The sequence below is a fragment of the Neomonachus schauinslandi genome, chromosome 4 (genome assembly GCF_002201575.2).
Source record: "Neomonachus schauinslandi chromosome 4, ASM220157v2, whole genome shotgun sequence".
Lineage (NCBI taxonomy): Eukaryota > Metazoa > Chordata > Mammalia > Carnivora > Phocidae > Neomonachus > Neomonachus schauinslandi.
The window spans coordinates 88,165,837-88,237,925 of NC_058406.1; the positions used below are offsets into that span (position 1 = coordinate 88,165,837).

Below are 72,089 nucleotides of genomic sequence, written 5' to 3' on the forward strand. Positions count from 1 at the left end.
TTTGCTGTAAATTTCCAATTTCTGATAGGAGTGTTCATCTGCTCCTGTGAAACTTGCTGCCTACCTCTCTTAGCAGCTATCATCTGTACCCACTTGTCTGCTTGTCACTTTCCCCCATTAGACTGTGAATTCACAGGGCAAGGACTATCTTTCTTGTCTTTGTCTCTCTAACACCTAACAAACTTCCTGGTATCACAAAAAAAAAAAAAAAAAGTATTTTTTTGTATGGATAAATATATGAATTCTTCAAGTAGTAGAGGTTTTCCAAGGCATAGTGTTAAACTGAGAAAAATGGCTGAGAAAAACCAAGGTATAATCTGTTAGATAATGGGAACAAATCTAATTTGGCAAGAGCAGCAATTTTCTGGAGCAAAACAATAATAACAAGTCTAGGAATGTTTATTAGATAGAGCTTTTGGTGATGATGAATATTTTCTATTTTGCATTGTCTAATATAGCAGCCACTAGCCACCTAGTCTTATTGAGTACTTGAAATGTGCCTACTATACTGGAGGAATTAAATTTTTAATTTTACTCAATTCTAATTAATTTTACATTTAAATGGCCACCTGTGTGGTCTACTATATTGGATAGCACAAAACAGACAAGTTTGCAGAAGGCCCTGATGTCAGGGTAAGGAGGGGACACAAAAATTTGAAAGGCTCTAAGCAGAAAATTGACGTAATCCAACGAGTATCTTAATGCGCTATGAAATCTAAATACAAATAAGCAATGATATAAAAGTATGAAAATCATATTGTTATAATTGATATTCTGGTTATTTATAAAACTTCTTTTTATCCCTCACTTTAATCATGTAATGAGGTGAAGATAATGGACAATTTTTTAACCTAACTTACTAATGTAAAGTGATATTGTAATATTTTTGGAAATCTTACTAATAGAATTAGAGTAAAAAGCTTGACTATCAACTATTTCCTTATAATAAAATTAATTGGGTAGTAAAATGCACACTTTGTGATTTTGAAAATATTTTAACTTTTCATTGCATGTATTTCATATAATAGGTAAATAACATGCTCATCTAGTTGATCCGCATGCAGAAAAATGTCAATATTATACAGCTGGCTGACAATGGCTTAGACATAAAGTGACCACATTTCTTACTCTCCTAGGGACAGTCCTAGTTACACCTGATGCGTATGAGTTGACAACTGTTAGATTCTTAACATCCCCTTTCAGCCTTAAAAGTGTCCATGTTTAGATGATAAATTATATGGTCACTATTTATGCACCCCTACCACAAACTGCAATATACTTTTATTAGAGCAAATACGTGCATTAGACTGCTTAACAGTAAAAGCATCCAATATGCTTCTATTTGTTTTTTGCTCTGCCAATGTAAGCATGAACAGAAAGCCCGAGATTCTCAACTAGGTAAGAGAGGATCAGAGGCTGAAGTGAAGACATTCTTAACATATCTGAAATACTTATGAATTTCAAATTGTGAGATAAACTTCTTAAATTTGTAGACACAATTGTGTTTTCCTCATATGGTTTATCAGGATAAATTAAGATGATTGTATAAAGCACTCAACACAGCACTTGGCAGAACCTGATAAGTGAATATCAGCTGTTATAATTCTTATTGTTATTTCATGTTATTGTTCTTGACATTGGCTTCCTGTTCTACTGTCCCTTTGCATAGGCACAGCCATCCGGGAATGAGGTTTGGCCAGCAAGAACATGTCAGCATTAGTAGCTCAGGTGGCTCCAATCCTAGTAGGACACGCAGGGCACCAAAGGTGGATTCTAATATGTGTCAGAACAGGGCAGGTGTAAAAACTACACTAACCTGACCAAACTTAACAAGGGAAGCAATATGACTGAAGTAGCTCTCATGAGTTCTCAAGTAGGAATACCTGCATTTATATGTTTATACAGTACACCCAAAGTGCTACCTATTTCCACACCCAAAGCAGGCTTGCTCGTGCTCATTTCAGATTACAGAGGCATTATTGTATGGAGTGAGACTAGGGGTCCTACAGCACCTTATTTAGATAGTATTCCTGCCTCAGAAGTTGTGATAATTAAAGACAATGTTTAGAAAATACTGTTTCCTAGTGGTTTTTTTAATAGTAACTATTATTTAGAGATCGTGATAGATAAACTATATAGGGAAATGTGAACAAAGACATATGAAAAAAAGAAGAAAAGAAATTAATTCAAAACAGTGGTCATTTTGAACTTTAATATAATTAATGAATTTGTTGGGGAGGAAGGACTAAAGAAATCTTTCTAAAAATCTAAGAAGTTTATCTGGAATTTAAAAGCATTCAGGCAGTCTTAAATTATTTAAAAATATATATTTGTGACATAAGTGTATAATCCTAGGAAGGAAACAAATCCAAACATACTAAAGATGTTTGGAAGAATGCAAGGCAATGGATGAATGAAAGGCAGAGTCATATGGATATGTTCTGAGAGTTAAGTTGAGATGCATGTATATTATATGAACCTGCTTGGCCATCAGCTGGAGACCAAGGGCTAGGGAATGAAGAGGCAAGAGAGAGAGGATTTTGTTATAACACGCCTCAAAAGAAAATTGTAAGCTTCTGGAAGAGAAAATGCCGGGATGTAAATGATGGTTCAGGAATCCATTTTTTACTGCTGTATGTAGGGTGACTTGCACATGGTAAGAAGCTATGGGAAGGTAATAATGAAATGGAATTGAGATGAAAAAAGCAGCAGTGAAGATAAAATGGGGGCAGGGTGCAATAGGAGTGATTTAGCCTTCTTGTTTGTTCTTTATAAGAGAGGAGAAAGCCATTCTTGTTATTTTCAGGTAATACTAAATTGGGACATGTTAATAACCACAATGGGGATAGAAAAACAAAGCAGTGATTCCTATATAATAAGCACATGAACCAACATATTAATTAGATTCAGTATGGAAATTCATCTACAAAACACTACTTTAACTGACATAATCAAGCCGAATAAATGAAGAGTTGACAAAATAGATTGTTCTTGTTTTCTTTTTGCTCCTCCATGCCACCTGATATATAGCAAGTAGATTTTTATATTGAATCACAGTATTTTCCCTTAAACTTGGATACTTAGGCTTTTGCTCAATGTAAGATGGTAATTTTCATTAGTCTGAAAGGAAATATGTTCTAAACTTAACATCGATGCTATATCTAATGATTCAGGCTCATCCACTCAGGGCCCAGAGAACAGGATATATGGGAAAATGTTGCTGGATATTTTTGCCAAGAATTGGCCAGGAGATCAGGACATTGAGGGAAAGAGATGGAGTCCAGCAACAACCAGAGAAAATGGGGAGTTTCCTAGGGGATTAGAACAAAGATACTGTCAAAAACAACTCAGACTTAGATAGGAAGAGATTTTGTCAGAAGAAAATCTATTGCATTAGGGACAAAACTCTAATCTCAGAAATCTGCAAGCATATTAAAATCAACAGAAAAGGCTTTTCTTGTATAGGATAAGGAGGGGTAAGCACAGATAAGCAGAATCTTTTAAAGGGAAGCTGGACAAGCAAAGAGAAATGACCAGTTGGGTACGGCAGGGAGAGTGTCTTGCTGATTCCCAAGAGAAGCCGACAAAGAACACATTCTACTTTTTAGTGCTTGCTCTGGCTTGGGGCAAGCAGAGTTCAAGAGCCTGTAGTAAGGAGAGAAGCTTGGCTAAAGTTTGGTCAAGACAAAGAGAAGGTTAAGAAATGGTCAGTTGTGGGACGCCTGGGTGGCTCAGTCGGTTAAGCGTCAGCTTTCAGCTCAGGTCATAATCCCAGAGTCCTGGGATCGAGCCCCACATCGGGCTCCCTGCTCAGTGGGGAGCCTGCTTCTTCCTCTCCCACTCCCCCTACTTGTGCGTGCATGCTCTCTCTCTCTCTCTGACAAATACAATACTTAGAAAAAAGAATGGTCAGTTGTGAACACTTGATCAATGTTTTTCCAATGGTGTGAATATTAGACTTAGATCCATATTTGGGTGGGAGGTTGTATACAAAATTCAGGAAGACAGGATCACTAGGGAAACTAGTGTAGAAGTTAGGTTAGGCCTTGTTTCAGAGCTGGAAATACAAGATGATGGAGGCCAGATGTTGGAACAGTTATCACCAGGGCCTAAAATCCTTACCTAGTTCCCCATACATAATGTGCCAAATGCCCTGCATGCTGGAAGAGTTGCCTAGCAAATGGAGGAGGAGCTGAGAGCAATAGAAGAAGCCCCTCACTGATGCAGATTGAGAAAATAGAACAAACTCCTTGGATTAAAAAAATATATATTCATAATGTGGCTCCAATACTGTATATGAAATTTTTCTTGGATATTTTGTTGTAGTGGGTGGTTTTAATTAAAAACTAGGATATCTGGAATACCGTCTGATAAAAGTTTTATTTTTTTTAAAGAATTTATTTATTTATTTGAGAGACGGAGAGAGTGAGAGCGATAGAGAGATAATGAGCAGGGGGGAAAGACAGAGGGAGAAGCAGACTCCCCACCGAGCAGGGAGCCTGATGCGGGACTCGATCCCAGGAGCCTGGGATCATGACCTGAGCTGAAGGCAGATGCTTAACCAACTGAGCCACCCAGGTGCCCCCTGATACAAATTTTAAAAAACTGAATCAAGATTGTCCCGAATGATTCAAAAAACACAACTGCCAATCTATGTTCACCCAGATAGATATACATTCACAACAGTAGTAGTAATGGTAGCTAATACTTAGTATTTGCTATGTCCGAACCACAGAACTGAGTTCTTTCATTCATTATAACATCACCCTCTTGATAACCTGATGGATAGGTGTTATTATTATTTTGCAGATAGTGATAACCTTTACCACAATCCCATCATGCAAGTAAATGAGGCTCTGAACAATTAATTATTGAAGTTCACATAGTTCCTAAGGGCAGCACCAGAAATTGAAACCAGATGTTTCCAATTTCAAAAGCCATGTTCTTTTCCACTACTCTAATTGTGTAAAAGACTCAGTTACATTCCAATGAGTGTGTTTTCATTATGTGATGTTCTGCTATATTCGGATCACTGATACCCCTACACATACATATACATTTGGACTGGACATGTATATTTAATATACTCAGATAATTCCCACTGTGATCTCTGGAGGTCTGCCTTCTTTGGTTTAAATCACCTTTCTTCATTTTGTACTATATTAACTCCCACTTGTGTATAAGTTCTTGAGCTTTCCACACTATGAGTCTTGCCTGCTCAACTGAACATTAGGAACCTTGAGAGCAAGTGAGCAAGTACAATACTGTAGTATCCTTGACGTTTCACAAAGATTCGAAGACATTGGTTGATATTTATATGACGAAATTAAACACAAAAGTTGGTGAAATAGCATGTGTAATAGAAACAATGTCTAATGTACATAATTCTTAACTGTACTTGCAAATATAATGACTATTATGCTTCAGTTCTAGATGATTATTCAAGGATTTGGGGATTGGAGAAAAGAAAAGGAACTAACGTCTACAGGGAGCAAACTGCGTGCCAGCCATTTCATACATATTCTTTCACTTAATGGAAGCATTGCTGCCGCTCTTACAAAGGAAGAAACCAGGGTTCAGAGATTAAACAACTTTGAGTAGACATTGTCAGTATGTTCATAAAACTGAGACCTGAAGTTGAATTTCTATTACATTAAAGCCTGTAAGTTTCTCCCTCACACCACCTCCTCCATTCAGTCATCTAGTGACCTCAGCGACTTTTCATTTGAAGATTCCGCATCACTATGTAACAGAACAAGCTCAAGAGCTAATCAACACGCATTTCTAAATTAATTTATTTAAACTACAAGGTTTCATTTTATCTTTCTTCCTTTGTGCGTATTCAGCTATCTACTGCTAAGTGAGACGTGAAAGAGATTGACAAACATGTAAAACAATGCCACCACTTCTATTTTTTGTTTTGGAAAATGTAGTTATTATTAATAAAAATATGCTGTTTATGTTAACATGTAATAGGGTTATTGCTGTTATTTTTAAATGAATTAAAATGTTCATTTTCCAGTTTAATTTCTTTGTTTTTTTTTCCCCCCTGGGATATTTATGTGGGAGGTTATGATATTTTTAGATTTTTTTCTACCAACATCTTTTGAGCTTCATGTGTGCAGTTTTTCTTTTTTCTTTTATAATAATTCATATTTTTTCTTTGAGTTTTTCCAACTTTTTCCTTTACATTTTTGGAGTTATATTCTCTTTCTATATTCAGAGGTTTTTCCAGATATTTTGATACTCACACTTAAAGTCTAAAGCTAGCCAATATATTTTATCCTTCTTAACATATTAATACAAAGACCGTAGAACACTTAACGATTAATGTTCCAAATTTAAATAATATTTTGTCTAAAATTTTTAGTCTAAGCCCACACATTCAACACTTCATTGTTGTTTGTTGAGTCTCAGGTTTAACTGCTGATACAGAAGTTATCTGTAAATATAACCCACATAAAAAAAACTCTGATATTCTCAAGAATTTTTAACAGTGTACAGGAATCTTGAGGCTAAAAATTTGAGAACTCTTCTTCTAAGCCAATATCAGTGTTTTTTTCAATTTCTAAAACCCAGGGGGGCAGAAAGTTTAATTTCCCACTACCCTACCTAGTGTAATCAGCCAATGCCTAGGAACTAGAACTTTCAAGAATTCTTTGTTTTATATTTATTTTGTGTTTACTATGGAGTCTAGGATCTGCTTTGTGTCCTGTCAGTAAATAATTCCTGCTTAGCAAATAAATTGAATCCTTTAATACCCTGCCTCCCAGATTCAGCTATAGCATTAGGAAGCAGTGTGTCCAGTAGACATAACAGTGTGCCTGAAGAAGCAGGAGGGTAAAGGTTCAATTTGAGGTCACATCTCACAGGATTATTTTAGATAATAAATATGGCTCATTCACTTCAACAAACATTTATCATATACTACTCAGTGGGGGCATTATTGCTAGACCCTGGGGAGTCAGAATTGAATATGATTGACACAGCTCCTACAGTCTTGGAACTTATGTTTTGGGGAGAGAGAGCCATTATTAAATGAATTGTACAATCAATGGTTGAATTATATTTGTAGTAATTATATTTATAGACACCTATAAGATGTTATAAGATCCTATAAGGCACATAGATATGAATTTATGTTGTCAATTACCTGCCTCTATAAGCCAGAAAAGGGGCTTAGGCTAGTTTCTTCCTATTTAGAATAAGGAGAATGATGCTGGAGGGGAGTGGCTCATTCCCTGTAACCCTTGGGAGGGGCAGAGGGAGAGGAAAAGACGAAAAGAATCTCAAACAGACTCCCCGCCGAGCATGGAGCCTGCTGCAGGGGCGTGGGGCTCATCTCACTACCCTGAGATCATGACCTGAGCTGAAATCGAGAGTTGGTCGCTCAACCAATGGAGCCACCCTGGCGTCCCACGCTTATCAAATTCTTATTCAGATTACTGGTTCAATAATTTGATCAATTTCTGTTTTCTCCACTCATATATAAGTTCCATGAAAGAAATGGCTATTTTTTATTTCTTCACAGCAGAACTCCCTAAATCTAGCAAAGCACATGATATGTGGTGAGACATGGTAGGTCTTAATACACTTTTGTTGAGGAAATGAATGAATACACGTCTGTCCAGAAGGCTTAGTAGAGTTTCCCAAAAGGTTCCTACTAGATATATATTGAATTTTTCTAGATATATAGAACATATAATTAAAAGGGACTAACAAAGGCCAAGGATTTCTTTTGAAGATTTTATTTATTTATTTATTTAGAGAGCACGTGAACAAGGAGAGGGGCAGAGGGCGAGGGAGATTGAGAATCTCAAGTAGACTCTGCAGAACCCAGGCAGGGCGCAGTCACAGGACCCTGAGATCATGACCTGAGCTGAAATCATGAGTCGGACACCCAACTGACTGAGCCACTAGGCACCCCAAGGTCAAAGATTTTTAAACTGTAATTTTTGCTAAGCAAGAGTCTGTCCCAGTACATTAACGTGGCAAAATATTTTCATTCAGAAATAAGAAACTAGTGAATACCAAGTACAGAGTTTTCTTTTGGCAAACAACAGCAAGACCAGAAGCAACCAAAGAAGAAAACCGAGGAAGAAAAAACAAAACTGAGGCCACAACTCAATACAAATGGTGCCATAAATGGGACAAATGGGAACAGACAGGCAAAGAAGGATCCAATGAATGAGGTAACAGGATGAACAAGAAAGAAACTGGAGAAACAGAGAATTGATCAATATGGCAGTACAATTCATGGGATTAGAACAGAGGTTGGTGATCACATTGTGAGATATAGGTGATGAGCAGAGGCAAAGGGAAAACAAGCTGGGAAAAGAAAGGGGGAAGTAGACTGAGAAACCATCCAAATCTCCTTGGGTTGGTAAATTTTAACTGCCTCTCTGGAGAGGAAGAATTAATGTCTGAACACAGTTCTGCTTACAAAAGCTTTCACGTATCTAATTTTGCATGCAGAATACAAATGGCTGATACATTTATTTCATAAGTCTACCCACGGTAGTAATAATACATTATCAAGTAAATACTCCAGTAAGAAAAGAACAGCAAGTTGAGGGTTGTATCCAAAATACCCAAGTTGGTTAGAATGCTATCAACCCTTTGATCATTAGAGTGGTGCCTGGAAACTCTCTTGTTGTTCTCCTGAAATGGTGTACATTTCTTAGTGGTACGGGTGCTGCTTCCTCCCTACTTTAGCACCTTCTCCAGGGCTATGGATTTGTGCGTGTGCGCGTGCGTGTGCGTGCGTGCGTGCATGTGACTGTGATATTGTGATTATAATAAGCCTACAATAATAGGATTTATAATAATTATATTATTGTAATAGGATTAAAAATTATAATTTGTCCCTGTTTCTGGCACGGAGCTCCTAAAACCCTTGAAATTTCCTAAGTGATGAGAGAGATAAAGATGTCTTTTGTTATTCATACCACCCTGAGTTTATGTTAATTAGGTGACCTTTGGCAAGGCCCTAGGTGACTTAAGGATGGGGGCTGGTTGCCAGAAGAACAAACCGTGATTAGAGGACTAGAACTTTCAGGGGCGCCTGGGTGGCTCAGTCGTTAAGCGTCTGCCTTCAGCTCAGGTCATGATCCCGGCTCCTGGGATCGAGCCCCGCATAGGGCTCCTGGGATCGAGCCCCGCATAGGGCTCCTGGGATCGAGCCCCGCATAGGGCTCCTGGGATCGAGCCCCGCATAGGGCTCCCTGCTCAGCGGGAAGCCTGCTTCTCCCTCTCCCACCCCCCTGCTTGTGTTCCCTCTCTCGCTGTCTCTCTCTCCCTGTCAAAAAAAATAAAAATAAAATCTTTAGAGGACTAGAACTTTCAGTCCCACCCCATGATCCTCAGGGAGGGGAGAATGGCTAAACATGGAGTTTAATCAGCAATAGCCAGTGATTTAATCAAACATGCCCCTGTAATGAAACCTCCATAAAAAATCCCAAAGGACAAGATCTGGGGAGTTTCTGTGTTGGTAAACACGTGGAGATGCTGGGAAAGTGGCATTCAGAGAGGGTACAGAAACTCCACATCCCTTTCCTCATCCCTTGCCCTATGCACCTCTTCCAGCTGGCTGTTCTTGAGTCATGTCCTTTTATAATAAACTGATAATCTAGTAAATAAACTGTTTTCCTGGTTCTGTGAATTGCTTTAGCAAATTAATCGAACATGAAGTCATAGAAAACTCTGACTTATAACTGGTCAGTCAGAAGCACAGGTGACAACTTGGACTTGTGATTGGCATCTGAAGGTTGGGGGGTTGGTCTTGTGGGACTGAGCCCTTAACCTACGGACTCTGTCACTATCTCCAGGTAATGTCAGAAGTGAGTTAAATTAGGGGCACCTGGCTAGCTCAGTTGGCTGAGCATCCGACTCCTGATTTCTGCTCAGGGGTATGAGATTGAGCCCCGCTTCGGGCTCTGATCACTTGCTCAGGGCTGAGTCTGCTCGAGATGCTCTTTCTCCCTCTCCCTCTGCTCCTCCTCACCCCCACTGGTACTCTATCTCTCTCAATTAATCAATCAATAAAATCTTTAAAAAAAAAAAAAGAGTTAAACTGCAGGACACCCAGCTTGTGTTCAGAGAATCTGAGAATTGTTTGGTGTGAGAAAAATGACCACACATCTGGTGACGGAGAGTGCCAGAAATGAAGTGGAGTACTGAGAGTAAAGGAGACACACAGAGGAGTGTTTTTCCTTAGAGTGATGGTAAGTAATTTATAGAAGTATTGTTTTATGAAAATAGTATATTCATATAAAGATTTTATATAGTTTTTAACATAAACATTAGACTTCAAAGAAATTCAGGCTTGAGCAGAAATTACTCATCAAATCAAACATGCCCCCTCCATGGTATACTTCAGAAGAAAAGGTGTAAAGTTTTACACTGGCTCTGTTTACTGAGCAGGGAAAGGGAATTTCATAATACCATAGAAATTGTACGAAGTAATTAATATCCCCTTATCTTTAACCTTTATAATGTAGACAGACAATAGATAATTAAAACATGAAGATAAAAATCAAAATTCCTTTCTAGCTAAGGTTCTCTTCATGCTTATCTAGCTGTTGAGTGGTACTGATAATTGGTAGCAAAATTAACTAGTTTTAGTTCAGCCTTTTTTTATCCACATCCCCGTCTTCAGGAAAATCCTTCTACACAGATCAAAATATTTGTACAACCCAAGAACAAGAAAACTGCTATAGTCTGAATATTTGTATCCCTCCCCCTGCTCCCCCAACCCTGCTGCCATTCATATGTTAAAAACTTAATGCTCAGTGTGATAGTGCTAGAAAGTGGGGTGATTAGTTCATAAATGGAATTAGTGCCCTTATCAAAGAGAAGCTCCCTTCCTCTTCCTCCTCGTGAAGTTCTAGTGAGAAGGCAGAGCCTTCTATGAGGTAAGGGGTCCTCAACAGACACTGAACTTGCTGGCCTCTTGATCTTGGGCTCCCCAGCCCCCAGAACTGTGAGAAATCAATTTCTGTTGTTTATAAGCCACCTAGTTTATGGTATTTTTATTGTGGCAGCCTGAACAGACTAATACAAAAACCAAGATTGTGAAAAATGGTCACTGTTCCTGCAAAAAGATGGAAGTCTTTAGTATTGCTGGGGTAAGAAGTCCTGTGTTGTTTTGTTCTTTTGGCCATTTATAATGTCCGCAGCATAGAACCTATGGCTCACACATTTCTTGTTACTTTTACGTTCCTCCCAACTCAACCAGAAAGAAAACTTGTAATGAAGACAAGCTCACTCTTCTAACACTAACAGCTGTTGAGAGTCTCATTTGATTGGGATATAAATAGATTCTGTGAAGATTGGTGGGTTAACCAATGAAAATACTTAGGAAACAAATTAGAAGTATAAATTGTTGACTAAAAATAACTGCTTCATACGGACCCAGTCCCATAGCGAGTGGGAATGAGTAAAGCACGGTTCTTTCTAGGAATAAAGAACTTTCTGAGATGAATGACAAGTAATAAAAGAAGAAAGCCTGATGAATGGAAATCCCTGAGGAGAAAAGTGCTCATTTGTACTTTTCTCCTTTTGTGTAAGGCTGATTTTTAAAATGTTGATTTTATTGTGTGGATTAATTGTCTGCTCTCAGGTTTGTCTGGACAGTGAAGATTGTCATATAATTGCTCTGATTATTTTAACTCACTTTTACTAAATGCTCCGGTATTAATAATTTTTCATCCTTTAATTGATATATCATTTATGTTAGAAGCTATTAAGAAAATGTATAAAAGATGCATTAACCAGAATAACAGAGATCTTTCCTCTCCTGCCCATTCTCATTCATACTGCAATGACTGCTTCCCCCATCACCTTGACATATCCCACACCTCCCCCATTTTATTTTTTTCCATAATACTTATCACCATCTGCCATATCATGTGTATGGGTAAGCATAATTCCATGACGATGACAACCCCCCTCCCCCCTTCCCCCCGCCCCCGCCGGTGAATCCCATCCCATCCATGTAGAATGCCCTACTTTTGAATCCAGGCAGGACCTATGAGTTGCTTCTAGATAAAAAGATGGCAAAAGTATAGGGATGTCAGTCCCTTGATTAGGTTATATTACATAAGACTCCTTCTTAGCAAATTGAAGCAAGAAATTTTCCTGATGTCCTTGAAGAGGGAAGCCACCAGATTCTGAAAGGCCATATATGAGGAACTGCAGGGACCTCCAGAAGCTGAGAATGGCCCCTGGGGACAGCCAGTAAGAAGATAGGGACTTCAGTCCTATAGATTTAAGCAGCTAATTTCTGCCAACAACCACATGATCCTAGAAAAGAACCCCAAGCTCCAAAAAGGACCTCAGGACAGCCAACACCTTCACTGTAACCCTGCAGAGGACCTAGCTCAGCTGGGCTGGGACTCCTGCCCATGGACACTGTGGGATAATAACTGTATGTCGGGAACTGTTAGTTTTGTGGTAGTTTGTTACTCAGCAATAGAAAACTAATAAACTGGGCATTTTATGTATCTATGTATCTGTATAGTTACTGCCTGGCCCCTGGCCCTCCCAACACACTCATTAGCTTGTAAGCCTCATGAGAAAAGGAATTTTTTTTTTTTGCCTGATTTTGAAACTGCTGTTATCTCCAGTGTCTGAGATTACTCAGCACCTAGTAGGCTTTTCTTAAATATATGTTAAATGAAAAAATATTTTTGTGAAGTTCCAATTTTTCATCAGTGACTATATCTTATATCAAAGCTGCTATTAAATAAAGTTCAAGATAACATGTTTTAAACTGAATGGCTTATTAGTTTATAGGGAATTGGGGTCCTTCTGTCCTATGGCCCTATTTTAAATTTTTATTAGGAAGTTTTTTTTTTTGAAAACAGAAATAGGACATTTAAAAGTCATTTAATCACACATTCAACTAACACATTAAATACTTGGAGTGAGTAGAAAAGTATACCAGGTATTTGGGAGTACAAGCTGAAGGAGACTCACTTTTCTCTTTTTTGCAGTCCAATATGGGAGATAAACAGGTGACCCAGGACTGCATACAAGTGCAAGGGATTCTATAACAGCAGTATTAGTGCTGTATAAACTAAGAAGGACAAGAGTAATAACAGCTAGCGTTAGAGTTTTTGTTATGTACCGCATCTTGCAAAGCACGTTACGTGCATTATGCCTTTTTTTTTTTAAACTCTACTTTTTGTAGTTATGTTTCAAAGCTAAAGGAAACTAGGTTTAGACAGTGTCACCAACCCACAGTGAGTGACCAAGCTGAGATTTGGACTCATACCTGCCTAATCACTGTACCAATGGCTCTCAAACACCCCAGTGACTAAGCATTACCCCGGAGAGTTTGCTAAACATGAGGATTCTAGAGGCTCCTTCTCCAGTGAATCTAGGACAAGCTCAGAAATATACTTTTCTTTTTTTCAAGCAGTTATCCAATTAATGCTGATTCAGGGCATCCAGGACTGTAAGTAAAGTGGCACTTTACTATAAATTCAGTCTTAGGGAGAGGTGAACGTGAAGGCTTCCTCCAAGAAGTAACACTGAGCTATAAACCAGGTAGAAAGGGGGAAGGGAAAACAAGAGCCTAGGCCAATATCACAATCTACCAAAAAAAAAAGGAGAAAGAAAGAAAGGAAGGAAAGCAAGACAAAATTAGAGCATGCATTGCCTGCGGCAGGAATTCTAAGCGATGTGACTGGGTGGGTATAGTGGTGCATAGAGAGTTAATAGAAGAGGGAGGTAGATAGAAGCCTGATCATGAGAAGTCTGTCTGCTATCCTAAGAAGGATTGTCACATGATGAAAGATATCTGGAGATAAACTACTTGAAGTCAATTCCAAGTACCTCTTTGTAGGAGGTTTGAGCTATGGATAATTTACCTAACTGCTGTGACTCAGTTTCCTTATCTGTCATTAGTGATCATAATTCTATCTCATAGACTTATTTCAATAAAATAGTATACACAAAGCACAGAATAGTGCCTCGCACATAAACACATATTAAACTTAGCCATTAATCTTATGCTGAAGTCCATGAGTCACCCCTGAGTAATTTTTTTTTTTAAAGATTTTATTTATTTATTTGAGAGAGACTGAGAGAGAGAGAGCATGAGAGGGGGGAGGGTCGGGAGGGTCAGAGGGAGAAGGAGGCTCCCCGCCGAGCAGGGAGCCCGATGCGGGACTCGATCCCGGGACTCCAGGATCATGACCTGAGCCGAAGGCAGTCGCTTAACCGACTGAGCCACCCAGGCACCCACCCCTGAGTAATTTTTTAATGCAAGTCTCTCTCTGATAGCTTGTTAGTGGCTGGATTCAATGGAGGGAAATACTGAAAACAAGATGAACAGTTAGCAGACTGTTTAATGCATGCCAAGTGTATGTAGTTGGAGGAGGGATAGAAAAGCAGGGTCAGACTTGAGAAATATTTAGGAGTAAGAACTATAGAACTCAAGAACGACTGTATATTGGGAGTGAGAGAATGAGGGGGACTCTGGGTTTCTGACTTAGGCGACTGGTGCTTTCACTCGTCCATTTCCCTGGCTGTGGGTATGGTGTTAGGTTCTGAAAGCAGATGTTGGATTTTTCTCCCTTTCGTTGACTGACTGAGAGGGTTGGTAATTTTTTCTACCTGAAAGCAACATCGTTGCTTCATCGGCTCCAGAGATACTAACAGCCGATTTCAGTTTCTTCAAGCAGCCTTGGCCTTGCTTCTGGCTATATCTTGATTTATATCAACATACTTAAAGCCTCGTTAACGTTACCCAGGCTAGACTGTCAACTGGGATAAGGCTTCTAGCAAGTTTTCTCCCACCTCCTCTCACTTTCACGTTCATCAAACAAGGCATATGTTTCTGTCATTGCCAGATTACTGACATACACCGCAGAAAGTGCATTCCCATTAATTACAGGGCTGTGTCAGAGACACCTTGACGCTGGAGCTGTTGAAGGTACCCATTATGCACGCACTAATGGTACACCCTGTACCTATCCCCCAAAGCCCAGCTACGAAATGCCAAGGATTTGTCATCATGAAGTGAAATCATTAGAGAATATGGGTGACTTTTGACAAGTGCCTACACTTGAAGAACTTTTAGGGAATAGCAAATCAGGGTAGCATATTTTTGGAGAGAGTGAACTTTACAGATAAATGCCTATTTTTAATATATCTTGATAAGTACAGAGAAGTCCCTGACTCTAGCCCAGGCTCTAGCCCTGATCCCATAATAACAACCTTCCTCAGTATATCCTGTTAGTTACCACTGAAGAAACAGAGCCAACAGGCTGCAGGTATATATATAAACATAAGGAATGTCAGTGGGACAGAAAGTCAACAGTATAGAAACCAATATATATTTTACAAAATCAATATGTGGCAAGATGAAGGATGGATTTGGGGAGTAAGAATTGGAGACGCAGCGATCATTTGGGAGATTACTACTGGGTAAGAAAGGATGATGACCTGAACTAGGCCGGTGATGGGGGAGATTAGTTTGAATGTCAAAAGAGGTAATACAAACACAGTTTATTGCTTTGCCAGAATCCACAAGTATCATTCCACAACTTAAAATCATCTCCAGTGGTTCCCCTTTCTAAAGAATAAAATTCAACCTTGTTGATATCACAACCTTATCTTTTGCTCACTAAACCGACCATCCTCTGAATGATCTCCACCCCATTTATCTATGTTTTTGCCACACAAGATTAAATTTAACATGCTACTTCTATTAATTCATTTAAAAATCTCATTCAACAAATATTTAGAACACCTACCATACGCCATACTTGTTTTTTCTATCGTATCTGTTCTAGTGATACGACCACTCAACATGAATCAGAAATCTAAAAATCACTTAGTCATGTAACTGATACATTTATTGAGCACCTATCATGTTTCAGGCAATGTTCTAAGTGCTGGGAATGTGATTATGAACAAAACAGATTAAAGAACCCACCTGCAGGAGACTTACAGTGTAGCTAGGGCGAGCACAGTTAATAAACAAAATAAATAAAAGATTTGCTGGGCCAGATGCTTCTAAGTACTATGGAGAACAGTAAGTTGGGGAAGTGGATAGGAGGTGAATTAAGAATGTCAGTTTGGCAGAACAGAATTTTAAATAAGGTTGTCAGGGGGGCGCCTGGGTGGCTCAGTTGGTTAGGCGACTGCCTTCGGCTCAGGTCATGATCCTGGAGTCCCTGGATCGAGTCCCGCATCGGGCTCCCTGCTCGGCGGGGAGTCTGCTTCTCCCTCTGACCCTCCTCCCTCTCATGCTCTCTGTATCTCATTCTCTCTGTGTCAAATAAATAAATAAAATCTTTAAAAAAAAAAAAAAAAAAAAAAATAAGGTTGTCAGGGAACACCGTACTGCCAAGCCGTGTTTGAACGAGGCCATGTGGAAGATAAAGAAGCAAGCCATGCAGATGTCCAATGGAGGAGCATTCCAGGCAGAGGAAAGTATAAATGCAAAGTTCTGCAGTGGGAGTATGTCTGGAATATTCCAGGAACAATAAGGAGATGCAGTGTAACCAGGGCAGAGTGAGAATGAGGGAGAGTAGAAGATGAAGTGATACTGGAAACGTAGGGTAGATTGTATAGAACATTGTAAGGACTTAGGTTTAACTCAGAGCAAGAATTTTGAGAATAAGAATAATGCAGTAGGACCTAGATTTCCACAAAGCACAAAGATCAAAGCAGGGAGGCCAGTCAGGAGGCTACTGCAATAATCCTCACAAGAGGCAACATTATTGTGGACTTAGTGGCAGTTAGTTGTGCAGGTAGGAAGAATCAGTTAGATTCTGGACAAATTTTTATTTGATTCACTTACAGATAAGATGTAATGTATTAGAGAAAGAAGAAAGAACTCAAGGAGGACTCAAATAAGTTGCCATTTATTGAGATGGGTAAGACATTAGAAGCAGGTCGAGGGAAAAGTCCAGAAGTTAGATTGTAAACCGCTACATTTAATGCCCACTAGAAATCTAAGTGGGGATATTGAGTAGAAAGTTGGATACAGTCTTTTGTGAAGAGGAAAGATCCAAGTTGAAGACAGAAATTTAGGGGTTGTCATTTTTGCTGCCCAATATGAGTCACCAGCACATGTGGCTATTTAAATTTACATTAATTTAAGAAAAAAGGTAAAAAATGTAATGAGTCCCACTAGGCATTTCAAGTGCTCAATGTAGCTAGTGGCACATGGGCCCAGTGGCTTATCATATTAGACAACCCAAATATAGAACATTTCTGTCATCTCAGAAAGTTCTGTTGGATAGCACTAAATTGGGAGTATTTAAAGATATGAGATACGAGCCTTGATGAAATCACCAAGACATTTGTTTCTAAGCTTGGAAAGAGAGAGCTGTTGACAGGGCCTGGGGGTGGGGGTTGATTCTTTTTCTCACAATGCCACAATTAATGGGAGAAAAATTCTTCAGATTTTACTCTTAGAAATTTATTCTAGTTAATCCCCCCTTCTCTCACTCTACCTTCACTTTGTATTTCCAGCCTTCCTTAACCTCTTGCAGGGATGATTACAGTAGCCTCCTAACTGATCTTTGAGCTTGGGTCTCTGTCCCTCATTTTCATCCTCCACAGTCCTAAAATAAATATCTAAGTCATTCTTCAGTTTAAAAGCTCCCAGTAGCTTCATTGTCACCTACAGAGTCAAGGCCAAATATGGTATTATTGAATATGAAGCTTCTATAACCTGCCCCTTCCCTCTTCAGTCTCCTATCCCATATTCTCTATTTAACTTTATGATCCAACAATAATGAATTCCTAGTAGTCCTCTTCTAACCTCTGTTTCTTAGCTCTTTCTGATCTCCTTTTCCGGAGATAAAGGCTCCACCTTTGACAGACTTTTACCCACCTTATATGGCAAAGCTCAAGTGTTGCTTCCCCTAGATTTGGGTAAGATGTTCCATCATATTTGTGCCCTTATAACACCCCATACTCCTCTCTATTATAATATTTGACACCTTTGACTGGAATGATCTGTTTCTTCCTCTCCCAGAAGACTATGGCTCTCAGAGTTCAGTTGCCTATACTTCCCATGTTTTTCATTCTGCAAGGCTAACTACACTACCTAGCATGTGGGAGGCAAGAAAAGACCACTTTTCAAATGAAAATGAAAGTAACAAAGAGATTTTGTGATTTCTCGGCAATACATGAACTAGTCTCATGTTTGTTCACGCTACTTCAATATCCTTCTAATATCCTGAATTGTCCTTCTTTTCTTCTCCTTCAGCACCCAACTTGAATGTCATTTTCTTTGTGTACCTATGTGTCCTCACCCCAGTCTCATCTTTTCTTCTTAGCACTATTTGTAAGTCTCCAAGATGTTACTTTTCACAGTGATAACCATGTCTCTTTGGCTCTTCTGAGTAGGTTTTATGGACAGGGAGGGCATGATTCTTTGACCACATCTTGTGTCTTTTGTACCATTTAGCACATAGTAAGCCTTCAATAAATGCTTATTGAATAAATCTCTTAATTTGTACTGATTTACTAAGAGCTCCTGAAATGGATACCATTATATAAACCATTTGATTACAAATAAAAAAACTGATTAGAAGTACATATGAATATAAAGGACTTCTTAAAATGATTAAATCTGGAATGAGCTTTGAAATGAATCTGATTGTACAGGTGAAGAAACTAATGCCAGCAAAGTGAAAATGAGTTTTTGAGCCAGAAAAATTTTAAGTATCTTGACCATCATCTTGCCTCCTGCTTTGTCCACTCTATATCCTGCTGCTCTGTTTCTCCTCCATTCTTCTTCATCTGGCTTCTCACCCACACTCTCAGCCCTGCAATGCTTGCATGGGCATTTGATATGATGGACAAAGATAAATATATATTTCCCCGGCTTTGCATTACAGTGGCATTTTGATTATGAGGTTAAGATTTCTGCCTGAGTAGAAACAAAAGCTAACATAATATTTAATTTAGAAATAATATGCATCATAAGCCCACTCCCTTTCTCCTCATGGGAGTCTAAACCCATCCTGTATTTATTCAATAAAAAGAAATGGAACGATCAGGTTTCTTGCAATAAATTGTTTCAGGCCAGAACAATGCTTAGAGGGAGCTGGAAATTCTCTCTCCCAAATGTGCAGTAACACTAACAGCTGGTTCACACAGAGCTGAACTGACCATACCCATTTTCTCAGACAGGTTAATTGGGTTGAGAGTTGACTTTTCTAAGAGAAAACCACCCATAGACACAATCTCCACTATTTAGACACACACACGCACACACACACACACACACACACTGGACAATGTACAAAAATAAATTATAGTAATTTCTCCCCAGGAAACTACCAGAGAGGGTGGTCATACCAAGAACATTAAGAGACTTAGTAACGAGCATTTACTGTGAGTGCCCCTGAGCTAATTACTACTTTCCAATTAAAAACATTTGAGCAAATAGAAAAATACTCATAAATGTCGTTGATCCAGAACCTTAATCTTCAAAATATGTATTTGTTCTTTCTTTTGGAAAGTGGGAGGGGGTCACATATCTTTAAGAAATATTCTCTAAAAGCATCAGGGAAAGGATACTTAGCCATTATTCTAAATCAAAATTATTGAGATTGTTTCTAGTTTCCAAAGAAATCTAATTATAGCCTGATTTTTTTGGGGGGGGTGCTTTATGATATTTTGCTCCAAGATTTTTGTCTCAAATAACCATTTTTCAATGTTTTTCTTTTATGGAAAATGCTGTTTGAAACTAATTTTCTCTTTTTCTACATATGTATAATGAACATGACTAAGAAACATATGTGAGAAGCTCCCAGGATCATGTTTCCTCTGAGGTTGGGTGTTGTAAAGTAGAAAAAGGTCTGAAAATGATAGATTTTATAGCTAAGATTCTTTAAATTGAGTGCTCCAAACACTGTGGATTTGGTTACTCTTGATTGACAGATCACAAAATCTGGTCCCAGTTCAAAAGATGGGCTCAGTTCAAGGTTGCATTTACTATGGTTTACCTTCCAGAGCAACTAACGTGTTTTAGAAAACATCTACACTGGATAAAAAAGCACAGGGGTGGACACAGCCTTCCATTGCCTCCTTGTATTCCTCTTAATCATGTCCTCAAGTTCAGAGCTCTCAAACATCTGTATGGAGAGAGAAGTCCTCGGGAACAGAGGCTCACAGAATGGTGAGCTCTCTGACTTTTGTATTCAGAGCCACATCAGCACAGAGCATCAACTCATATTTTTCTACTCAGGAAACCATATCACAAAGCCTGCTTTCCAAGATCTGGTTCTTGAAATTCTTGTCAGGCTGGCGCAGGGATAATGCCCCCTTCTCTTTGTGTGCCTGACTCACAGATCCTGCGTATTCTTTTTGTTTTGTTTTAACTTATTGCCATATGAGGACTTCCTGGAGCAGGCCAACTATAGACGACTATACCGCTCAAGGAAGAAAGTTGTCCTTGCATCCTTATGGGAAAATAAATAAGAGCAATGTACTATCAGTGGTTTAAAGCCCTTGATTACCTTAGTTCTTGTCCTATAAGGAGATAACATTAGGTGAAAAGGAAAAGGAATCCAGTCTCCATGTTCTCAACGTCAATTATATAAAAGGACCTCTGATAAAGTTCTGCAGTGATTTTTAAAATTTAAGCCTGTCTTAGAGACTGCCAAAAATCTCAATTAGTACCAAATATCACAACATTTTAATTTTAAAGCAAAAATCTATTTCACAATAAGCCAACGTATGTTAAATGCTTTATATTATCCAGTTGAGAGAAAACTAGAAAAAGAAGGGGATAAATTAATATTCTTGCAAACAATTTTGATGTCTACCACCATGAATTATTCAAAAACTTTCAAGAGGCCATTATATATTTCCAAGGGATATTTTAAATTAAAAAATTAAGTATTCTTGTTCCAGATGCCATATTGTAAATAATGACAGTCACTTTAACATATTTTTCCCTTGTCAAAAGAAAAGAAAAGAAAGAATTATATATAAATCTCCTTTAATATTCTCTGCCTGATGTATGATGTTCTGAGTAGCTAGGGACTCAATCTATCTGGAAGGAATTTTATCAATATTAAAAAACCGAGGATCTGTCCCAGATTCTACAGAACCCACAGACCGACCCAGCCATGTAACCAAAGACACAACAACTCTCCAATATCACCAGCCTTCCCCACCTATAAAGGTAGTTTCCCCACTGTCCCTGAAATACAGTCTGGCCACGTGAATTCTGTACTATTTTTCATATCATTTCACCACTGTTAATCTCCAGGACATCACAAAGTGATCAGTGTTATAATAGATGTGAAAACAGTGTGTAATGGGAACATATAGGTGATGTTCCCAGCTCAGATTGTCAAAGGGACATGGAAGGAAAATAGTATTTAGCAGGCAGAGAATAGTTGATGGCCATTTTAGAAAGAGGAATAATTTGTATGAAAAGGAATAAGAATTGGTATTTTATAGGAGAAAAGGTAAGAAATGTCGACTAGATTTAGGGTTCTGGAGGGTCTTGTGTGATTTACCAAGCCTGGACTATAATCAGAACATTAGAATGAATTAAAGAAACATTTAAAAAGAAGAAAGAAAATAAACACAGTTGTATTTCGGAAAGAGAATTCTGGAGGCGATGTGGAGAACAGATTCAAACAAATTAAGACTAAAGACTTAATTTAGTTTAGAAGTAACTAAAATGCATTTCTTCCCCAGAGAAATGATGAGTGATTGAATTAAGGGAATGACTATGAAAGCACAGACAGGATGGGTCCCAGAAATGTCATCTAGACTGGTGGCCAACAAGATGGGGAAGGTAATGGAGAGTGGAGAATTCAGAATGATTCCCCAGCCATTGCCTTGAAAAACTGTGTAGATGATACCACTCCTCACAGAGACAGGGACTTAAAGAACCAAAAGTTTCTTTGGGTAGGGTGGTAAAAAAAAAAAGAAAAGAAAAGAAAAAGAAAAAATGAGTCAAAGTAAACTATGGGTGCTGAAATAAAATTAATAATGTAGACTAACAGGCACAACTCCATCTTTATCTCATTTCCCCTCACAAAAAACCTCTGTGAGGTTATTACTATTATTACTCCATGTTACAAGTAAAGGAATTTAAAGAAACTAAACCTTTCCAAGGGTAAATTAAATTCTTACATGGCCAGTAAACCCTTGGATATGCACGGTTAAAGCTCCAAAGAGAGCTGTTCACCAGACATGTAAGTGTGGAACTTGTTAACTTTGTAGCTGATGTCATGAGAGTAAGCCGTGTCCACCCAGTTATGCGTGGAGTGAGAAGAGAATACCACAGAAAAATCTCTGTGGTAGACAAATTTCCCAGGAACAGAGTGAAGCAAAACATGGAAAGGCAAGAAGTCTAGGTAGAAAATATTATCAGAAAGGATGAAATGCTTTAAAGTTTAAAATTTGCATATTGGGCAGGTAATGCAATGTCTTCTGGATTTGGTACCCAGTAGGTCAGGAGCGGCTTGAAGTGGAGATAGTGGATTTTTCAGGGCTGAAATCAGATAACAGTGTGTGCAGGCATTATTAGGAAGATAGCAAGTGAAGATAGAAAACCGAAAATGAATTCACTTGCTGACAATGGCAGTAGAGAGAGTAGTAAGATCTGGGGAATAGGTTGATTTATTGCATCATAGTTACTTTAAGATGGGTAAAACTTAGGGAGAAAGTGTCAGAGTTAGGGATAAAAAAGGGACAACTGTTTGAAGGACAACTGTTCCTTGGGAGAAGGGATTTTTGCAAAAGGAACTAGTGATCCTTAAGCAAAAAGCAAGAGTTCCTTTTCCACTAAACAGAAGGTTCTTTCTCTCAAGACCCACATCCTCCATTCAGGCTTTCTAAACAAGATAGAGGGATATATGAGTGCAGTTGCTTATTTTTTGTTTTAATACTATGTATTCTGAGTATTTTCAGGAATTTGAAATTCCTCTTCCCAACAATAGTCTCTGGCTAATGATTGAAGTTTCAAGATCAGAGTCTTTCCTTTTTGTGTATCATTGACTTTAATTTTTATATCCCTTTTACTTGTGGAATAGCTGTAGAAGATATAATCCATTCAATCCTTTAGTGAAAATGTTCTTTTTTTTCTTTCAAAACACATTCTTCTGTTGGAAGCTTAATAGCTATTTTAGGTAAAGGAAGAAATACCTCAGAAAGGGATGGGGATATGCATTAGAAAGTCCCTGCTGCCTTACAACTCTAGATACATGTACTTTTCAATCCCATGCTTGTCTCTGTGGTTCCAAACTACATTTCTAATCCTTGGTTGCATTAGTCTCCTCGGACTGCCATAATAACCATAACTGGGTAGCTGAAACAACAGAAATTTATTTTCTCACAGTTCTGGAGGTTCGAAATCCAGGATTAGAGTACCAGCATGGTCCGGGGGTGGTGAGAGCTCTCTTCCTCTTCCTAGCAAAGAGTTGCCTTCTTTATGTCTTCGCATAGCGGAAAGACCTACCTCTCTCTTCCTCTGCCTATATGGCTGCAGTCCTATTGGATTAGGGCCCCACCCTTATGACCTCATTTAACCTTAATTATCTCCTAAAGACTCTTTTTTTCCAGATGCAGCCAAATTAGGGGCTAGGGCTTCAACACATGGATTAGGTGGGGGTCAGGGGAGGGCATCAGTCTATAGCATTGGTATTATAGTTAATGCCATTCACTAAATGACCAACCTGCCCTTCTGGCTTCATCAGCTGTTGATCATTTAAGAGCGCATAAACAGCACATTTGCCATACCCGGAACAAATTTAGTGGAGGAAACCTAGTAAGGAGTTTACAGTCCTCTCATTGCCTGTGGCTCTGAAGCAGCACAAAGGGCCTTAACAGGACCTGCGGATAGGGAGAGGTCATCCTGACCCTTGGGTTTGGGACTCATCACCATATGAAAAGGAAGTACCAGTGCCTTCTCTTGAAAGATTAGGGGCTGGTCCAAGGCTTGCAGTTAGAATTACAGTAAGAGGTGGTAAAATCTTGTTTTACCTTCTATGTAGTCTACTAGGATGGGTATGCCTTATGCCCTTGATCCAAGCAGTTGTTCTTTGCCTGAGCCCAGCATTTGCTCTGGGCTACAGCTGCAGGGGGCCAGTCTCACGTCAAGTTAACCCCAACCTCTCATTTTCCTACCCTACTCACATACCAGCCACTCACAGCTGTTTTGTTTTGTTTTTCCCCCAAGTAATTAAAGTGTTTCACAAACCCAGTGTTTAAGTTCCCTCTTCTCTCTGCCTAGGATTTCTCTTCTGTGTGGGGAACATCTGCGAATAACCCTTCATTTATGAGACATTCTCTAGCCACCACAACATAGCCAAGAGAAATCTCTCCTTCAGTCATTTACCACAGCCCTTGGAGTGTTCCTCTGTGACAGCACTTACAACATCGTATCAAAAGTATTTATTCTATTTATTGAGTATGAAATTGTTAAAGGCAAAAATCATTTCTCACCCTTTCTCATATTCTCAGGTTTACCAGGCCTGGTTTATGGCAGATGCTTGATAAATGTGTGTTGGGAAAAGCCTTCAATAAAAGAATTTCTCTAATCTTAGAATTCCTAAAAGCATGTGTAGTTTATACATTATACTGTGTTTATGTTTTTCACTGAATCCAGTCTTTCGACGAAGAGTTATTTGATATTCTGTATGTTCCAAGCATCATACTAGGTCCCCGGGTAAAACCATAAGGAGCAAAGTGGAGTCTGGAGTCCGAAGGACTGAGTGCACTTGTGGGCTCATCCAATAGCTCGTGACTTCGGGCAAAATACTTTATCCCTTGAAGCTCGGTTTCATTATATATAAAATGGGGAGGATCATAGTGCTTTCCTATGTGAAATATGATAAATCAATTAAAAATGTTTAGCACTATTTTAACATAAAGTCAGGTCAGTGAAAGATATTTTTTTCTTTTTCTTTTTCTCCTTCTTCCTGTCATTGTTACACAAAGAATGATCACTGCTTTCATGTAACCCATCCTAAGTATGCAGGAGGAGCCCTTTGAGTTGACATTAAGTTGTTTCCCATGTGTAAATATTGTTTGACAGGATTGTATAGACCTTGCAGGCAGGGATTCTGTAAAGACAGGACCTCTTTGTGAAGAGCAATTTCTCCTTCATGATAACACTGTAATATCATTGTTAAGAGTCAGGAAAAATATTTAATTGTTTGATGTGTGCATTAAAGTATATGATAAAAGAAGACTCAGGGTTAACTCTTATCCATTGGGTGAACAACAGTAAGTACAATAATAAAAATGTACTTTGAGGGAAATGGTTGCTATGGATCAGGCACAGGGCTCTATGTGACTTATGTTGTTTTCTCCTTCCAACAAACACTTGATGTAAATATGCTTTACCACAGTAGAAACTGGGTTTTAGAAATCTTAAGTAAGCTGCCCAGTCACTTCCCCTTCTACCCATAATTCACCAGGCTAGCGATTCCCAGTTTTTAAAAGAGTTACCAACACCCTGGCACTTTCTATTTGATTTTGTGATGTCCTGTCTCTTCCCAGTCCCACTTGTATCTTTCTGCTCATCCCTAACCTATAAAGCAATATGCGACGCATCATGTCCTGGTCTTTTAGAAATACACTTATTTTTGTTTTGAGGGTTTTCTTTAAAAAAAAATGTGGAGCACTACAGATGAATAGAAATCTTCTGTGCCATGGAGAAGTCACCATGGGAAATAAGCAGGGATAACGTTGCCCATGTTGTATATGGGAAGCATCAGACATGTACTGGAGCAGCTGTGCCAGATTTGGTCTCCAGGAGGGGCCAAAGGGAGCAGGTATAAACAATGATGTCATCAGCAGCCCCACTAATTTGGCTCATTCTATCTGATCTTAAAATGCTTCATAGTCTTTGTTGGTGACTATTAATATATAGTTAGATTTGGAAATTTTTTGTGTGTTGCATTTTTGTTATGTAATACGTGTATATTCTCAAGTGAATGGTCATTGGATGTGGTCACCCTGTGTCCTGATTTAACAAGTGCCCTGCATTTTTCATTTTTGAATAAAGTGTTATTGTGAACAGTGACAATAAAATAGGCCAGCATGGATCTGGAAGACTCCCATTTTATTCTTCCTGCTGGTAGCATGCTCACATCTGATTGTTCGTGAGGTTATATGTAGTGAACAGAAATTACACTTCAACATAAGTTTAAACTTGAAAGATGACCAGGGATAATTGATATTTCTTTCCCAACTCTTTCTCTGGGGCAATGTATCTAATAACACCCTTTCAAAGGAAGAGTGCAGTGTATTCTCTGATAAGATGAAGTGCTCTTGGATGCTACGGCTAAGAGGAGCAAATTCCTTCCAGTCATGGATGGAAACGGAAAAGTAGTCAACACTGTTGCCCTTCTGAGACATTGGGTAAGCCTGCTATTATTATGCAAAGCTCATGCAGTGACCTAAGAATGCATGAGGCTGCCAGACTCTCAGCCTATTGGCCTGTAGTGTGCTGGACAGCCAAAAAATGACAGTCATTAAAGTGTGCATCCTAGGGGCACCTGGGGGGGCTCAGTGGATTAAGCATCTGCCTTTGGCTCAGGTCATGATCCCAGGGTCCTGGGCTCAAGCCCTGCATCAGGCTCCCTCCTCAGCAGGGAATCTGCTTCTCCTTCTCTCTTTGCCCCCCCTCCGCTCATGCTCTCTCACTCTCTCAAATAAATAAATAAAATTAAAAAAAAATAAAGTGTGCATCCTAGTATAATGGTCTCCTCAGATCTCTTTATATGATCATTATTCTGGTGTTAAGAGATGGTCCTAACTGCTGAGTGGAGGTCTCTAGTATTACTGACAACCTTAATAGACCCATTCTCTCAGATAATGCTTCTCATTCTTAGTAATCCACCAATTATTGTGCCCATTGGTAAGAAGAGATTGGTGTTTAGCTTCAGTCTCCATCGTAAGTGCCTCTGCTAATAACAACCCAGGCCTTTCCTAGTCCAGAAGTGTGACCATGACATTCTTGCAGTTGTCCTTCCCAGGAGATGAAGTTCTGGGCTTCTGCTATTTATGATCATACCTCCTGAACATGAAAGGTACACTCATGTGGACTTCTAAGCCCTGAGTCATGTGCTCTAAAGTCCTGGAGAGAACTTCTCCTTGTTTTAAAGCCCCTATTATTTGAATAAACTTTGAGGAAAAATTACCAAAACCTTTGGGTTGAGTGCTTTGGCCTACAGAAACTGGATTGCTAGATTTAAACAAATTCTCTAGTATTCAGTTTGCTCTATCAGATGAATTGGTGTTACATAAAGGTAAGAACTACATGGAAAAAATAAAGCAGAGAAAAGAGATACGAAGTTCTATGGATTTCAATTTTAGATCAAGTAGTCACAAATGGTTTCACTGTAAAGATAATGTTTTAAAAAAAGGCCTCAAGAGGGGCACCTGGGTGGCTCAGTCGTTAAGTGTCTGCCTTCGGCTCAGGTCATGATCCCAGGGTCCTGGGATCGAGCCCCACATCAGGCTCTCTGCTCAGCGGGGAGCCTGCTTCTCCCTCTCCCACTCCCCCTGCTTGTGTTCCCTCTCTCGCTGTGTTTCTCTCTGTCAAATAAATAAATAAAATCTTAAAAAAAAAAAAAGCCTCAAGGAAATGAGGAAGATATCATGAAATATTAGGGGAAAGAAACTTCCAGACTGAAGGAAAATGAAAATACAAAGGCCCTGCAGCAGGAGCATGCCTGGTGGGCTCAAAGAAGAGCTAGGAAGATGATATGGTAAGACATAGTGAAGGAGTAGCAGGAAAAGAAGATATAGAGACTGCTTAGAGTGGCAACATCGAATAGAGATATAATGTGAGTCATGTAAGTAGTTTTTTTTAAAGATTTATTTTTTTTTAGAGATAGAGAGCGCATGAGTGAGTTGGGGGAGAGAATCTTCAAGCAGACTCCCTGCTGAGCAGGGAACCCCACACAGGCGATCTCACAACCCTGAGATCATGACCTGAGCTGAAACCAAGAGTCAGATGCTTAACTGACTGAGCCACCCGGGCTCCGCAGTCACATAGCTAATGTTAACGTTTTTAGTAGCCACATTAGAAAGTGAAAAATAGAACATGCAAAATTACTTTTAATGTGTTATTTAATCCAGTATATGAGGAGTATTATCATCTTAAACTATAATAAAATAAAAATATTGACATATTTAAAACCTTTTTTGTACAACATCTTTGGGATCTGGCGTGTATTTTCTGCCTACAGTACCTCTTGATTTGGACTCCACATCTAGAGTACTCAGTAGTAACATGTGGACATGGCTACTGTGCGGGACTAGAAAGCTATTTTAAGGACTTTGGATTTTACTCTGAGATAGAAAACTACTGGAGGATTTTTAGAACGAAGAAAGAGGTATGCTTTGACTCATACATTTTGACAAGATCATTCTGACTACTGTGTTAAAAAACTGAAACATGGAAAGGGATCAAATCTGAAGACGATTGCAATATCCCACATGAGATAGGATAGTTGCTGAGGTGTTGGTCATGGAGGCTGTGAGGAATGGCTGAGTTCTAGATATGTTTTGAAAGTAGAGCTAACATAATTTGCTGGCAGATTGGTTGTCAGATATGACAGAAGACAGTCAAACAGATAAATTGTGCCAGATACGTATATTTTTGAAAATGTCTCTGATAATTGCAAAGTGCAATATTGGTCAAGAATCACTGGTCTGGTGGCAACTCCTCTTTATCTTGATGTAATCCCCATTGCTTTGCTTCCTTGATGAATCTCTATGTCTGGAAAGTTATTTATTTTAGAGAGGGAAGTAGTAGGATTTGAAGCAAGAAAAATAGGTTAGGACTTCAAAGTACCTTAGAAGTTAGGCAATGATGAGATAGGTTAGAAGCGGTGGGTGTCTGCAAGCAAAGGGGTCCTATAACTAAACTATGATTCAGAAAATGCCATGAAGGGAAGGAGGGAGTCTGTGAAGTCTGTTCCGAGCACCGATGTAAAAGATCCCAGAGGCTTGGGCTAGGGAGCTTTGGGGATACCGATCATTTCTGCTTATTTTTTTTTTAAGATTTTATTTATTTATTCATAAGAGACAGAGAGAGAGAGAGAGGCAGAGGGAGAATCGGGCTCCCCGCTGAGCAGGGAGCCTGATGTGGGACTCGATCCCAGGACTCTGGGATCATGACCTGAGCCGAAGGCAGATGCTTAACCGTCTGAGCCACCCGGGTGCCCCCGATCATTTCTGCTTATTGATCAAGATTTGGCTTATATGGGTGTTGTCAGTGTCTGAAACTCATGGAGCTATCCAATTTCATAGGTCATATATATGTTTCATAAGAAAGCAAAATAAAAAGAAATTGACCATCTCTCTGAAATGTACCAACATTCATCAGGATGGTAATATAAAACCTAAAAAGCATTTTAATTTATAATGAAAATGCAACTATTATTTAGACTGAACAATTGCCTCAACTGAGTTTGGTAAAATGACATAGGAAGCCAAATTATAATCAGAAGGTGGCTGGTTGAAAGTAAAAACAGAAGAAATAGAGTTATTAAAATGAATTGATGACTGGTGTTATTGAGCCTTGATAATGTAATTTACCCAACCTCACCACAGAGACACCACAGAGCTTCAGAGCTCAATGCTTTTTCTATGGAGATTGCTGGAAACTGTTGTGTCTCATCACTCTCCTGCCTTTCATTGCTGAACCACCTACCAACACTAACACAACTTTCATTATCGTCTTCTTGAAATGCTCTGATGTCCTAATAAGATGTGAGAAATACAGTTCTTTTACGATTACTTTCTAGATCCTATTCTAGATTATCCATATTATAATTTAACTAAAAACAACTTCTAAGCTTTTTGAGGAAAGCCACATCGCTATTCTCATGTAAAACCCATAGTATCTTGGTGACATGCTAGACAGAGCACTTAGAGGATGTTGAAAAATCAAATGGAAGACCCATGCCTTGGAAGAATATCATGTTCTTCCATTAACTGAGACAAAGGTAGCAGGAGGAGGACCAGGATTAGGGAGGATTGTGATAGGTGTGCCTTAAACATGTTAAGTGTGAGATGATCCAGCCAATTGAGTTCACTCTGTATTCCAGAATTCCAGAAGAGAAGGCAGTTTGAGGTGCAAATATGTTGATGATTTTGCTCTGAGGGAGACTAAAATTGTGAGAATTATTAAAAGCACCACAGGGAAGAAGGGGAGGAAAGAAGAAGCTTGGATCAGGCAGGAGTTTATGGAGTATGACTGTTTATAGAAGGAAAGGAAAAGAAGAGGGTCTGAAGATGCAGAGAAGATAAAGTATCCAAAGATCTAGAAAGACAGTCAGGAGAAAATTTCAGGAGAATGTGTAACCAGCTTTATAAAAGTAATGCTAAATTTTACACAATGTTAAGACTGAGATTTAGAAACTTAATTTTTCTAATTTAAAGATTCAAGGGAGGGGTGCCTGGGTGGCTCAGTTACTTAAGCGTCTGCCTTCGGCTCAGGTCATGATCCCAAGGTCCTGGGTTTGAGCCCTGCATTGGTGGGCTCCTTGCTCAGCGAAGAGCCTATTTCTCCCTCTTCCTCTGTCCCTCCCCCTTGCTCATGCTCCCTCTTGCTATCTCTCTCTCTCTGTCTCTCTCTCAAATAAATAAATAAATCTTTAAAAAAAATGTGTTACTACTGGGTATTTACCCCAAAGATACAAAAGTAGGGATCCGAAAGGGTACGTGCACCCCGATGTTTATAGCAGCAATGTCCACAATAGCCAAACTGTGGAAAGAGCCAAGATGTCCATCGACAGATGAATGGATAAAGAAGATGTGGTATATATACACAATGGAATATTATGCAGCCATCAAAAGGAATGAGATCTTGCCATTTGCAACGACATGGATGGAACTGGAGGGTATTATGTTGAGCGAAATAAGTCAAAAAGAGAAAGACATGTATCATATGACCTCACTGATATGAGGAATTCTTAATCGCAGGAAACAAACTGAGGGTTGCTGGAGTGGGGGGTGGGGTGGGAGGGATGGGGTGACTGGGTGATAGACACTGGGGAGGGTATGTGCTCTGGTAAGCGCTGTGAATTGTGCAAGACTGTTGAATCTCAGATCTGTACCTCTGAAACAAATAATGCAATATATGTTAAGAAAAAAAAAAAGAAGAAGAAGGTAGCAGGAGGGGAAGAATGAAGCAGGGGAAATCGGAGGGGTAGACGAACCATGAGAGACGATGGACTCTGAAAAACAAACTGAGGGTTCTAGAGGGGAGGGGGGTGGGAGGATGGGTTAGCCTGGTGGTGGGTATTGAGGAGGGCACGTTCTGCATGGAGCACTGGGTGTTATGCACAAACAACGAATCATGGAACACTACATCTAAAACTAATGATGTAATGTATGGGGATTAACATAAGAATAAAAAAAATGTGTTAAAGACTTAAGGGAATCTACTCAATAAATGAAAGGTCTGCAGAAGTTACACTCCGTATCTCACTCCAAACTTGATGTGTCAGGAGTCAGAAGTTATTAAAAAAATAACACTTTGTCCCATTATTTTGATTTATATTGAGTCATACTAATATATGATTTATTCTGAAATAATATTAAAAGTAAGTGTGAAAATTACAACACAGTAAGGTGTTCCTGTTGAGAGATATAAAGATAATATCCTTTGTATAAGTTCACTGAGTAGAAATATCTACATAAGTATTTTTTGGGTTTTTTTTAAGATTTTATTTATTTGAGAGAGAGTGAGAGAGAGCATGAGAGGAGAGAGGGTCAGAAGGAGAAGTAGACTCCCCGCTGAGCAGGGAGTCCGATGTGGGACTGAGCCACCCAGGCACCCTACATAAGTATTTTTGGTTTTTGTCTTTAATTTAAAATAGGGGGGAAAGGGGTATTCATAGGTATGAAGGAAAGAAATAGTTAAAGAAAAAATCCAAATTAGTTAGAAAACAGTCAAACCAGGTAGGTTAAGGACAAAGTGCAGAGAAATAGAATGAGTATATGAGTTGAGAAAGTTTGCAGTAGGGAAATGTTAGGTCTTCAGCCTAGACAGTAGAAGGAAGAATGAGTGAAGAGACCTGACAAGATGATGAAGAGCAAACTTTAAGGAACCACTTCCAGATGGTCTGAAGTTTTTCAATGACATAATATAGAACATCTAATATTAAGGCCATTGGTTGACAAAGTAGTTTAGGACCTTGAGACAATTTGAAAAGATCTATAATGGCCTGAAAAGAGACTATATAGGTATACACAGGGATTGCTGAGGTATTTTTAAAGAGCCCATAGAAGGTTAGACTACATAAATGCACAGCGGAGTCTTTTTAATTTTTATAGATTTTTTTTTTTTTTTAAAGAACAGCTTTAGGTTCACAGCAAAATTTAGTGGACAATACAGAGATTTCCCATATACCCCTTTGCCCACAATGGAGTCTTTAACATGTTTAAATAAGTGTTTTCAAGCGTCCCTCAATAGCTGTTAGTAGATAATATTTTATAAATAAAAGGAAATAAGGAATATAAAGGGCAAGCAATATAATTTCTAAATTGAATTCCTTAGGACATTCAGGGTTCAAGTCTTGAGAGTGGTAGAGTTTGATTTGGTTTTGCTTTGTTTTGTGTTTTGTTTGATAATGAGGTAAAAGATACTAGTGGGTTGCTGAAATGAGATGCTGAGAAAGTTCAATGGAATTTGGGAGATTAAGTAACTGAGAGGCCAGAACTTTGGAAAAATTATCAATATAGATTATTTAAAAAGATTTTATTTATTTATTTGACAGAGAGAGACACAGCGAGAGTGGGAACACAAGCAGGGGGAGCAGCAGAGGGAGAGGGAGAAGCAGGCTCCCTGCTGAGCAGGGAACCCAATGCGAGGCTCGATACCAGGATCCTGGGATCATGACCTGAGCCGAAGGCAGACGCTAAACTGACTGAGCCACCCAGGCACCCCTCGATATAGATTTTTTAAGTCATCTAAAGTAACCACACAGAAGATGAACATATCTACATGCTATGTGCTTCAAGGAAGTCAAGGTATTATTTGGGGATGAGTGTTGAAAACAGAAACAAAGATTAGAGAAGGTTGTGGAGCAAGAACCAAAGAGTGAGGGAAGGCAACAAAACAAGACAACTTGCAGGGAAGCAAGCAGAATACCATTTACTTCTTGCATTCAGGATTCTGGAGGTAGCATCTGACTAGAAAGGAATTAAGGAGAAATGTGTCAACTGGTTTGTTATATTTTAATAAAGACTGTAATGGCTGAAGTTGCATTTAGAGAATTTCTGTTGCCATCTCATTAGATATTTTTCAGAACTATTTCTTTGTAGGTTTCACAGGTGAGTTTTAATAAATTTTTACATTCGAATTCAATGCAGACAGAAAAGCCATATGTTGATAAACTTACTGACACTCAATCTGCTTATCATTACTTCCCTTCAAACCCCAAATTGCATATAAACAGAAAAACTAATCAACTGAAGCAGAAACACAGTATCAATTAGGTTGGTGCCTGGGAACTGAAAAAAGAGCAAACAAAATTAATTCCAATCAATTTGGTAATAAAAAATAAAAAATGTGTAATAACTCAAGATGACTATGCCAAAAAGTCATTGTGATTTGGCAAAGTGTTTTTACATAAACATTTATAATCCTTCAAAACAGTATTCGTATATGTGTCTTATTATCATTCCAAAATTATGTTTAGAATCACTGTTAAGATAGTTAAGACTATATGAAAGAGGAAATTGAAATTTTCAAACATACCTCCATGTCTCTTTTGTGGCTATAATCACATGTTGAAGATAATTCAAAATTTAACAGTAATAACAATAAACATTTATTGAACATTTGTTTTGTACTTTATTTATTTTACATACGTTAAAAAAATCATGGTAGTAGTCATTCAAAGAATGATGGACTTCATTATATTGAAGGACCTGCAAGTCTTTAAGAGAATTCCAGTGATAGAGGGTTCTCCAAATTACCTTCAAATATGCCCTACGGGAAAAGAGTAGGTTTAAATGCTTAGCAAGCCAAGAGAGGACCAACTCTTGACAATCTGGATAGAACCAGTCAAGTAAGATTCAGGAGCCATTACTTACCACGTGTTAAGTGGCAGAGGAGAAACAGCACAGATTCCTATAGGAAAAGCAGGGAGATAATGACCATGCCTTCTGCTTGTTCACCAACCTTGCAACAGGGCCAAGCTACAGAGTGGACAGGACTTGAATGAGTTTGGAAATTTTGATTACCTAGGACTGAACATATTAATTACTGAATTGATACTTTTCACTAGAATTTATTATTTGAGTGTCCAGAAAAGTTACTGCAATTTTTCTTTAATTGAATCCCATAGATATAGGGGTTCCAACCAAGTGGACTTGCCAAAGCATTAAAAAAAGGATACAGCTGTTTTCTGACTTGAACCTGTGTGTTTAGTTCAGCCTAACGGTTATACCTACATGATAACTCCAGTGGCTGAGCACAGCATTCAAGGTCTATAGAAAGTGGGACTCCCTTGCCTCCCCTGCTTCATGCATTCCCCAAACTACTCTTCTCTCCTATATTTTAAATGCATGTGCAACCCTTAGTTGCCAGGCAATTTTATGAGTCTGTTCTATGTTCAAAGTAGTTGTTTAATGAAAATATCCATACCTCATTGCTAAAATACAATTTTTTAAAAAAAATTTCCATTGTTGTCATGCAAGTATAAAATGAACCTGAGAAAAATTTATATATATATATATATAAATTGTATTTTTATATACATATATATGTATATATATATAATGACCACTGGGCCTGCACACACACACACACACACACACACATGGTATTTAGTTAGGAAACTGAAATAAGTTTGCTTATATTCAAGTCTAGTTAATATCCCATATCCCATAAAGTGATAAAATGCAATGTTTAGGGTTATCATTGTGCTGGATAGAAATCAATTCTATCTTTACTGGGAAAAAATTAATTTTCATTCCTATGAATGAATCATTTGTGTGACTCTTAGTTTTCTAAAAGTGAGGTCCCTTATCCCTTAAGAATTGAAAATAGCCTAGTGAATAGGAAGTCAACCAAAGGTGCACAGCTCTGACCCACTAAATATCACTCAGCTCTTCCCTGAAAGGACAACCAACAATCTCTCATGCTTTATTTCCATGTCTTGGACAATTTTTGTGATACCATTACTTTCCTGGTAAACTCTGCCCATTTGTCAAGACTCAGTCCAATTGCCATTTCCTCTATGAAAATGTTTCAACTGCCTCTAGGAAAACTCTTGGTCCCACCTTACCCTCTGATTCCTCTATCACCAACATCAGACTTTAGATCAAGATGGTAGTTACTTTGTATGTCTTGTCTCTCTTCTTAGTGACAAATAGTATTCTTGTCATATAAAACCATAGTCAAGTTGCACTGTAATTAGGAATCCTGGTTTGAAGTCTAGCTTCATCATTTAGTAGCCGTATAACCTCAGGCCAGTTATTTAACCACTCAGAGTTTAACTGATCTCATCCTTTAAATGAGAATAATGTCTAACACAAAGTTATATCGTGAGGGGTAAATGAGGTAAAATATATAAAATATTTATTTTGATATCATCTCTCCATAAATAATAGCAATAGTAACAAAGGTATCAAGAACACAGAAAATGATAGAAGGAAGTGGAAGTGAAATTTTGATATACAAGTTTAAACTCAAGCTTTGAGAACTTCTCAGAATGTGTATTTTATGTGTGATTTGGTATATTTCGCTAGACCATAGGAAGATCCTATGATCACATTGATGTGAGTCAAAAATGTCAGTTTCAAGTCCCACTGAAAGCAGATGGCAAAAAGGTACAAATCGTTTACTTTATCAAATTATGTTAATCATAGTAATTCACAAAGTAATTTAAGTTTTTCAAAAAAAAAAATTAGCTCCAAAAGAATTTTCTACATGCTTTGTTTCCCCTGTGTTCTTTTAATTTATAAACTGCACAAAATAAATTTCCTGCAATTGTATAATTTTCAGGGCCTTCCACCCAGATATTAACATTTTCAAAAGGAAAAAAAAACTCATAAATTAATAGTTATCTTTAGGAAAACATGACTTTTATTTAGTGAGAAATTTTTATTTTAATGATTGCATAAAAAAACCCACAATTCTAGGCACAAAGAATGATGCAGGAGAAGTTAGAGACCCTGTGGTTCCTGCAGGGTACTTACACTCATCCGAGTGGGTCCCACAAAAGGAAATACAGCACTATTGGATCTAGAAATCCTGCTCTATTACTTTTCTTCCAAACCATCAGCTTTCTCATTTTGGAGGGAGAATAAAGAAAAAAATGGCAGTGTTTTAAAGACAGACAAAATGGGAGCCTGAAATACGACAACAAATCACTTGCATTCTTCATGGAGGTTTATCTTGAACCCAGCAGAATAACCACCACCAAAGCAAGTGGAAAACTGACATCAATACGTTCTTAAAAGTGGTATACAACCTCCACACAATAGTTCAATTCCAGAAAAGATTTTGCTAAGTTGGAGTTTTGTAAATTGAGTCATCTTCTAAAAGCATTAGAAGGACTCATGATTTAAAGGAATCCATAGTTCAGCCCATTTTTATAATACAGACATTCAATGGCCTTTTCCTTTCTTCTATTAACTTATATTTTCATAGAACAGAACCAGAAGTTGGCTGATCAGGTTATTTGTTCTGAATATTCTACATTCTCATACTAGAGTTGGAATGACAGTATATAACCATGAATTGTGTTATCATGAATAATAAACATACCTAACACATTGAGTGCTTGCTTTGTGCCAGGCAGTGTACCAAGTGTTTAATATGGATTATTCCATTTGATCTATAATGAGGTGTATCTTTTTTTTTTTTTTTTTTTTTAAAGATTTTATTTATTTATTTGAGAGAGAGAGAATGAGAGACAGAGAGCACGAGAGGGAGGAAGGTCAGAGGGAGAAGCAGGCTCCCCGCCGAGCAGGGAGCCCGATGCGGGACTCGATCCCGGGACTCCAGGATCATGACCTGAGCCGAAGGCAGTCGCCCAACCAACTGAGCCACCCAGGCGCCTGAGGTGTATCTTTTTTATCTAGATTTTATAGAAGAAGAAGTAGAAGTAATGTGTCCAAATGAAATGATGTAGCCTGGATCAGATATAGTCAGTCTGATGACAAAGCTAAGTTCTTTGGCCCTACCATCCAACATAAATGGTAGAGTCCAAAGCTCTACCATTCAGCTTTCCTTATTTTAAAGAGCCTGATGAAGTATCACTTTAATACGTGAAAAAAAATTGTTCATTAAATATCCAAGATAAAATTCCTCATTTTCAGTGGCCCAGAATGAATAGGCTTAAGGAAGAAAGAGTTATTTATTTCTCTTATAATTTTTTTTAAGAGGAATTTTAAATGCCCTTCATTGGGAGTGTGGAGGAAGTAATAATTACTTTATTTTTAGTTTTTCGTGAAAGGATTTGGGCTGCTTTGACTCTGAATTTGTGTAAATGGAAAATGCATTTAGAAAATTGTTACCTATAACTTGGGGGCCAATTTTCAGGTGTAATGACATTCCAGAGAGTAAATAATGAGATGAATGTGTGCTCTCTCAAATAAAACTAACAAGGCTCATAAAGAGGTCAGCTTGGTAGAGTTTTGGGATGTCTCATCAAGATGGCCATGGCTTCTATCTCATTTATCTTTCCCATCAGAAATACTGCATAATTATACATTAGCTATCCAAAGGAATAAATTAGAAATCCTAAGGGGAACAAACTTTCTTTAAAAATAATGACTAATTAACATAATAATAATCTCAGTATTTCAATTAATAATCAAGAGATTCTGTTGAAACCCAAAGGGGCTGCAAGCATGAAGTCAAATACTAGAAGTGGTGTGGGTAGGTAAATAGTTTTCAGTGATTGTATTCCAATCCTTCCCAGATATTTAATTTCTCTCTTTACTAACTCTTCTATGAAATCATAAGCAGGAGGCACATGACTCTCAGCATTGATTTGACAACAGGACTATAATCTAACAGAAGACAAAACAGTAAGAAATTGTCCGGAGACAGGTTGTAGTTATTGGAGGGATCACTTTGTTGTCTTGGGAGATCAGTGAAACTTAACCTTCTAGAATCCAAATTTTAGTTGTCTTTTTAAAGTTTAAAGGTGAAAAAGATAGCCTATAAGCTATAACCTCCCACATTTTTAAACTTTGCAAAAAAAGTGGGAAAAAAAATGAAGCTAATAAGAGAACCCATTAATAAATGGAAAAATTCATCAAATGATAAATTTTAAAGTTTACTTTAAAAAAGTGATAGCATTAGTATGTGACTGAGTCTATCACATGTGATGATCAAAGCATTTTAAACTTTGGAGGATTAACATTAAAATCAGAGCTAATCTAGCTGTTTTCATTGCCTTGTCAATTATCCAATTATTTAAACTGGATAATTTATAAATCAGATTTAGAATTAAACCATTCTTTCAGAGTTGAACCACGGATCTAAGATTAGCAGCTTAAATCAAGCAGTTCTGTTTGGCTGATCTTGTAAATGTGGAATCTTCCAAACCACAAACTGCTTTTGTTGTTTAATTATTCTACAGGTAAAAGGACTGTGGATGTGTGAATGTGTGAGAAACCACTCTACTTCTCATTTCTCTAAAGATGAAGCCTAAACAGTTCTGCATCCTTTTTGTCATCTTAATTTACTCATTGACAATAAGTACATTTTCTGTCTTCTTGCTAAATGTAATTCTCAAGCCTTAGAAACTAGCCTTTTTTTTTTTATGCCACAAAAGGCCACGTCACTTAGAAACCAATCATTAAGAGCAGAGTGGGTGCTGCCCCCACCCACCAAGATTGATGAATCACAGTGAAGATGGCTTCACTGTAATCCATTATCCCCAACCTAGCCCATAACATAACAAAAGGGAAAAGGAAAAACTAATGTCCTTTTCATGGATAAAATATCACTAGCTGCATTATCTTTTTTTTTTTTTCCTACATTACACATTCCAAAAAGAAAAGTGAAACTGGAGTGGCATTCTATTCCAAAGCAATGCTAATGTATCTACAATCAAGAAAGAAGAAAAAGAAACAAGATTTTTTTATTATTATTATAATTACAACCAATGCATGTTGGGATTCTCAAGTTGGAATGTGCATTGTGGAATAATAAAATAAAAAGTATTTCCTTTCATCATCACCATCAAAGTACACACAGCTAAGAAACTTGCCATTAGATAAAAGATTAGCAGCGAGACTGATTTTACTGTTTACATGATTAAGTGCCCTTGTGTGGTCTAATGTATGTTGGGAGATGCCTCAGTCTCTGAAGGTCAGACATTAAGAATACAAGGTAACAGTGAGGAAGAAGATAAAAGCTTGCCTGTGGCAAAAACATTTCATAGGAAAAGAAACATCTGGTAGTGACTTTTATATTTATGGGACTAGAATCTATCCCCAAGTACCTTGAGAAAACTCATAGACTTATGCAGTTATTAAAATGAAGAATGTCTTTAAATCTTTACTGGGAATATATTCTCTACATTAACACAAAACAATTGTCAGTTAATTTTTACATAACTTAGAAGTATATGTTATTGATCAGAAACAACAACAAAAATATGACAGTGTATTGGTATACGACTGCTTCTGTAAAAAATCACCACAAATTTAGTGGAACAAAACAAAACAACTTTATTCTATTCCAGTTCTGGAGGTCCAGAGTCTAAAATCAGTGGGTCATTTGGGCTGTGTTCCTTCTGGAGTCTTCAGGGGGAATTCTGTTTCCTTTCCTTTTTCAGCTTCTGGAGGCTACTTGCATTTCTTGGCCCATGGACCTTTCTTTACATAACTCCAACTTCTTTCTTCTGCCATCATATCTTCTACTCCTCATTCACCCTCTTGTTTCTTTCTTATAAGACCATTATTGGGGCGCCTGGGTGGCACAGTTGGTGAAGCGTCCAACTCTTGGTTTCGGCTCAGGTTGCAATCTCAGGGTCTTGATCTCAGGGTTGTGAGACTGAGCCCCATGACGGGCTCTGTGCTCAGTGTGGAGTCTGCTTAAGACTCTCCCTCTCCCTCTGCCCCTCCCCTCTGTGTGCACGTGCTCTCTGTTTCTCTCAAATAAATATTTAAAAAATAAAACCATTATCACTAGATTTGCCTCTTCTTCTGCTCCCAATTTACCCAAAATAATCTCAAAATTCCTGATTTCATCACATCTACAAAATCTCTTTGGATATATAAGCTAACATATTCACAGGTTACAGGAAGTAGGACATAGTCATCTGGTAGGAGTGTAGAGTAATATTCAGGCTACCATAGGGTATCCTCTGGCCTCCAAATATTCATGTCCATCCCAAATGCAAAATACATTTGCCCTAACCCAAGGTACCCCAAAGTATCAAACCATTGCAGCATCAACTCAAGTCCCAAATCTCATTAAGTCTCATCCGTTCAAAAATCCCAAACCTCATCATTTAATTTATCTAAATTAGGTATGAGTGGGAGTCTGAGTTGAATACATCCTGGGAAAAAATTTCTCTCCATCTGTGGACCTGTAAAACTTAAAAACAAGTTATCTGCTCCCAAACCACAATGGTGACAAGCATAGGTTAACAGTTACAGGCATTCTCACCCAAAAAGAAAGAAAATGAAAGGAAAAAGGAGTCCTCAGCCCCAAACAATTTCAAAATCCAACTGGGCAAACCCTGTTAGGTTACAAGGCCCGGGAATGGTCTTCTCTGGCACAGCACTCTGCCTTCTGGGCTCATCATTCTATCTTCTGGGCTCATAGCTCTACCCTTTATGCCTGCACCTCCCTCTGAACCATCCTACCCTTTTCATGAAGGGTAGCACATGTTTGCAACTGAGTCATGTTTTTAGCCTATTTTCTCCCTGTAGAATCTTGGAAGTCTGAAAGCGTCCTTTCATTTCATTCCCTCTCTGTCCATTTCAGTACAAGCTGACAGTGTTTCTGCTCATACAACATTCTAAAAGAACTGAGGGTCTTCTGTGAACATCTCAGGGATTCACTCCATTAGATAAGAGACTCCCCCACAAATCTTTCTGGGATAATCCTATCTCTATTCTCTGCCTCTGCGGAGATGGCTGAGGGGGTCCATGAATAACATGCCTAATCTCCTCAAAGAGCTCTCTGTGTGGCAGGATACTTTGACCTTTAGACCCACTGGAGGTACTGTCAAGAGATTATCCAGCCAAACCCTTGACTTTATCTCTAGAATATGCTTTCCTTACAGTGAATACTCTAACGTTAGCATCTTTTACCATCTGGATAGGCTGAGAATCTCTCAATTCAAGTTCTGGTTTCTTTTTGGGTAAGAGGTCTCTCAATTTATCTCTTTCCTCTTGCATTTTACTATCAGCAGCAAGAAACCAAGCCGCACCTTCAGTATTTGCTTGGAAATCATCTCAGCTAAATATCTAAGTTCTTCTTCTACACATTTTGCTTCCAACACAAGTGTAGGACACAATTCTGCTAAAGTTTTCTGCCACTACGTAACAAGAATCCCCTTCCCTCTGGGACTCATTTCCTTCTGAGCCCTCAACAGAAGTATCTTCAACATTCATATATCTAGATACATTAACTATTTTGGTATTCCCTAAGATGATACAGGTCTGATGTATCACTCACTTCCTTCTGAGCCCTTACCAGCAACAGCTTTAACATTCACATTTCTACCAGTAGTCTGTTTCAGGCAAACTCGGCCTTTTCTATCATTCTCTCAAACTCCTCCAGCCTCTGTTCAGACAATTCCAAAACCACTTTTGCATTCTTAGGGATTTGTTAAGCAGCTCTCCACTTTGAGCTACCAAAATAGGCCGTAGTTTCCTATGGCTGTTGTAACAAATTATTATGGAAGAAGAGGCTTAAAACAACTCAAATTTATTCTCTTACAGTTTTGGAGGTCAGAAGCCTAATATCAAGATGTTGACAGGGCTGCATCTTTCTGGAGGCTTTTAGGGAGAATTTGTTTCTTGGCCTTTCCCAACTCATAGTCTGCCTGCATTCCCTAGCTAGTGACCACTTACCAGACTCACTACTACTTCTTTCTCCTATAGTCACATCTCCTACTCCACATGGTCTCCCTCAGGGACCACTGTGACTATATTAAGGACCCATCCAGATAATCTAGGATAACCAATCTTTGCATCTCAGGACCCTTAATCACATCTTCAGAGACACTTTTGCTATATAAGGTAACATATTCACAGGTTCTAGAGAGGACATAGATATCCTGGAGGGGTGAGGGGCATTATTCAGCCTGCCATAAACAGCCAATGAGGACCGCTAAGTGGTAAAATGATTAATGATTTATGTTCATTCATTCATTAATTCGTTCATTTCACTCATTCATCAATTATTCATTCATCATCATTAGTTCCTTCTACATAAAAAAATATCATGCTTGATGCTGGAGATACAGAGAAAAACACAATTCCCATCCTAAGGAATTTGTGTGTTATATGGGAAAAGACAAAAAGATAAAAAAATTGAAACTTAGTGGATGAATGAGAAAACCTTTAACTCAGACTGAAAGAAAAGGATAGGTCAAGGAAGATTCAGGGATCAGGACTGACATGTGATGAAAAAGTTGAAATCAGTCAGCCAAATGATGGGGCACAGGGCAAGTTCAGGCAGAGGCAATAGCATGAGAAGGAAATCTTTTTCCTATTTCTTAGTTGTTTTAATATTTCAGAGAAAACCATAAATTAGAGTTGTGATAAATGTTAAACAACCATTTCTTTTTCCTCTGTTGATCTGTACTTTTCATTCTTAAATAAAAATATGTAATAGTTCCTATCACCACCATTGCTGATCAGTCTGTGGTTGGACATGAGAATAAGCAAACCTTTTCAGGCTACTGATTACTCAGGTTTTCTCTCTCATATATTAAGACTGAGAAACACAGACTGAGTTAATTGTTGGTAGGCACTGGAGCTGAGATACCATAATATAGTGCAGTGGTATATAAGAATCACCTATAGAACTGTTTAAAAATATAAATTTAGGGGCCCCTGGGTGGCTCAGTTGGTTAAGCGTCGGCCTTCAGCTCAGGTCATGGTCCCAGCATCCTGGGATCAAGCCCTGCGTCAAGCTTCCTGCTCAGTGGGGAGTCTGCTTCTCCCTCCCCCTGCTCTTAGGAGCTCTCTCTCTCTCCCTCCCAAATAAATAAATAAAATCTTAAAAAAATATATAAATTTAGAATGCCAGGCATAGTTTCTATCTTGAATTCCCACATAAAAATGGGCAAAGTAACTAGACAGCAAAGTCATGACCACACAGATAGTATTTACAACAAAACTATGTGATGAGATATCCCCACAACATATCCCCCAATACAGCTGCAGGTGGGGAAAATTTGCCAACTGCCTCAGGGACTGCATGGGGTCTGACAAAAGCAATGTGATATTTGACAGAGTCCAAAACAAGAGAACACCAAATAGCCAACAGATATTCACTGGAACACGCTGTGGGCCAATTTGAGAACAATAGCCAAACCTAAGGGGTGAAAGGGTGAACTCAAGGAGGGCCCAGCAAGATTATCTAAGGGGCTGAAGCAGTCTGTCCCCTACGAACTCTCAAACTGACCCACTAGAGCTCCCTTCTGGAATGGGAATCCATATTAAGGAGTAACTACCAGCAATGGGATCAAAATTGATCTCAATAGAACAGAAGCAAAGGAAGAAAATAATCCAGCTGACAGAGCCATAAAATCCTACAAAGCAAGCTACCATATATAATTTTTTTAAACATTAAACATATATACACACACACACTCATGCATGTAGAAGTAAAAAACTCTGAAGTTAGACAAGTTACTTAAACCAAGACCCTTTCTGAAAGTACAGGAAAAATAACCTCACAAAAAAAATGAGCAAAATATAAGTATCAGACTTAAATTCCATACAAACATCTGCAGTTTACAAAAGAATTAAATGAGGAATTTGTTTAAAATAAGAATATCTAGCTCCTGAACCAGGAAGTCTTGGCTATTAGTTACTCACAGCTGTTATATAACAGCTGCTTCCCCCCCCAATATCCACATTATTTACTTTGTTATGCAAATATTCAAGTATCTCCATCTTAATATCAACAATAAACCTCCAACCACACTTTTTTTGTCTCTATTTTACTAGGTTAATTCTCAGAAGATAGCATTTCTTCTACTTTTTTTCTAGAAGTTCATTGCATCCTACTACATTTATATGGACTATATTTATCCTCTTAAAAAATGGTTTCTGTCTCCAAATGTATCTTGGTCTATTTTAATGAGAAAATGTGGAGAAAGAAAGGAACCAAGGTTAAATCTAGTATCTATTACATAGTGAATGAAATGTATTTTTAAATAAATTCCAAGGGGTTAACAGTGAGCTTAAGAAATGTACGGTGGAGGACACAGAGTGAAAAATACTTAAGTAACAGATATAAGAAAACTGATTTATCTGGTATACTCTGACTATAAAAAAAACATAATAAAACATAAATAGAATAAAGATAATTTCACTATGTGGGGTTTCAAAATGGCTATGACAAATGGCCTCTCAAACTTAATTCCTAGGTGATAACTAAAAGCATATATAATTACTTGAAAAACATTTTATTAAATTTTAGAGCTTATATTTTTCGCTTATAGTTCAGCATAGTTTAGATAGATTGGCATGAATTGTATATAAAATCACCAGTTTCAATATATTAAAACAGAGCACCAGGGAAATGGCAGATTAATACGTAACCAAGCAAAAAAGTTCATCTGTGATAGTGTCAAATACATTTGTTATCAGGGAAATACTCAGGGTAGATGTTAAAACCAAATGATGATATGAAATGTTTCTTCCAAACCTTAAATTATGCACCGAAGTTGATGAGACTGAGCAGGACAAACATTCAAAAAAGTATTCAAGAACTTGATGCATAAAATGGATTTCTTGCTATTGTATTTTCTATAATATTGTATTCATTTTCATGAATATGCCTAGAATTTCTTCAATTGCTATAAACAAAGGAAAACACAGCTTTCAGAAGACTCTATCTCATGGTGAGTTTCTCTGTTATATTCAAAATAAATTTATAAGGTAAATATAATAATATGAAATGTATGCAAATTTGTGAGTATAAATCTTATGCTGGCAATTTCATTCATAGCAACTATGAACATCATCAGTCTCCTTTGCAGACCTTATCTACTATATTAGTAAGTTTAAGGAGCATTATATCATAATCAGTACCTTCTGCCCATGTTATCCATTTTACCTACTGTGACACTAAATCCTTTGATTTAAAGCCCCAGTATGCAATCTGGAAATCTAAATAAGAATTAGTACCTACACTGTTCAATTTTAGCTCATCTATACTTAAATAGTGGTGCAAAGGCAATTAGCCAGGCGCTTTGATCAATACTTACAGGCAAACTTGTCCAGTTCAGCTATTATCTTGAAAATAGACATCAAAAATTTGCTTCTTTTCATTTTTATCCTTACTTTTCTATAATTTTAAATGGAATGTTTAGTTTATTTCATGTTTTGATTTTCAATTTTATGAACTCAAAGTAGAAAGTTGTGAGTTTAGTTTAATATTCCTTGAATTTAGAATGAGCTCCAACCAGATCAAAAAAGGTATTTTATTTTTTTCCAGTCTGAGAAACATTGATACAATCTCTATATTTGAAAAAAAAATAGATTATAAAAACAAAATATAGATTCTTGGTACTTATTTTAACCTGTAGCTTATAAGGGTTTTTCCCCCCCCCTTGGATTTAAAATGAATCTTCATTCATCACCACATCAAAAACTAATGATGTATTGTATGGTGACTAACATAACATAATAAAATAAATAAAATTAAAAAAAAAAAAAAGATTCCCAGCTGGGGCACCAGGGTGGCTCACTTGGTTTAATCATCTGACTCTTGATTTCAGCTCAGGTCATGATCTCAGGGTCGTGAGATGGAGCCCCTGCATTGGGCTCTGTTCTCAGCAGGGGAATTTACTTGAGATTCTCTCTCTCCCTCTCCCTCTGTTCCCAAGCTCTCCACGTGCTCTCTCTCTCTAAAATAATAAATAAAAAAATCTTGAAAAAAAATTCTTGAACATTTTATTAAATATCCTTTCTCCACAAATCAAATTAACACTAGGATTTCTCAGATGGTCTAAATGAATTGTATCTCTCACATAGGAGAGATAATTCTGGTGCTATTTGTGGATATACTGGTATATTTAGGCAAAGTAAAATTTATGAACATAATTCCTAGTCTTCAAAATAAATTAGAAATTAAATATTAAGCACAAGTAGTCTATGAATGTTCTATAATTGGTCTATAAATGAAAAACTTACCCTTTGCACTATCATGTCTCAAAATTTATGTTTTGGAACTGAAGTAAATCCATTGTGTCTGGACTCTGTCCATCATAAAATTCAGATCTGGTACCTAATACCTTTCTGTTATCTACTGCTGTATGTCCTCCCTTTAGAACTTCAGAACAGAGACCATAAATGTGGCTAGTGCAAGATAGCAGTCAGTGTAATCCTTCAAAAGAAAATTAATTTATTTATGACATACTTATTTGCATGATTACTTATTGGTAATTAGCATTTGTATATTTTTTAAAGGCAGCCATTTTAAGTGCCAATATATATTAGGCTAGTAGAAAGATGTTAAAACAAAGCCCTCTCTTTCAAACTCTCAGTCACATCTGATAAGACAAGAGAAGGCAAATCTGATTTGTTCCAATCAGGTTTCTTATCAAAAAAATTTTTCTGGCGAAGATGAACTTGGCTCATCATAGAAAGAAGATTCTGTGGACGCTGTTGCTAAACTCACTCTCTTTTGAAAAACATAAATTTTGAGACATGATAGTGCAAAGGGTAAGTTTTTCATTTATAGACCAATTATAGAACATTCATAGACTACTTGTGCTTAATATTTAATTTATAATTTATTTTGAAGAATAGGAATTATGTTCATAAATTTTACTTTGCCTAAATATACCAGTATATCCACGAATAGCACCAGAATTAGAACAATTTGATATTCTTTTTTAAAATTTTTTATCTATTTATTTTTTTTTATTTTTTTGAGGCGGGGAGGGACAGAGAGAGAGGGAGACAAGCAGACTCCTTGCTGAGTGGGAAGATGGACCCTGAGACCATGACCTGAGCTGAAATCAAGAGTTGGATGCACAACCAACTGAGCCACCCAAGTGCCCGGACAATTTGAGATTCTTAATGATTCTCTGTTGAAACCTGCACACTGGGTCAAAAGGTGAGGGCGCACAAATGCTAGGCTCCTACAAGTTCCGTGCGTAGGGATTCTCCGCTTTGGAGTCCAGGGGTTTGAGTAAGTAGCCTCCCATTAAGTCCTCAACTTAACTTTTTTCTCAACAAGTAATCAAGTAAAAAAGTCCCTATTAAAGAGTCTATGGGGGTCAATCAAATTTTCATAATCACTGTTATCTGATGTCTCAACTCTGTCTCCAGCTACTCTTAGGGAAGGAAGGTCTTCTCTGCTTCCAGGACTCTTCAGTCTGTCCTTGGTGGAAGCAGAGTTCAAACAGTCCATGATTTGAGGTCCAGGCATAAGGATACAACTTTCAATGTGAGAAGTACTTTCTTGATTCTATGGGTACAATAAAAAAAAGAGAGAGAGAGAGGAGGAGGATCAGAGGAATCTGTATCTCCCAGTGTGCCTCTACCTTCAGCTACAAACCTCGCTATGACATCTGAGGCCCAAACACTGGTTCCAAATTTTCAGATGGCATCTGTCTGCTTAGCGTCATCACCTGCTACAATCTTCTTTTGTTCTATACGTTTTCCCTCTGAGTGATCTGTCTTCTTAATATGTTCACTTCGGCCTGACAAGATTCAGCAGCTAGCTCAGTCTTCCACATCTGCACACCCTGGCTTGTGTGAAGTGTGTTATAAACCTGTAAATCATCCTAATTTCTTTCATCATTCCATCCTTATCAAAAAAGTCAGTACCGTCTTCTTTCATAACTTTGGCATATCTCTGGGAAGTATTTATGACTGAAGGCACTTTGCACTTACGCTGGCTAGTATTGCCTAGGTTGGAAAGAACAAAGGATTTCCTTTTAGTTCTTCCAATTTAGCCTAAAGGAAACGCATTTATTCTAAAGCATGAGTGGGAGTGTTGGTGACAGAGATGAAGCTGAAGAGCAAGAAGATGAGATCCTGCACACAGGAGATGCAAGGGAGCTGCTCATGGATAACCTGCTCTCTGCATCTCTCTACTGTATGTTTCACTGGAATCTGTACCGCCAATAACTCTCTTTCTCCAATCTTTAAGGATCCCATCCAAACTCTGTTCGTTAATTTTGCTTGCGCAGTCATAAAAACTCAAACGTTTTGAACAAGGCTGATGACAGGTTTCAATTGTTTGCGAAATTTTGTTCTGCTGCTTTGCGAGTCAGTGCTAAAGGTTTCATGTTGTCTTACCTCCTCCAGCAAAAATCCTTCCTTGAATGATCCCTTACAAATAGAAGCCCCGAAATATAGTCATGCTTAGGCTGGCACCTCCATGGAGAGGGTCGGTCTGGTCCTGGCAAGAAAGGGTAAAGGGAGGCAAATGAGGCTCTGGTTGACCCATGCCTGTGCTTGGGACTTCTGACTCCAGATGAAGGTGGATCTAGGTCCACACTGACTCACTGGCCGCCCCCAGCGGTCCCCAAAGGTGTCTATATATAGGTGTCTTTAAAAGTGTTATTTATACATATCTTATGTATTTATCAATTCAAGTTTCCTCCTCTTTTTATAGAGGTTTTAAACCACTTAAATCTATTCTTCTAATTGTTATTTAGATGTCATTTTCTGTAATTCTATTTTATGCTCTCATTTTACTATTTCTTTTTTTTTTTAAAGATTTTATTTATTTATTTGTGAGAGAGAATGAGAGAGAGAGAGAGCACATGAGAGGGGGGAGGGTCAGAGGGAGAAGCAGACTCCCTGCTGAGCAGGGAACCCGATGTGGGACTCGATCCCGGGACTCCAGGATCATGACCTGAGCTGAAGGCAGTCGCTCAACCGACTGAGCCACCTAGGCGCCCTCATTTTACTATTTCTTAATAACATAATTAATCATTTTATAATGTATCATAAGTTTCAAAATACAAGAATAGTCTTCTTCCATACATATCTTTGAAAAAAGAAATCTGACCACTTTTATAGGTTCTTTTACCTTCTGACACTTATGTACCTTTATCTTGAAGGTAGAGTCCATTAATCTTTACTTTTTTTTTTCTTTGTGTCCTATTTTGTTCCAGCAGTTATACCAGTTAAGATTTTTTAGTCCTAGCTCTCCTTTTGGTGTTCTGTATTCTAATTTACTTTTATTAGTCTTTTTCTTATCTTTATGATGTTATTTAATTAAATCCAAATATTTCTTCTCAAAAACAACAATCATGTTTAGTGCATAGTCCATTTTTGGTACAGAATTGTACCTGTGCTTTGAGATATCAGTATTACTTAACCCATGAATGTTCATCATTGATCCCATGAGTCTTTTTGAGATGTCTTGGAACATAGTGAGATAAAACCTGCACAATATGTATTTATAAGACTAAAGTAAGATCAATTTGGATAAAATAGGAGCATGTACTGAGTGAACTAGGTGCTAGGGAAATTCAAAAAGACAAAAGACATTGTTGCTGAGTTCAAAGGGTGGAATTCCACATCTTAAGATGCTGGATCACACCTGCCAGTGCTTTGTGCAGGAAAAGGTATTTGGATAAGTTATTTAACCAGTATTTGTTTGATAGGCTGTTTTATTGTATATTGATATTGAAAATTAAATTTAAAAATTGCTAATGTCTTTTTGTAGTAGTTTACATCTATATATTTTACTTGGAAAATAATAGGCTTTTTTGATTTCTCTCAAGTCCCAATCTTGGGGATTTATTTACTTTAGTTCTAGAATTTTTTATTACTATTTATTTTTATTATTATTCTTGCTTATGTAGTCATCCCTCTTTATTCTGTGGTCTTCTCTGTTGACTCCCATTACTCACATGGTATATTCTCATTCCCCATCTTCTCTTGAGATTATTTAAGTACACTTTTAAAATTATTCCAGTCTCCCTTCTATTTCATTACCTGATCTTCTTCAGAGACAGTTCTAGCATTCTGTATTAAATGTTTCCAATGCTGATTTTATATTTTATACCTTAGAAATCACTTCAGTCTTTTCTGGGTTCTTTTTTTTTTTTTAAGATTTTATTTATTTATTTGACAGAGAGAGACACAGAAAGAGAGGGAACACAAGCAGGGGGAGTAGAAGAGGGAGAAGTATGCTTCCTGCAGAGCAGGGAGCCCGATGCGGGGCTCGATCCCAGGATCCTGGGATCATGACCTGAGCTAAAGGCAGATGCTTAATCACTGAGCCACCCAGGTGCCCCTGGGTTCATTGTTAAGACCTGGTTTCAGTTTACTAAGTATTGGTATGAGTTGTTATTATAAAAGTTTTTAGGAATTCAAGTGAACGTTTCTCTTTAGGAGTTCGTATTACCTTTAGTATTTTTGTAATTTCTCCTTTCTCTTTGATGCTTCAGAATATTTTGTTTGTTTCTTTATTTTAAATTGAGAACAGGTTTTCTTTAAACCAATACTCTACTAATTAGCTTGCTTACTTCTGGGGAACAGAACTTGAAACAGACTTGAAATCCCCAATGTTTGGAATGGGGAAGTAGAACAACTTAAGAAGTTTCCTTTACTTGCTTTCAAAACTCAAATGTTTGCACAACACATTCCTCTATTTTTTAAAAATTAAAATGCAATTCTTGATTTCATGTTGGCAATTCTATATCCCAAGAAGAGGATTAACAAATGAATAGAAATGTACATATATGTGTTCTTACTGGAATCTATATGTTAAAATGTACACGGGAGCACACTCATAGCCCCAGGCTAGTAAACAAAACAAGCAAACAAAAACAAATTTTCAGCAACAGTAGAATGAATATATAAATTGTAGTAGGCCCATAAAATGGGATAGTAAATAGCAGTGCTACTCAATGTACCACTAATAATTCATGTACTCACATGCACAACATTGAGCAAAAAAAATCCAGATACACAAAACTAAAACTCATCTATGGTGATGAGAGATGGGGTGGTGTCACCTTTGGGAGCAAAGCTGTGACTGGGAGGGAACACAAAGGCCACCATTTGGGAACTGGTAATATTCTACTTATGGCTCTGGAAAAGGGTTATATGAATATGTTCCCTTTGTGAAAGGTTATTGAGAAATATATTGTGATTTGTGCACTTCTTTGTATGCATATTATATTCAATAGTTTATTTTAAAAATGAGTGGGATGCCACTCATTATCTGTATCTGCCACTCATTATCAGTAATTATCTGCATCATCTGTAATGAATACATTATCTAATGATAACATATGTTACATGCCCTAAAACAAGAATAAGTGTTGTGCCTTAAAGACAGGTTGAGATAATTCTGAGGAGGAGTCAGAAATGGCTTCATAAAGGAATGGACAGTGTAGAGGACTGATGGATGCATAGAGAGGCAAAGCACAAGGAGATTAGTTAAGACACTATTGCAATACTTTAATATCACATCTTAGTATTAAAGGGCTGAGCATTGTGCCTTGGGCAATGAGGTGATTCATAAATATCTGCAAACCGTGAACAATATTGGGCTGAATCTTACCTTTAACAATAGAGTTACACATGGGGAAAAGAAAGTACAAGCTTTTCTTATCAATTATACTAATTGTCTTTTGGGGAAATTCTGGAATAGGCCGAGGTTTTGGGGATTTTGATTCTTATTAAATAAAAATACATGGGGCTAAATGTTGTTTATGTAGTCATTAGCATGTTGGAAATATGGAAAATGAGAAACACCACAAAAGTGACAAAATACTTGCAAATTCCATGTTGTGAAGATTTCCAGTTCAATGAACTACTAATTGATTTATCTTTGCATTTATGTTTTTTGATAAAAAGTACAATGATATTTTAGAAATGCAGATGTAAGAAAATATGAGAAGAAAAATTACACGTACCCAAGTCTAAGGTGACCTCCCCACCATGGTCTAAATCTATCCATTCACCCACTGAAACAGCACTTGCTACAGAGGGTCTAATTTCACTTTCAGCAGCATTACTCAAAGAACAAACAGAAAAACCTAGCAAGTCCAGTAAATGTGGACTTCATCAATCAGCTATGTTTTAGACAACCATGTCTAAAACAAGTCAATGATGATTTCTATCAGGTCGGAAAGCAGAAAATCAAATATAAAGCAGCTCCGGATTTCAACAGGAGAGAGTTATCTGAGGCCAACTTTCCACAAGTATTCTTTTTCCCTGCAAAAGATATTATCGGTTACCACAGGGTAGACAACGCTGTCCTCTTCAAAGGAATTTGGAAAATGATGTCACTTACAACAGATAAACTGTGAAATGCAAATGAGGGAGGGAGCAGATGTAGTAGCAAAAAAAGAAAAGTATCATTAAAAAAAGAACTTCAAAATTAATTCTTACCTCATGTAGCTGTGACAAATGAGAAGCCATTGAGGGGAGATAAAGAAGGAGACCAGTGGGCTGAGACTGGATACAGGGAGACAGTCCCATCAGCAGAAAGCCATGCCTCCTGTGCCATTTTCACTCCTTCTTCATACTTTCCAGCTTTGGCACCCTATGCAAACATGCACCTGCCGCGCATATTTCCATAGATCTCCTCCACTTTCCAAAAAGGCTTGGAGAACTCCCCGAAGAGAAATGGCGGTGGTGGTGGTGGGGGTGGGGGTCCTCTGTTCACTTGCTCACAGTGGGCAACCTAGTTAAATAAACTTGTTTTATTGCAATCTCCCGTTGCAAGTCAACAAAAGCAAATGAGGTGAATATGAAAAAATAGAATGGATCGATGTGGGAAAGAAAGGTCACTACATGCATATTTAGTGAAAAATTTCTAGTCTTACTATATTTGCATACCGCCACAAAATTAATTTTTAGATTTTCAAGTCAAAACTGTACCGAATCACTGGCATTCTATAAACCAGAACACATCTCTCTTCGGTAGCATTGGTCACCCAGCTAGGTCATTCAGATCAGCCTGAAGGCCATGAAGCTTCACTTTGTAGCACACAGTGTAATTCTTACCCATACAAACCGGAGACTTTTAGGGCAGAAACCCTCCAGGGAAGGAAATACAGTAATATGTTTTTGTTTTGTTAGAGTGGTTCATTCCCAGGCTCCTGTACTCAGCTGGATTTAAAAAACAAAAACAGGGCACCTGGGTGGCTCAGTTGATTAAGCGACTGCCTTCGGCTCGGGTCATGATCCTGGAGTCCCGGGATCGAGTCCCACATCGGGCTCCCTGCTCGGCAGGGGGTCTGCTTCTCCCTCTGCCCTCTTCCCTCTCATGCTCTCTGTCTCTAATTCTCTCTCTCTCAAATAAATAAATAAAATCTTTAAAAAAAAATAAAATAAAAAAATAAAAAACAAAAACAAAAACAAAAAAATACCACATGACACCAGAGACTGAGGGGGTAAGAAAGAGAAATGCTTATGTTGTTTTTTGTTTTGGGTGGGGGGAATCTATTGTATATGTATCCCCCATACCTAAAACAGATGAAGGGAGCTAGGGCTCAGTATACGTGGGCTGTGAGGCAATGCATCTAACCTTGTTCAGTATGCACTTGCTGTGTGACCTTAGGCAAGTCATTTCCCCCCCTCAACTTTAGTACACCCTTTGTAAAGTGTGGTTGGTAATAATACCCCTTCCTGGGATTGTTTCAAGAAGGTAATTAGATAATGCCTATGAAAGCACTTTGTGAACTCTGAAGTGCTCTGTAAATATGAGGGATAAAAGATTGGAAAGCTGCCTCTGGGTGGCTCCTTCTCAAATATGCCCAGATATTAACATTTTAGTGGTGAAAAAGGAGTGCTAATATTTATCATTGGCACTTTTCTACTGCAGAAGGAAGCAATCTAAGTAGAAGGAATATATTTTTCCTTGAGACTCAATAAAGCTATTTTCATTTTAATTGGAAAACTGTGGCACACAAACATTTTTATTTTCCCTGAATTGACCCTTTTGGGAAAAAAAAATTAAAAGTTGCTCCCACTTGTCTAATGGAAAAATCTGAAAGACTGTCCTGGTCTTGCCGTCACCTCTGTCTGTGTGACCTTGCACAAGTTACTGCTCTTCCCATCAATCAGTTCTGTACAACAAATATTTATATAGCCCCAAATATATGCCAAGTTCAGTGCTAAGCTCTGAGGAACAGAGGAACAAAGAAAAGAGCAAAAGACATAGTCCTTCACACCTAAGAAGTTTACAATTTGACAATTTGTTTTATCTCCCAAACGGAAGTGGTCATCACCATGTTACCCACCTGTCAGGCTTGTTATGAGGATGAAAAGCTAGCGCAGGAGAGTGCTTGGCAAAATGGAAAAGTGGTGCATAAACACAAAGTGGTATTATTACTAGATATAAAACCATCAGCAGCATATTGATGGTTAAAGAATACTTAGCAGAGAAAGATGGAAAAGGGGATTAAAATTTATAGAATTTCTGCCCCATATATACACAGAGATCTACATATATTATTTCAAACATACAACAGATAGGTTTGGTGGATATTAATTGCCGCTTTTGACCAATGGGGAGATTAAGACTTACATCGGTTAAAACGACTCAGCTAACAAATCAGGGCCATGGCAAAGACTCTACAGAAACTGTTGATGTAAACTGCATTGCTTCAGAAATCCACACAGATTTTCACCAGGGAAAGGCGTCGTCAAAACTTCACAAGCAGCATAATCAGCTGTAGAAATGGCTAAAAACGTATTTTTTCAACTTACTAAAAAAAAAAAGGCATTTGAAGGAAAGGAACAAATTGAACTAACATAATTAATAGGGCAACATAAAGGAATCAAAAAAACATATTATCCTTTCTTAAGCCCCTAAACATAACTCAGGTCTAGAATAATTTTTATTTAAAAACAAAACGAATACTGTTGCCTGAGTCCTCGAGTACTTGGAATGGATTGCGAAACTGCACATTTCAGTACTTGCATGGTTAAAAGAATCATTTAGAGAGGGCTTCATAGAATCGAAATTTCTGTAGTGCTCTCTATATGGATTAGCATAGCAAGCAAAATACAAAAGGTAGCTTAATGCCCAGATATATTAAAATCAAGAGCTTAACTTCTAATATCCTCTCTCCAATCAGGTATGGATTTACAAAACATTTTACTATGGTTGTTATTTTCCTTAGCTAGGACTCACAACTAAATCCACCAGCCTGAAAGATGGTTGAGTTATATTGGTATGATTTTCCCAAAATTGATTTCCAACCTATATAGCAGAATGAGATAAACTCTAGGGGTATGCAAAAGCTGGAAACTGCTTAGAAGCAGCTAACAGGAACACATATAAATCAAGGAGCCTGGAATTATAAATATGTAATGACTATTTAGAAAAAAAATGTTAAATGATTGCATCGCTCGCTGACCTAAATGGCTGTGAATTAACACTTCTCCCTCACAGCAGGAAGAGAACTACTAATATTTATCTAGCGTCTACTAAATGCTAGACCCTGTGCTACATGCTTTTTATACGTATGTCATTTACCTCCCACAAAAACCCTATGAAGCGATTAATGTTGTTTTTATGTTTTAGCCAGATAATTGAAATTCCAGATGATAGAATTGAGATTTAGAATTCAAATAATGGTCCAAAAGCACACAATTAATGAATAGAGCCAAGATTCATTTCCGAGTCTATCTCTTCACACTTCGATGTCCTAAGTCCCTCTTGCATGTTAAGTCCCTGAGAAGATCACGTCTCTTCTCTGCATGCCATTTGCAAATATAAAAGGCTTGAAAGCCCAGTAGAGGTTCCTTCATTCATTTAACAAATAATTATGAAGCACCTGCCCTCTGCCAAGCCCAGTGGTGAGCAACACAGTGGTGAAGGAAACCTACATGGGGTTGATTTTAGTCTGAATTATTCTTCATTTTGAACCAGAGGCATCTCAAAAATAACCCAGAATTGAAAAGAAACTAGACTCTACACAGTGAACCAGATATATGTAGTCTTTTACCCACTGTCTGGTGACTCAGGCTAAATAGGGAGCATACAGAGCCCGGTTGGGTCATCTGTGAAACACAGATAATAACAATTGTACTATTTACTTAAAGGTGGTATAATAAGGAATAAACTATATAATGCATACAAAATTATTATGAGCATTTATACACACACACACACACATACGTACGTATGTATAAGGATTAGCATTCTGCTTACTAAGGAAAATTAATACGTCTTTAACATATGAGAAAAGCAATTATGTGACATGATGGCAAGTTTTTACCAGACTGCAAAGACTTGAAGCTCCTGCTCATGTAGACATGCAGAGGGTTAAAGCAGGGGTAGTTTGCAGCAACATACGGGACTGGAGAAATGAACAAGGAAGGAAAAGAGGAAGTGGACATAAATCCTTTTGAAGATGTATTAAGAAATGTGGAATTTTTCCTTGTGGTAAAGCAACTGATACTGAGAGGCTCTGATTTTAATTTTGGCTTTGGGGCAGCCAAGGAGGATCACAATCAGACTTGCCTTTAAGAGACACCCCACTGATTTCTGGGTGGGCAGTGGGCTGGCAAAGTTAAACCAGGACGCTGATTAGGGATGTTCAAACCTCTAACACAGAGCTCTTGCTGAGTTACCATGACCGATGACTGAAAATAAATGAGTGCTATAGATATAAACTATGAGCAGAATAAATAGTTTGCCAAAGAATTGAAACACTAATTGAAAAGCCGAAAGAGTACTGAGCAAAGTGAGGAGGGGCGAGAGGTGATTAAAGTTGTATCCTCTGGCCTAAGTTTATAGGACTTCCAGATTTGACTGGAATAATCACCCCTCCCCTCCCCCTCTCCAGACCTCACAATTATTCTTTTTGTTCAGACTAGTGGAAAAGCATGATTGCTGCCCTTTGGGTAAGTGAAACGCGAGCACCATCTGTGGGATGGTCAAGGCCAACAGGGTGTAGCATTTACTTAGTGGGGTCAGGGGTCTTACCTGCCTGAGAATTCACTAGTGACTTCCAGCCCTGTCTCTGTCATCTCATCCACGATACTCAGAGCGTCTTCTCTCTGCACACAGTGCTCCTGTAGAGCGAAGTACTTCTGTCTCCCACAGGAAAATAGATTTATTCAGTTTTGTGGTATCATAGTATTAAACAGCCGGTCATTGCTTCTCACTGTCTCACTTCTCATACACTTCTGCTTTGTCAGCCGTAAGTCCCATGGCTAAACACTGTGAAAACCAGAGGAAACGTCATAAAAGCAACTGCACTGATGAACAAAACATAGAAACCTTCTGGATATAAGTGAAAAATCCAACAATTCACTTTTTGGCCCTTTTCCAAAATAAATTCTAAAAAAAAAAGAGTTCTGATGATATAAAGCCTCATATCTGAATGATCTATCTCGTAACTTCATAGTTACAATGACCATCAATCTGATTTAATTCATAATTTTAAGAGGTGTCTATATTACTGGGGAGATCTGTTATGCAACTGGAACACAGAAGTTAAATAAACACTTCAAAATTCACAGATCCGATTTAAAAACTGTTGGTACTTAAAGGCAGGTCACCTGACTCAGGATATATTGCCAACTCCTAGACTAAGTGTAAAGGCAGGCTCCGGTTAGCTGAATTGGCCCCTTGATCAAACCATATGGTAGGCTCAAAGGCAATCTTTGTTCAAAGTCAAAACCCCATATGTAAGTCTTTCCACTATTACTTTTGTACCACCTGTGGACTTTTTATTGATATTGGCAGAAATTTATAACACTAAATTGATAGTAACATTTAACTATAGGAAGAGAATGTAAATTTAGAAAGATACTATCATGAATTGAGTCAGATTTATTCATTAGTTTTTATTTAATGATTCAGAATTAACCATGATTTTTCATTTAATGGATAAGATAATATAGTCATAACAAAAACAATGATAATTGAGCAGCTGTGGCATAATGGTTAATATTAAATGGCAACAACAATAATAGAACAGCTATAGCAAGGTGATTAAACATGCAGGCTCTGGATGACACTGTCTAGGTTCAGTGCATTGGCCCCAACGTCCTTTTACTATATGTATGAGCTTAGGCAAGTTCCTCTCCTTTTTTTTTTTTTTTTAATAACTCTATCCTTCAGGTGTACAAAAAAATAGGCATGGTGGATCATAACAATACCATCTAACAGAAATTTATTATAAACATTAAAAGAAGTAATACATACTAAGGATCTGACACATGGTAAACATTCAATAAGTGTTACCCACAGTCATTATTTTAAAAACATATGTATGTATCTATACTATTATACTGTTAACATATTCTTAGTATTATTATTGTCATCATTGTTTTATTACTATCATTACTGTAACTACTCTCTGGTTCCCAACAGCCCCATGAGATAAATAGTGAATAAAGCTCTGTAATTATTCAGCTATTAAGGGCCTGAGTCAGAATTTGAAACAGAAATGCCCAATACCAAAGTCCATAAAGCCTCATTTATTGGTTTCCTATTACTCCTATAACAAATTACCATAAACTTAGTAGCTTAAACAACACAGGTTTATTATACAGGTCACATATACAATATATACATTATATACTGTAGGCCAGAAGTCTAGCATGATGTCAAAGTTTAGTGAGGCCATATCATGTGCCTTTCTGTCTGTGGGGGAGAATCCATTTCTTTGCTCATTCAGGTTCTTAGCAGAATTCAGTTCCTTGTGGTTGTCAGAATTCAGTTCCTTGTGGTTGTCAGAGGTCCCATGTCCTTGCTGGCTGCCAGCTGAGGACAGTTTCCAACTTCTAAAAGCCAATCATTCTTTGTCTCAAGCCCTCCTTCCTTCATTGGCAATTCGAGCAACAGAGGGTCAAGTGTCTCTTATGCCTCAAATGTCTCCTGTCTATTCTAACATTACATTTCTCTGACTCATTCTCCTGCCTTCCTCTTTCATTTTTTTTTAAAGATTTTATTTATTTATTTGAGAGAGAGAATGAAAGAGAGAGAGAGAGCACATGAGAGGGGGGAGGGTCAGAGGGAGAAGCAGACTTCCTGCTGAGCAGGGAACCTGATGCGAGACTCGATCCCGGGACTCCAGGATCATGACCTGAGCCGAAGGCAGTCGCTTAACCAACTGAGCCACCCAGGCACCCTTCTCTTTCATTTTTAAGGGCCCGTGTGATTATGTTGGGTCCATGCAGATAAAACAAGGTAGTCTCCTTATCTTAAGGTCTGTGACCTTAATTCCATCTTCCAAGTTATTTTTGCCATGTTGTATATAACATATTCATGTTCCAGAGCCGAGGGCACGGGCAGCTTTTGTGGGCCATCCTTCTGCCTATCATAATGTGGCACCTCAGGGTGCCTGGGTGGCTCAGTCGGTTAAGCATCTGCCTTTGGCTCAGGTCATGATCCCAGGGTCCTGGGATCGAGCCCCGCATCAGGCTCCCTGCTCAGCGGGGAACCTGCTTCTCCCTCTCCCCCTGCTCATACTCTCTCTCCCGAATAAATAAATAAAATTTAAAAAAAAATTATGTGACACCTCTGATTTCCGCTGGGGACCAGTTGGAGTCAGAGGAGTAAAGCAGCTAGTGACAGAAGAGGAGAATGAACTTTACAAGCAAGAGTGTAAAATTAATCAAAGTTTCTCAAAGGCAACTCTAATTGCATACTAAACCTGTGGCCAATGGTGAAAGCAAGAATGTGGGTTCAATAGGTCAGTTTTGTGAGAAACAGAGCAAATTACAAATTTATTAAAGTGGTAAATAGGGGAAAGTGAAAAAAGCTAAAAGAAACAACGGGCAAAATTAATTTGACAGTTTAAAAGAAAAGGAAGAGATTATTTAAAAAATGGGATTAATAGAGTTGAGCAAATAAAATGTGTATACAAGAATATGTGACAAGGGATTGATCCCACAAATTTATTAATATCTCTCACAAATTAGTAAGAAGATGAAAAGTTCAAGACATATGGACAAAGGAAATTAGTAAAAAGGAAATTCATAATTGAAGAAACATCAGTGTTCAATGATATATGCACTTAATTTCATATATATATACATAAATAATTCAAATACCAAATTTAGACAAAGATTAAAATTTACCTAAAAAGAACATTTTCCTGGAAATACAACTTCTAAACAATTACCTCAGGAAAACAAGCAAAAATATGTACAAAAATTATGTATAAGAATATTCATCAGAGCATTATTTATGTATAATAGAAAAAAATAAGAAAAGGGTATATGTAACTAAAACTATTCTCTGTGCTTTCAATGAATGCCTTATATATCCATTGTTTAATGTTTTTAGCCAAACATGTGAACATGTTTTGGTGTTGGAAATAAATGAAAAATCTATTCAAAATACTTTGAAATAAACAAAAACAAAAATCAAGCTAATGAGATTTTCCTAAGAACAGAGATTTGAAAAGTAATTTCAGAAAGACATCCAAGTGATAGTGAACCCAGCACAAAGCTACTTTAAAACCTTTTGGAAGAATTTAAGGTGCAAATATAGAACTATTTGGGAAAGAATAAACTAGGATAAAGGCTAAAACACAAATGTGAAGCTAGCATATAAAGGCATCCGGTTTCATGGAGATTAGCGCAAACATGAAATTTAGAAAGATACTATCATGAATTGAGTCAGATTTAGTCATTAGTTTTTATTTAATGATTCGGAATTAACCATGATTTTTCATTTAATGGATAAGATTTATGGTACTATACAAGATTGAAAATATTAGTAATTAATAGAAAAGGCTTGGTAAAGACATATGATCACTCACTCAAAGACAATTCAATATTGGAAATGAGGCATGATTACTTTACATCCGGCAGAAATTTATAACACTAAATTGATAGTAACATTTAACTATAGGAAGAGAATGTAAATTTCACTCAGAGTTCACACTATGAGTAATGAATAATCAACTGAGGAATAATTGCAGTCATAAAAAATCATTATTCATACACTTTACCTCTCAAGGCATCTTTGCATAATACTGAATATAGAGAGACTTGAACAGAAACAGAGAAATGGTCACCTCCCACTGACCTCTGAAAGGATGTAATAGTCAACATCATAAATGTTGACACAAGATCATAAATACTCGGTTAACAAAATATAGGAGATGTAAGGTACACAAATTAAAGACTATATGTTTCCCTAATTTCAGGATATTGACCTCGAAAGAATGGGGCTACAGTTTTTAGAGAGATTAAACATGAAGGCATTTTCCATGTATAGAAACGCAGGTATTTTGATCTTCCTCCAAAGAATGATTCATTTTCTCCATTATGCCCTTTCTAAAAATCCACTCTTTAGCAAAACTTTTCAATTCTGTCCAAAACATTATGTCCAGTAATCTATTCTTTCAATATTGCTCACATGCTACAACATTATATGCTGTGTGTGAATCCCCATATCCCATGCCAAATTTTATGTTTTATGAGTCTTGAAGCAAGAATTCTACTGTCCTATGGAAATAATTCACTACTGAGGAGAAGAAATTGATTAGAAAATCTTTGACATGTATTAATTAGCGTTAACTTTCTCCTTGAAAGGGATATCAAGATCGCTACTTGTATCTGCCCTCAGTCAGGGGCTGTGTGATGATACTTAGAGAAGTCCAATGAAAGGAAAAGACAGGTGATCCCCCAAGTCCAGGAACATGACCATTTGATTACTTGGGATTTTCTGAAGAGATATAAGACTGTTTCTTAATCAATATTTAATTATAAGCTAGAGACTTCATGTGGGTCACCTAAGAGGAAAATCTTTGTTAGGAGGTTCAAGGGCTTCTCCAATTAAAGTCCTACAGTAAAACTGAGGTTCAGTCTAGCATCACCATGAAATATGTATACTACTAGACAAGTGACAATCACACACATGTGAAAATACATTTTTTAAACTACATTTAAGCCACAGGGATGAGAAGAAGGAAGAGATGACTGTTTAAATGGCTAAGAATGTTAATAGATTCCTATTCACTCTTTAGCTTCACCAGTTAAAACATTAGCACTCTTCCCTGTTGGTTTGCTGTAGTGGGGCCATTCATACTCAGCCTGCAAAGACTTCAGGGCTGGGAGATTTGTCATGTTTTCTGCATACTCCAAAGGGTTACGTACTGCTAGGAGACAGCACTAATAATAAAGCATGGTCTCATGAATTCACTCTAATAACTAGAAAACTGATACAAATTGCAGAATTGGAGAGATTAACGAGAATGCAGAGACATACAATAAGCAAATCAGCCCTACTTCATCAAGCAAATGTTCTTTGCTGTACAATAACAAAGATAACTGAAGACTGTACTGGAAGGGAGCTTAACCATCTAATAAGTACTTGGCTATAATTCACTTGCCAATCAGAAACTGAGACATGACAAGTTCTGAAGCAGATAATGCCTGATTTGGGCAGTGGCCTTATTGTTTATTGATTTCAGATTTGGCTTAGAGGGTTACATTAGAGTTGAAAAAAAAAAAAGATTCTGAGGAGGGACCAATCAGCCACCGTGAATTTAACTTAAAGTTCTATCATGTTCTAGCGTAAAGTTCTATCAAAATAAAATTCATTTTGCTGGTTTCTCTATAATCAAGACATTACTTTTTTATGTAACAAAAAGGGAATGCAAATTAAAGCAATCAAACGGCTGTAGTTTCCCACTCATGGAATAGGCTGCCAACATTTTCTAATAATGGAATCTTACTAGTCGTGTACCCTTAAGCTAGTTTCTCTAAACTTAAGTACACTTTGCTGTAAAACATGAATAGCAGGGCCCACCTTGTAGAGCTGTTGTGAGGATTAATTGAGATGCACTGTGAATTTATTCAGTCCCAAATGAAGATTGGACACGCAGGATCAGTGATACCTCCCAGCATTGTTTTGCATGAGTCTATATGAATGAGAAGTTTTATTTCTGGTTGCAAGAGGAAGGAAAAGAATGGTGCATGGTGACCAGAGGCAGAAGATATTCAAGTTGAGGAAATAGAAGATGAAGTCTATTGTCCAGCCACCTCAAGGTCTAAAAAAAAGGTGCAAGACAAAAGATGAAGGATTGCTCTGACAAAAGATAGTGAGAGACCAGGTATGCAGTCAGCCTTACTTTAGGGTGCAGGGAACAGAGTTAGGAAGACCAAAGTTCTTCCCATCTTTCCATCACCCAAAATGGCAGCACCTAACCAGCTTACAGAGCAGATGAGAAGCATCAGCAGTACCAGCTACGCCTGGCAGAGAGCAAAAATTTCAAAACCACTGACAGCAATGGCCATGGTGAAATACTTCTCTCAAAACATTTTTAAGCAATACATGTCCAAGAGAATGCTAACACAAAAGAATACGAGTAGACTTTTCTTGAGCACATGAGAAACACCTCTTAGAAAGTCCACAGAGAAATGGAAGGGTTTGGCAGGGAAGTGGAGAAGGCTGCTGGAAGGAGCTCAAGAGACACTGAAATCTGGAGTTTAATGTATTTTGTACCTGCAGCTAATAGCACCTGGGTTACTTAAGTCACATGGTTTACATATTTTTGTTTTTGCTTTTTTACCCCAACTAAAAACAAACTTCTGGAGGACAGATGCATAACCTCAAATGTTTTGTATTTCCCATGTTACCCAGCACTATGCTGGGCACCGTTAGCTGTTTAATACATTCTTAGTGACTTTCATAGTGCATAGGTCAGAGAAATTGATCAATAAATAAATAAGAAGAGAGGATACTTTAGGAAAAATTGACAAACAAAACAAATAAATCACTAAGAACAGATGGCATCCAACCAAATGTTTCTAAAGCAGTCAGAGGACACTGGAATTGCTCGCTAAAATGTTTAATGTTTCATTAGAATTGGATACTGCACCAAACTGTTGGCACTTTGCCATCTCGTTTTTAAAAAAAGACTTGGAAAGTGACCTTGGAATTGGTTTGCTGCTGTCGAGTTGAAAATTAGTAAATTATGTGATAAATATTAGTAATGAAGTAAGCAGTTTTTAGTTGTTTTTAGAAAGGCAAAATGGGCCAAAAATGGAATTAAATTTAACTAAGTGGTATTTATATTTTGAAGAACAGAGGACAAAGGGGAACCAATGGGAATAATTTATTTCAACATTTAGAAAGTCTTGGGAAGCTTCCAGACCAACATATTCACCAGCAGATTAGAAGAAAATGCTTACTCATTCATGAAGAGAAAACTGACTTTGGGAGAGCAAACAAAGTTAGGACTATATTGTTTTTCTTTATATGGTAGCAGCATTGAAATATGTGAGGGGGAGTGATGGGACAGATATATTTAATATCTTCATACCTGATTTGAAAGAGGGAGCAAACGATTTTAAAGATGAGAGAGCTTTCACCAGAGAAGGAAGAGGACACAACATGTGTATAGGACACCGGGACCTGATGCCTACTTTCCTGATGTTGTATCAGGAAACAGCCTCAGCTCAGTTGAGGAAGAAATGGCAGACGTGGAGTCTGGGCCAGGTCACGGAAGCCTTCACTTAGAAGGATGATTCTGTCCTTTAGGCAACTGGGAAGTACAGTATTTCAAGCACAGAGTGAAGGTGACACCATTAGACTTGTTTTTAAGAAAAGAATTTTGGAAAGAGAATTTGATGGGAAATCCGAGGAGATGAAGAGGTAGACAAAGATTAGCAATAATTAGGAGGTAAGAAGTGACAGGCTTTTTTTGTGAGTTTTTGGGTGGTGAGAAGGAGGAGTCAAAGAAGAATCTGATGTGTTGGAGCTTGAGAGATGGAGGTGCTAGATGAATAAATTATATAGGAAGCGAGTAGGTAGAGCAAAGTATAAGGAGTTTGGCATGTGTCACATTTAATTGAAGACAGAAATGTTCAATTGACAGAAATATAGGTTAATAAAAAATTAAAGATGTAGATACATGTACCTATATAAGGGATAATAAAGATCTCAAGGATGTCTATCTTACACCAATGTTTTTGGATACTTCTTATATACCACAGCATTGAGAACTTCCTTTCCAATCTCATTCTGTTACTTCTAAGGCAGGATATTATTATTTTCCCTCTGGGTTATTTGGATAATCTTTTTAATATTTCCTCAGCTTTCCAGTTCTATTTGTCCTTGAAATCATTTGCATCCTGTAGATCAGTGTGTTTTCAGACCACAAGTTCCCCAAGTTGAGGAAACACTGTCTACTATTCCCCTTTGGGACATTTATGTGGAATATCAATAGTCTGATGGCCCTGGAAGCCCTGCATCTTGGCAATATGCTTAGCTGTGTTTAACTCAGCATTTCCCAACTTTGACTATGAAAATTCTTTTTTTTTAATGTATTTTTATTTTTCCAAGTAAGATTTTTAATACCCAAGAAACTAACTTTGGGCTTTAGTCTTCTGGAGTACAATAAAAATGCCACTTTATTTCTATCACTCTTGGATTAAAAGGACAATTTTCTAGTTTCCTATTTCTTATAGAATTGAGGCCAAATGCGTATGTTTTTCACTCAACCCTCCAGAATCTAACACAAATGTGCCTGTTAAATCTAATCTCGGTCCTTTATGAATCTTACCCAGCTCTTCCCCTGGAAATGTGGCATCTAGAGAGCTGATTATTAATACCAAAAACATTCCACCAAGACAGTTTTACTGAGTGTTTTTGAGGTAGGCGTTCTGAAATTAACAAGAAAAAAAAAATCAAACTTTCACCTATTTCAATTCTGGAAAACACATATTTTTACCTCCTCCTTCAGCCTCATTTCATCTATAAACTCTACCAATTCATGACCAACCCAAGGTAGAGAATGAAATAGCACAAAGGCCAGGGATGTTTAAGGTAAGAAACGGGCTGAAGAATGAATTGGTTTGTGAGAAACATCCAGCAGACAAATCACACAGAATCAGGAGTCACGTCACCACTCTTGTTTTTCTCAGGGAAGACCATTAATCAATATAAGCTAAATGTTTCCTTATTATCTCCATATTAACATATACCTTGTATGGCCTGACTCTTAGTCTTTGATTTCTCACTTAGAAACATCATTTCCCAATGGCAATAGATACACCAAATAGCTTAATAATGGAACTTTTCCTCTTTATATTTATGAGAACTTGCTTTTGATAAACCCCCTAATTTGGCCAATGTTATTTCATTGAGAATATTTATCTGAAAAAAAGTGGCATTATGGGGAAACATGGCTGAGACTTGCGTCCTAGTATGATTACTTATCTCAGCATTAAACAAAAAAATTCTCAATGATATTTCTACTATTCCCTTAATCATCAATGGCATATATACATTGTATATATACATTGTATTTTATTTTGTTCAATATTTTTACTATGATGAAAAATCATCCGGCACTAAATTCTTAAAATGCGAACCCAGTATTGGTTGTTTTCTTGCTATAAAGTAGTGATGCTCACTGAATGGCAGGAATGGGGTTAAGAATGAAGTCAGCATCAGAGATCTGCATTGTAGCACAACTTACGAATAAAAATAAACAGACAAGTGTAGGCCAGATGAATCTGTGTTTCAAAACTTTTACTTTAGAGGCTCATCTGGGCCTTGTCATATCTAGAAGAAACACAATTCCAACTCCGGTAGTCTTGAAAAAAATCCTACAATTCTCTACTGGAGTACCTTGAAGAGCTGATAAAGTAGGAAAAGCACATCACACAAAGTGCTCCAAATGTCCTAATCAGTCCTATTTACCCAACCGAACGCCTCAAAAGTCCTCTTCGCTGGACAGCTGCTACTCCTTCAATCACTTTGTTTCTCTCTGAACATCAGCCCTCTTTCCCTGACTCTCTGTCTTCCTGATAAATGCTTTCCTTGCAGGATTTACTACACCCCCCTCTCTTATGTAAATCAATCACATCTTTCCTTCCCTCCAATTCTTCTCTATCGGAGACAGAGATATTAGTGATATCTCTCCAATGGAGGTAACTCCCATTATCTGCTCAACACAGATGCAAGAAAGTGAACAGAGAAAATGCAGGCTCTTCCTTTGCACGTGTAAGAGAAGAAAAACCTGTGTACTTGCCACGAGGTATTTTCGTCACTGTCCCATCTATTTTGCCAGACCATTTTGATACAAATGCATCAAAAAATCTGCAGCATCAAAATGGCCATATCAAAATGCCCTGCTTTACATCCTGCTATCCTTAATGCACCTTGTACTCCAGTCAACTACTTTCAAATATTTATTCTGTTATATCTGATCTTAAATTCAATTATCATGGGCCCTGCCAATCCACAGCCACTTCAAGATACTATAATTTCATTCATTCATTCAAAAGATACCTACTGAAGGCGTATGATTGTCAAAGATCTGGAGATCTGGGGAGGGGAGATGTAACCAACAAGACAGACACTGGTCTAGCTTTTAGGATATTTTACATTCCATTGAAGTGGAGTGGGAAAATAGAAGACAAACACATTCAAGTAAACAAACTAACAAGAAAATGTCAAATAGTGTGAAGCGTTAAAATTTAAAATTAAAATAGTTTTAAATGATGGAAGTGAATAAGCTGCTTTTGATGTGTGACCTCTCTGAGATCCAAATGACAGACAAGAACCAGTCATGAGGTCAGGGGAGTACATCAGAGAAAGAGAAGGCTAGTGTGAATGGGCAGGAGTGAGTTGAGTGTGTTCAGGTAACAGAAAGGAAGCTTTAGAATGTCTGGAGATATGATATACATAGGGCTATTAAGAGGGCACTTGTGATGAGCACTGTGTGTTGAATGTAAGTGATGAATCACTGAATTCTACTCCAGAAACCCCTATTGCACTGTATGTTAACTAACAAACTTTAATAAATTTAAATAAATTAAAAATATATATACATAAGGCTAGACTAGAAGGCAAAAGTTCATGAAGGGCTTTTTAAAACAGGGTGAGAGGGCGCCTGGGTGGCTCAGTTGGTTAAGCGACTGCCTTCGGCTCAGGTCATGATCCTGGAGTCCCGGGATCGAGTCCCATATTGGGCTCCTTGCTCAGCAGGGGGTCTGCTTCTCCCTCTGACCCTCCCCCCTCTCATGTGCTCTCTCTCTCTCATTCTCTCTCTCAAATAAATAAATAAAATCTTTAAAAAAATAAATAAAATAAATAAAAAAATAAAATAAAACAGGGTGAGAAGTTAGATTTTATTCCAAGAATAAGGAGACATTACTGGAGAGTTTTGAACTGGGAATTTACATGAGCTCATTTATATATTTTAAGCATCTTCCTAATACTTTTCTAGATATAGAAATTATATTCATTCCTTGAAGTTCAATTCATGCATCCCACCTCTATCATTTATCATCATAAATCCTGACCAAAATGTTCCTCCTTGTTAGAAATTCAGTTAGAACATCAGATTTGGGGACCAGGTACACTTGAAGGCCAAGTTTTAAAAGTAGGTAGCTTTGGGTCCAAATCCCAGTTCTACCACCTAAGACTTTATGGTGTTTAGAAATCCACAGAAACTTTGAGTTGTGGCTCAATTATCTCTAAAGAGAGATAATAATGCTTGCCTTACAAAGATGTTACAAGGATTAAATGACATAATTTATGGAAAGTACCTAGCATAATGTGTAGAACATAGCAAGAGATTTTAAAAGATTAGTTTCCTTAATCCCACCCATTCCCATTCATTCAATAAATGTCTACTGAGTTCCCAGTGGAATGGGATGGAAACTGTGAGAGGTTACAAAGATCAATCACATACAGACTTGACCTTCAAAGAGTCTCCAATCCTTCACTTAATAAAGGAGAGAAACATGCAGGCAATGTCTATAATATGATGGAATAAAGTGATAAGTACTATAAGGAACAGATAAATTCTCCTTAAACCAAGAAAAGAAAGTATTCTCTTTCTTTTTCTCATCCCCTCCAGCTTCCATAGTATATCATTATATCAGAAAAATCCCAAAACTCCAGGAAAGATTTCACTGGCCAAATCAAAATTATTGACCCATTCTAAACCTATTACTGAGATTGGAAAGATGGACTACTTTAAATAGTTCAGGTGTAAAAATACCTACTGGGGGTGGGGGTGGGGATAATGTGTATGAAAAGCCATACCTGAACCACAGGGCATGGGGTGTGCCGTGGGTTAAACTGTGTCCCCCCACAAAAGAAACATCCAAGTCCTAATCCTGGGTACCTGTGCATGTAACCGTATTTGGAAATAACGACTTCGTTGTAATGTGAAAGATTTCAAGAAGAGATTATCTTGGATGACACGCAGATCCAAAATAGAATAAAGGAGAAGGAGAATGAGACACAAGAAGGCCAGGTAAAGAGAGAGGCAGAGATCAAAGCAATGCCACCTCAAGCCGAGGAGCACCAACAACCATCAGAAGTCAGAAGAGGCAAGGAAGGCACGTGACCCTGCTGGCACCTTGATTTTAGATGTGTGGCTTCTAGAACTTTGAGAAAATACATTTCTGTAGTTTAAGCCACCCCGTCTGCAGTACATTGTTACAGCGGCCCAAGCAAGCTAGGGCAACTTGTATTACTGTTTCTACAACTACTTCCAATAACGGACATTTTTGTGTTTATGCAGTGCCTGGCACTAATCTAAGGGCATTACATATGTTGACCCATTTAATTCCAACATAAACCCCATAAAGTGAGCCCTTTCATTAGCTCCATTTTATAGATGAAGCAAACTACAGAAGATCCAAGTTACATAACTTGCTCACATGAACTTGAGGAAACAGGTTTGGATCCAGGCTGTCCAGCTCTAGAGCTCTCAACATCTACACACCATCGTCTATCAAAACCAAAGTACAAGTGGGCCACATGGTTTAAAACTCAAAAGCTAGACAGTGTCTTACGTTTTTCATGTAGTCTAATGGTCTGCTCCCTGTCACTACATATCCCTTAAAGATCAGGTACGTTAGGAAGGAAAGTTATTTGCCTAGTTAACCTGCCCCTCGAAATTTTTATTTCCTTTTGCATGGCCCAGAATGGAAACGTTACCATTCCCTCCCTCAAAACAAGAGGGCCTTGGCCACTGTATCTGTGAAACAACCCACTGAAACCCCACGCGATTCAGAAGTAGTTTTGCCTATGTGATTCTTACTGTTCATCCTTTCTTTTTCCATACATTGTGTTCTTGAGAACTTTAAAGTGTAGAGGTCAATTTAAATTCTCTTTTAGGTTGAGGCTCCACCTATTTTCCACCATGCACTGTTTCTTTGTTTCTTTTTCTTTTTTCTTCTTTTCAGGGCTGAAAATGCTGAAAACAGATGTATTATTAAGCTCCTTCTTGCACTTAAAATTGTGCCGAGTCCTTGACTAACCAAAGAGAGCATTGCTGCTGTATAGAAACTGTAAATATATGTGAAAGTCATATGTTATCTACAGTCTAAAAGACATACATATCCAAATAAGTGCAAACAGATTCATCTACATGCTAAAAGGTCAAACGGGCCGTCTATCAAAGATATTGTATTAGTGGAATCACTGCTTTCCATTTTAAATGGAAGCTAAACTATTGGTGTGTAAGTTGTTTTGAAATGAGAATGTGCCCTTTCTTGTTTATTCCAGAGGCAGCAGTTTTATGAGTTCTGCTGTAACAGTATATTTTTATAAGGGACAATTATGACCATAAAGGGAATTGTGTGGTAAAAATTACAGAATCTGCCATTAGGCAAGAAGATGACCTTTTTACTCAGCTGGCTTGCCAAATTTGAGGAGGTTCTTAGTATTTGGGAGAGATTTATGGCCACTAAAGGAAGCTTAACTGCCAACCATAAGACTGAAAGTCCTTATTTCTTTAAAAGAAAAAAAAAAAAAGAAGAAGTAGAAGAAGAAAAGGAAAAATAAAGAAAAATCTAACTATAAACAGTAACAACTTGTGATTTATATTGGTTCAAGAACTCTTTATTCACTAGTGCTTTTCTCCTGGGCACTGAGACTTGGAATTTCTTCTACTCTATAATCCATACCTTACCCCTCCATTCGAGGCTATTTCCTCCCCTAAATCCCTCCAGAGTACCCCCATTAAGTGATTGTCTCCATACCCACGTGGGAAAGTTAAATTTGCAAGAGTAGAATTTCCCAAGAGAAAACTATACTTCAGACCAGAACCTAACCCTCAATTTCTACCAGCCTAGAAATTTCCAAGTCAGCTTAGCAAGAAGCTCTTGGGAATATATCATAAATAACTTGGTCCATCCTGATGAACAGGAAGAAAGAACATTAGGGGACCAGTCCAGGTGAAGGAAGGGCCTGTATTATGCATCATTCTGACTTGGAGCAGGGATTGGTTATGCAAGCAATAAACACAAGTTGATCTCTTGATTAATAAAAGAGTTTAAAGGGTGTGATGAAAAATAACATAATTAAGATCCCAATAAAAGTAAATTCCAAAGTCATCAAAAATTCAGTTCTTTAAGTATTAAAAAGATAATTGATTAAAATGGGCATCTTGGAATGATAGATATTTTTATAAGTTACAAAATGCTATAAATCTAAAAAAGAAAGGCGATTTATTAAAAATTAAAAATGAAAGGTCCACAATAGCCATTTTATTCTTAAATGAAGTATAAAGACTAACTTAAAAAATTTGCAAAGCAATAGTAAGAAAGAAGCAAATAGTCCAGTAAAAATGCTAGACAGAGGATATGACCAGGTATTATGGGTTGAGCTGGGGCTTAATCCAATATCTAGTGTCCTTATAATAAAAGGAAAATTTGGGCTCAAAGACACATAGGTTAGATGGCCATTAAAGCAGGATGTAGAGATTGGAATCAATGCTGCCATAAACCAAGAAAGGCCTGGAGAAACCTGAAACTGGAAGGCAAGAAAGGAACCCACCCTAGAGGCTTCAGAGGGAGCATGGCCCTGCCAACACTTGATTTCAGACTTCTCACCTCTGGAACTGTGAGAAAATAAATTTCTGTTGGTTTAAGCCACGCAGCTTTCCTAGGAAAGTAGCACATCAAGCAAATGATATAAAAACAAACAAATGGTCAACAAATATTAAAAGTCAGTTTGAGCATCTTTTTATGAATTATTGGCCACTGCTAATTTTGCCTCTATCATTGTTTCCATATAT

The 72,089-nt window shown here is 37.7% G+C and overlaps 1 pseudogene; it reads right to left on the bottom strand.

Moving 5' to 3' along the window:
• Positions 1-43,019: 43,019 nt before the first annotated feature.
• LOC110580617 lies at positions 43,020-52,536 on the bottom strand (annotated as a pseudogene).
• Between the last annotated feature and the right edge of the window lie 19,553 nt (positions 52,537-72,089).